This window comes from Phocoena phocoena, chromosome 11, assembly GCF_963924675.1.
Source record: "Phocoena phocoena chromosome 11, mPhoPho1.1, whole genome shotgun sequence".
NCBI classification, from domain to species: domain Eukaryota; kingdom Metazoa; phylum Chordata; class Mammalia; order Artiodactyla; family Phocoenidae; genus Phocoena; species Phocoena phocoena.
Genome location: NC_089229.1, coordinates 3,833,795 through 3,894,742, shown reverse-complemented (window position 1 = coordinate 3,894,742; position 60,948 = coordinate 3,833,795). Strand labels below are relative to the sequence as shown.

The following is a 60,948-nucleotide window of genomic DNA, read 5'->3' as shown; positions in this document are numbered from 1 at the left end:
GCTCCTCCGGGAAGCTTTGCCGACAACCCCACGCCCCCTCCCCACCCCCACCCCAGCCCCGAGGTCAGTACCCTGCCCCTCTGCGCTCCCAGCCCCTCCTCCCTCCGCTGCAGCCTCGGGGATAGATGGCGGTCGGTGGGGGGACGCACACTGAAGGCACCTGATGTTCATCCTTCTGTCCCCCATCCTGGCCTGGGGCTTTTAAGGGAGGACCTCATTTCAGGCTCATTTCTGGGACCCCACCATGTCCAGCCAAGCTCCGGGCCCCGAGGAGATGTGCGGTGATGGATGAGGGGAAAGGAATGCGGGGAGGGGTGGCTGCACCATCCCGTCCTGCTTGGCGGAAAAAGAGGGGCTCGGGGACCAGAAGTGAGGGTTTGAGCCCGAAACCAGGGGAGGGACTTGGGCAAAGCCCCCCAGCCCACTCTGGGGCTGGGGCGATGCAGGAGCCGCTGGAGCAGCAGAGCGGCCCCAGCTGCGGCCCAGCTCTGGCAGCTCAGGCAGGCAGCTTCCCGAGCTGCAGACCCCTGGAGAGGCCTCCACGGGAGTCCTGCCCAGCGTTACCAGCGAGACCCCCCACCAAGCTAGTCTGGAAGGAGTGGAGTCCCAGAGGCCACCGCTGGGCCTCAGGGTGTGTGGGCTGGCCACCCACGGGGGACGAGCGAGGCCACCTGTGTCCACCTCCTGGAGGGCGTCTCGGGCCCCGGCTGCCCTGCCGGCCACTGGCCTCTGCCTGCAGGGGGAGTAAGAGGACTCCTGATCCTGGGCCTGCACTGCCTGCATCTGGGCTGCTTCCTTGCGAGGCTGCAGGGGCAGCCGTTCTACAGCATCTCAGGTGGCTGCAGGATTCCAGCTGTGCTCAGAGAGGCATGCAGCCCACCAGAGGACAGGCCAGCCAGGGGGGGCTGGCCAGGCAGCTCTGGTCCGGGCGCTGCTCACCCCTGGCATCCCAGGAGCAGTGCCCACCCAGGGGAGGCTGCAGGTGGGCCCTGAACCCCCTTCACCAGTGCATTTGGTGGACCACCTGCCCACCTCCCAGACCTCTGCTGGGCACTGCTGTGGGTGCCAGGCCTGTGACTCCCTGGGAGCTCTGAGACCTACAGGTTCTGATTCCCAAGAGTCCTGGGACGCCCAGGTCACGCAGCTGAGTCCCCAGGTCCTACAAGACCAAGGACCTGATGAGCAGGCAGGGGCATCAGAGAAGGAAGGTGGGCTCAAGCTCCGACCAAGAGGAGAGAAGGGCAGGGACGGCAGCAGGTGAGGTCCACGGTCATGTTCAGCTGAACCTCCTGGCTCCCGGGGGCCCTGCCCCAGCGCCATGCCTCCTGGGGGACGTGCTCTGCTCAGAGGACCTCACAACTTCCTGTTTGCCTGAGTGTCAGGGCTCCAGTCCCCACTCACCTCTCGTCCCCCTCCTGGGCCCTTCAGGCCCCCTAGACCACAGCTGTGCCGCCCCAGGCCCACCCAACCCAGGTCACCTGCCCCTTTTCCCTTCACCAGGCCCACAGCCAGCCCTCCTGACCCCTCCCCACCTCCCGGCTCTAGGCGTTATGAAGTTCACTCAGGTATCTAACCCAGATCCTGCCTGCTACTTTTTAGCCCTGTCTTCCCTGTTCTGTGCTCGGTGAAGAGTGAGTTGCTGTCTTCTCCTCCCTGAGACCTGCCTCAGCCATTCTCTTCCCACTCACCTCTGTGAGGCCTTGCACAAGGCCCCGGGGCCTCAGTTTCCCCTCGTGGGAGTTGGCATATGAATTGGGTGGAAGGAAGATGCCAGAAGACACCTGAGTTCAAATCCCGGTTCTGCCTCTCACCAGCTGGATGACCTTGGACAGAATACTGTATTCTCTGTGCCGCAGTTTTCCTATCTATAAGATAGAGCTAGCACTGACCTATCTGGGAAAGGGGTGCTGTGAAGGTTATGGGTAACCGTGGGCCAGACCCAGCGGCTGGCGTGGTGGAGGGCGTTATTCAGTATTCCACAGGCCTGCTCACTTCCAAGGGCCCTCAGCCTGCTGGGGGAGGGGGGGTGGTCCCAGCAATGAGACCTCTGCCCATGAGGACAAGAGCCGAGATGGAAGGTGAGGGAGGACAGAAGCCCCAGCGAGCTTGTTGGGGAAGCGGGGGCATTATAGGGAAGAGGGGTGTGGGCAAGGGATGGTAGATGAAAAAGCATCCCTCGCACAAGGCACAGCTGGAGCAAAGGCTGGGCAGCGGCTGGGGGCAGCTCTGGGGAGGGGAAGCTTGCTGGCAGGGCCGGGGGCCTTGTGTGGGGGGTCTCGGGCTGTAGGAGATGAGACAGAGGGTCAGGAAGGATTTCAAAGGCCACAGCAAGGAGAGGGCCTCTGCCCACCATGGCCACAGGGCCCCTGTGGGCTCTGCCCACTAGGCAGCAGCTGAGTGGACAGCCTGTACGGGGGATAGCGTGAAAGACCTCAATGCAAAAGCTCGGCCTGAGAGCAAAGTGTGGGCAGGAGTGTCCTCCAGACAGAGGAGGGAACCCCAGCCTGGCTGGACAGAGCTGGCTCCTCTGTGTCCATCCTACAGAGGGGGAAACTGAGGCTCAGGGGTGTGGAAGAGCCGGTCCAAAGCGCTTTCTGTCTCCCGGGCTGCGTCAGTCCACAGCTGCACCCCCAGAATGGGCTTCCTGCTTAAGGCAGGAGTGGAACGAAGACCTGGAGCCCCTGGGGGTCAAGGCCAGGTTTGAACCACCTCCTCCCCGCCCCGGGCCGGACCAGGGCCTGGCCTCCAGCAAGCCTAAATGAGTGAACAAACAAGTGAATGAATGAATGAATGGGTGATGGAGACGATGCACTCAAAACTCCAGGCCCCCCTGCTAGTGTCCCCAAATCCTACTCAGGGAAGCCCACATGAGTGCTCCTGCCTCGGTGATTCTGTGCTTTTTCCGGCACAGAGGGAAGGCAAGCCTGGAGAAGGGGCATCCCGGGCAAATTCAGAGGCAGGATGGCACCCGGCATGCCCGGGGCCAGCAGAGAGAGATGGGCCAGGGCCACGGGGTCGCAGGTGTCACTCTGGGGGCAATGAGCCACCGTGTGCTGGGGGTGTGGGGCTGCCTGGGGAAATGCTTCTGAAATAGTAGCCTCAGAGGTGGAGCCTGGGGCTGAGGGTCAGGGGGTGCCCCAGGCTGGGCCAGGCAGTGTGGGCTCGAAGCCTCGGGCAGGGCCCCTCGGAGGATGTGCTGGGCGGCCCTGGGAGGCCGGGGCTGGGGTTGAACTGTAGCCAAGAAATAAGTACAGTCTGGGCACCGGGGCCATGGCATTCTCGGAGCTCTTTCCTCATTCCTGGCCCTGTGGGAGTAGCCGGACCCTGGCGTTCCACTGCAGCCGCCACCGCGGATTTGCTTACCGTCTGGTGGGAGCAGGGGCCTCCTGCCAAGCACCCCCCAACCCCCCGGCCCAGGCCTGGCTCAGGCCCCACAGAGCCTGTTGACCCCCGAGTCCTGGCCCCGGCCACCTCCGGCTGCCACATGGGGAAACTGAGGCCTTCTGCGGGGTGGGAGGGGGAACCACGGGCTGCCGTGCCCCGGGTTGGGAGGCGGGAGGGACAGGGTTTGGACTCCAGATCCAGGGCTCTCTCCTGTCTCCCCCTGGAGGGGCGCACCCTCCTCCAAAAGCCCACCTGGTGGCCCCTCCGCAGGGATCTGGGTCTAGGGCCAGGCTCTGTGGGCACCCAGGCAGACGGGGGCTGTTTGATCAGCGGTTCTGCCTGATGCCAGGCTGCCGGGACAGCGGGCAGTGGCCAAACCGGCCCCACCGCATGCCTTCCGGCCCTCAGCAGGAATGCCATTCATCCTCACTGCTCACACGGTTAGTTACCGCGGGCGGAGGCCGGGCCTCTGGGGAGAAGCAGCAAGGCCTGGTGGCCAGCCAGGGGCCGCTGAGCTCCCAGGGACCCTGGTCTGCCTTCCCACACCTGGAGAGGGCAAGGAGCGCCCCAGGGGGGCACTGGAGTCAAAACCCGGCAGCTACAACTGGACAGACCCACGGGGACCCTGGGGACAGACCCCTCCTGGGGTCAGAAGGGGAAGGAGGCACAGAGGGGGTCAGATGGGCCCAGGGCCTCCTGGCTGCGGGTCACCCACCCTCAGGCTCCCGCTTCTCCTGAGAGTAGCACCCAGCCCCGCAGCCCTAGTCGGCTCGGCACGGGGCCGTGGCCCTTCTGTCCCTGCGGCCTGGCCCAGGCTGTCCAGGGAGGCCTCAGGGTCTGTGTCCAGCTTCCACCAGTGGCCCTTGCCAGATGGGGACAGGCTAAAGGTTCCCGTAGGTTCAGCACGGCAAGCCCCTCCCCTCGCACAGCACCAGCCCAGCCCGCACAGAGGGGCGAGGGGGAGCGGGGCTGGGCTGGGCCTCGGTGGGCCGCTCAGGCGTCTCCCCGCCCGCCCCAGAGCTGCAGAGACTCCGCACACCCACTTCTCTGATTCCAGCTTTATTGGAGCCGAGCGCTCCCCTCTCGGGGAGGCCAGACACAGCCCATCGGAACCCCGGCAGCTCTCCTGAAGTGAGGGCACTGCGGAGACACGCAGCGCCTCGGCCACCCCCGTCCCTGCCTGGACCACGCTGACACCCCACCCCCACCCAAGGGAAGGGCTGCTGCTGACAGACTGTTAGGGGGCGGCGGGGTCTCGGCGGCGGCACCTCGTAGCCGAGGGACAGTGCGTGTGACTTGGTGGCATCAGGGGCCCCAAGGGTCCAAGGGTCTGTTTCAAGCAGGAGGAGGAGGCTGGCTCGGGGACAGCGCGGCCACCCCCGCCCCCCAGCACCCAGTGTAGGTCACAATAATTTAAAAGACACTATAGACATTTCGACGCTATATAACAATATAAGTTAACCAGGTTCCTTGGCAGAAGATGCTAGGCCTATGGACTCGGGGGTGTCCTGGGACCCGGGATCGGGGGGGAAGGGGACTGGGGGGCATTCACAGTGGCCTGGAAGCTCCCAGGACAGCCACTGTTGGTGGAGCGTCCTGGCATCATCGAGGCAGGCAGGGTGGACGCCAGGGCCAGGGCCCGGGCCCAGGGTCACTCACCCCAGGCTAATGTCCGGCCCACTTGGCTGGTCAGTAGCCTGAAGACACATTTCCACGGGTTTCTGCGAGAAAACACCCTAAATTCAGAGCAGGGACAAGTGCATGGGCAGTGGTGCACACCAGCCTTTCTGGGCCCGGACAAGTTGTGCCTCGGTCTCCCCAAGGTGGGTGGGAATAGTGTCAGAGGACCCGTCCAGTGCCAAGTCCCCGGCCCCCAATCTCTCCCTATCCCGCACACAGTTTAAAACAAAGCAGGACCCCTTTCCATTCCCGTTTCCCAGGTTTCGGGGTGATTCGGACCTCAAGGGAGGGTCTGCATGGTATGGGGACCATGGGGGAGTGTCTGCTGGCACAGCAGGTGGGAACCCAGCAGAGCAACGCCCTATCCGAGTTTTCTCAGCATCCGGGCCAGGGCGAAAGGACCAGGATTGGGCAAGAAGACCACAGGAGAAACTCTCAAAGGCACCTCGAGGCGGGGCATGGACCCCAGTGAGGCTGGCAGCGGGGGGGAAGAGCGTGGCCAGATTTTTCAAGGCATGGGGGCTGCCCCTCACCCTGGGCATCCCCAGAACATGTCCTTCAGGGTCAGGAGGCCTGGTATGGGGGAGCCTCCACTCACGGCCTTGGGGTCTCTGGCTAGTGCTTGAGCCATTCTGGGCCTCAGTTTCCCCATCTGTCAAATAAGGCGAACACCCCGAACTATCCCCCTTCCCACCAGCTTGCCCCAGCACAGCGCTGTCCTGGGGTTTCGGCTGGTTCCAGGGTGGGAGGGGGCTCTGTAAACTAGGGGGTGTCAGGCTGGCGGGGGACTGGAAGGGCACCAGCATTAGGGAGGGGATGCAGCACTCCTGGAACCTGACATGGGTGACATTTTGATTTGCTAGAGCTGGTTTTCAAAAGAAGGAAAGGAAGGGCCAGAGGTGCCTGTCCGTGACTCTCCTCAGAGGCCGTCTTGGCCATGTCAGCCACCAAGCCCCTGCCCAGCTCACATGGGGACCACGTGCACCGCCACCTCCCCAGGGACAGGGCCATACACAGGGATGCTCCCGAGGGTACCCAGGGGCCAAAAGAGGAAGCAGAGAGCAGCAAGGGGATGAACTAACACAGAGTATGGAGTTAGGACCGTCTATGCCTTAGTGCTAAAGTCCTCTTCTGATACTAAGAAAACATAAATAATTTTTGTCAACATTTGCCCAAACCACCCTGGAGCCCAGTGACTGAGGTGGCCTGGGACAGTCTTTCCGTGTCCATACCACCAGGCGGAGGAGGACACTCAGAGTCTTGTCGCTTTGCTTTCCGGGGTATGTGGGTGTCCTTGGGGTTCACTCTCCCGGAGAAAAGAAAAGAAATTCACTGGGCCCCTCGGGGACACTCATGCCATGGGCCTCGCCCTCTGGGCCAGGTGATGGGCACTGTTCTGCCACGGGAGGGGACAGGAATGGCAGGAGGGAGCCCCTGGGGGGCGAGGAGAGGGTGACCGGCCCCGGGGGAGCTCTGCCGCGCCCGCCCGCGGAGCTCCCACCTTCTCCACCCACCTCTGCCGGCGGCCCGGCCGGGAGCAGAAGTGCAAAACGCCGCGGGGCGGGGCCGCGGGGCGGGGGGCGGGGCCGCGGGGCGGGGAGGAGCCGCTCACTTGCAGGTGAAGACCTCGGTGCGCTCGCTGCACGTGTTGCACTTCACGAAGCAGCACCAGTGGAACTTGCAGTTGCACTGCCAGACCTTGGTGTACTGGTGGGTGTTGTAGCCGCGGCCGCAGCACATGGTGTCGCAGCCGTCGGCGCCGGGCGACGTGCGGTTGCACAGGCGGCCCTGGGTGCCCACGCTGCCCGTGGCCGCGTCCTCCTCGCAGTAGTTGGGCGACTTCTCGATGTACACCAGGTCCGTCTCCATGGGCTTCTGGTAGCTGCGCAGCTGTTTGATGCGCAGGAAGGTGGGCTGCCGCAGGCGGCTGGCCCGCACCACCTCCACCTGCACCGCTACGTTGTATTTCTCCTTGAGCAGGTGACCCACCTCGCGGAACTTGGGCAGCGTGGTCCAGCACGTCTTGGTGGTGCACGAGCCTGACACGCCGTGGCACTTGCACTCCAGCTTCATGCGCTCCTCCAGGACCTGCGGGCCACGGGGCAGGCTCAGTGTGGGTGGAGCGTCGGGGCCTCCCCTCTCCCTCCCACCCCAGCCTCCTCCAGACCCGGACCCGGCTCCCCACCTCCCGCTGTGTGACCACACAGGTCAGTGTTTCCTCCTCCCACAGCCTCCGTCTCCTCATCCATTAAGTGGGGCTACTGACCACAGGTGGAGAAGTTGGTGCACGCACCCATCCAGGCTGGAGGAGGCACCTCTCGTTGGTGCCAGGTCCAGCAAGAGCAGGTGCTTAATGAGTGCGGATCCCCCACCCCCATCTCCTCCACTACGCACCCTCGTGCCTGGTGTAGGCCCTGGCATGCAGTCGGCGCTTAATGAGTGGCTGTTCAGTGAAAGCCTGGCACGCACACGGAGCTCTGTACCCCTTTGCTGAAGGACAGAGTGGGGGCGGGCGGGAGGTGAGTGCATGGATCCGTGAGGCCCGGGCGTGCCGTCTGCTGGGAAGCCGCCCTCCGACCAGTGTTGTTCTTTCTCTGCCGCTCCCCGAGGGCCCGTGATGGGTGCAGCCGTGTTTTCCTTGGGCCTCCCTCCTTGGCCCTGGAAAGCCAATTCCCAGAGCCAGCCCTGACCCCAGGCACTCATTTACCCGGATCGAAAAGGCCCTGCCAGCCAGGCCTGATTAAAGATGGGGAATCATTAGCTGCTGCCCCACGACTGCACAAGGGCCATTTGTCAGCTGTCCGGGCTCCCGCTGGCCTCATTGTGACAGCCCAGCCCTACAGGGTCTTGGCCACCCTCTGCCCCCTGGTCCAGAACCCCAGCCCTGACCCTCAGTGAATGAATGAATGAATGAACAAATGAAAGAAAGACAGAAACTCCCACGGTGTCGGCTGCCGCCCCCTCGCTTTCCCTGCCCTGAACCTCAGTGAATGAATGAATGAACGAACATATGAAAGAAAGACAGAAACTCCCACGGTGTCGGCTGCCGCCCCCTCGCTTTCCCTGCCCCGAACCTCAGTGAATGAAAGAATGAAAGAAAGACAGAAATTCCCACGGTGTCGGCTGCCGCCCCTCACTTTCCCAGCCCTGACCACACGGGGCCCTGGACCGAGGCAGGAACCCCGGGGCTCACACTCCAGGTGGGAAACAGGAGGAAACCGACACACAAAGCAGCAAAGTGCAGGGGCTGTGAGAGGGGGAGGCTGCCTAGGGTGGGGGGCTTCCTGGAGTAGGCGGTGCCTGTACTAGGTGTTGATGGTGGAGTAGGAGGTCATTAGACAAAGAGGAGGGGGAGCCAGGGCGGCACAGCGCAAGCAAGGAAGGGGAGACTCGGCCCAAGTGAGCGTGACGTGAGGCTGGTGGCCTGGGGATGGAGACAGGAGAAGCTGGGGAGAAGTTTGGGGGTGAGGCTCTCTGCTCCTGTGTGGATGGTGTCCCGGGGTGGAGACAGGAGAAGCTGGGGAAAAGGGAGGAGGAAGGAGAAGGAACGGTGATGCTCCGCCATGGGCGGGCCGAGGTGGGGCGGCCCCGATATCCAGAGGAGGGGAAGGGGCCAGGTTTGGGGAACACTCAGAACTGGAATTGCAGGGCTTGGTGACTGCGCCGTGGGGTGTTTGGGTGGAAGGCACTGGCCACAAGTCGGGTCTGGGGGTCTGGGGGTCTGGGTGAAGGGTGGGACCTCCACCCCGGAAAAGCATACCTGGACCTCTTCTCTGCCTCCTGCCCCTCCCCCATCTCCCCTTCATCCCAGTCAGACCTCTCCTTTCCCTCCTTCAACCCCACCCCATGTTCATCTTTGCTTGGACCATCCCCTTCCTCCAAAAGCCCCTCCCTCCATTAATCTACCCTTCAAGGCTGGGAAGCTTCTCCTGCCCTGGCCACACTGCGTGCCATGATGCCCCCGGGCCAGGAGCTGACCAGATTCATAGCCCTCTCAGAGCCCCCAGCCCGGGAAGCAGTTCACCCCACCCCAGGCTGCTGACCCAGGAGGTGCCTCCTCAGACAGGTGGTGATGGCCAGAGACCTGGCAGGAGTGTCCAGGCTAGCATCTGTGCAGGTCAGGTGGTCCAGGCTTAACGGCCATCGGGATGCCCACTTCGGCTGCGGAACAGCTGCCCCACACCTCGCTCTGCCATCTGCCCCGAGCCCCTTCCCTCCACCCGTTCCCTCCACGTTCAGATCCTGTGTGGCAGTCAGCAGATGAAGCTGATCGGGTAGCTGTTTGCAGAGCAAGGGGCTGAAGCCTTGCTTGGCTGGGTCCCCGGGGCCTGAGCCTCTCCTGGGACGTGACCACAGGATTCAAGAATGTGCTGTTTCAGTCTCCAGTGCCCTCATGATAAGAGCGACAGTGACGGTGGCGCCAGTCCCGCTGCCCCAGGAGACCACCTGGGAGGGTGCAGTGTGACCCACCCTTGCCTAGAGGAACTGGCGGCTGAGCAGGGCCCCTCCCCTGGGCCTCACCCCCGCCCCACCACCCTAGGTAGTGGAGGGGGTGGATGGGGGAGCTCCAGAAAAGGGCTGACCGGGATTCTTTACGGAATAATGGATGGCCCACACTCTGGGGACAGTGGTTAGTTACTGTCAAGTTAGGGGGAGTCACAGGGTTGATGGACCGTAGTCCTGAGGGAGCCCGGAGTTGAGCAGGTCTCCACACTCAGCTTGTCCAGCCCTGGCCCACCAGGGAGGCGGTGGGCCATGTGCCGGTCTGGGGTGGGCTAAAAGAGTGTCCCCCCCAAATTCATGTCCACTCAGAACCTCAGAAGGTGACCTTATTTGGAGATAGGAACTTTTTGCAGATGTAAGTGAGACTCGAGATGAGATCATCCTGGTTCAGGGTGGGCCCTAAGTCCAAGGACACATGTCCTTATAAGAGACAGAAGAGGAGGGAACACAGACACAGGGGAGGGGCCACGTGAAGACAGAGGCAGAGACTGGATGATGTGGCCACAAGTTAAGGAGCACCTGGGGCCACCAGGGGCTGGAAGAGGCAGGAAGGGTCTTTCCCCGGAGCCGTGGTGGGAGCTCGGCCCTGCCGACAGCTTGACTTAGGCCCTCTGCCTCTATGAGAGAATAAATTTCTCTTGCTCTAAGCCACGCAGTTTGGGGGACTTTGCTGTGGCATCATCAGCTTCCTCTCCACGTGACTTGCTGAACTCCGTGGCCCTGAGGGGGCGGGGGGGGGGGGTGGGCCTGGCCACTCTATTATGGGGCCAGGGTGCCCCAGCACTGGGATGACCCGTGAAGGTCTGGACTCAGTTCTCTAGGAAGCCTCAAAAGCCACACCCACCCCACCTCTACTGCCATGATCAGCCCCCGGGGACACTGTGTGGCCACCACCGTCGGCCTCTTCCCAGGGCTCAGACCACAAACACGCTGCACAGCCCCACAGGGTCGAGGCTGTTGGAGAGGCAGTGGGGGAGGGGCACAAGGTGCATTACACCCACTGTGCGGATGGGAAGACTGACTCAGCAGAAGGACCGGGCCAGCCAGGGCCTCACAGACAGCTGGGGACAGCGCTGGCAGGAGAATCCCGGCTGCTGACCACGTTAGAGCCCTTTCCTGGGGCTGCCCTGTCCCTGACGGGCCCTCGCACTCCCAGCCCCTGACAATCTCCTTCTCCTCAGTTCGTGGCTTCCAGGTTCATGGCTTCACCCCAGTCCAAAATCCCCAACATGCTGACCCTCTTCCATCCTCATCCCCCTGAACAGGCCCAGGCCCCTTCACCAGCCTCCTTGTTGTCATGCCTCCTGTCTCCCCGGGGGCCCAATCCTGCTAGCCTCCATTTCCCTTATGCCTTTTCATCACCTGTCAATTGGCAGGACCCCCTCCCGCCCACCCCCTGCTGCCACCGAGTCCCCATGTGTAAAATGGGGACAGCGAGACCGTCCTCCCAGGGCTGTGGGAAAGCCCCTGCTCAAGACCTAAGCCACTGCAGAGGCTCGAAGGGGGGTGGGGGGGAGCTAGTTCAGTTGAGAGTTCAGACACACTTCCTCCTCCAGGGAGCCCTCCTGGTGCCTCCATGTAAGTGAATCTCTCTTTCCTCTGCCCTCCCAGACCCAGGTCACTGTTTGCCTGTGCCTAGGGAATGGGGCCTACGTGCTGTCTGTGAGCTCCTTGGAGACAAAGGCTGTCACTCATTTCTTCACTCATCTGTTCGTCTGACAATAATTTAATAACCACCTGCTGCATGGCAACCTGCGCATCTACAGGATGAAGTCAAACCCTGGGCCTGGCGTTCAAGGCCCATTCTGGACTGGTCCCTGCTTACTTCTCAGGCCCTGTGTCACCACCCCTCGTGCTCCCGCCAGCCGGAGCACTGCAGTACCCCTCCCCCACCCTCCCCCACCCCTCCCCCCCTCCCACACCTCGCAGGTGCCAGCTCCTTCTGCCTCTGCTCTTCTCAGCTCCGGTATGTGGACACCACTGCCTCCCGGAAGCTACTGCTACCCCTCCCTCAGGTCCCCGGGCTCTCACTGTTTCTGGGTGCAGCCCCTGCTCCCCTCATGTGGCCCCAGTTGGAGCTGTGGGAGCTCCCGCAGCCAAGGCTATGTCTCACTCCTCCCTGACCCTGCACCCAGCATAACGCCTGGCACACAGAAGGGCCGTGAGAGTGAACGAGCCCAGCTCTGGGCCCTGGGGCAGAGGGCATCTTCAACTCTTTGCCTGGAAAGGCAAGTCGTGCCTAGCCTGCAGAGCCCAACAGGCCCTGGCGCCCTGGGTGCAGCCCCCCGGGCTGGAGAGCCAGACCCAGAGGCGTTCCACTTGGCTGGCTACCCTATCTCGGGCCATCTTGCCGCCACGGCGGCCGCCCCTCCCAGCCCAGTATCTGGGGCCCTCATCTCCCAGGGGCGGGGCTGGACTCACCCTGAGTTCTTCCCCAGTGCGTCCCGGCTTGAATGTTCTCGATTATCACCCACCACTCTGCGGCCCGCACCACGCATGAAGCTGGCTGCCCAAGAGCCCCCAGCTCAGTTTCTGCCCTTCCGTTCCTGCTTCCTGGGAACACCCCTTCCTCCAGTCTCTCACAGCAATCGGAGCCAAAGGCCGCCTCCTCCGGGAAGCCTTTCCTCGTATATCGGCAAGACCCCTCTAGGAGCAGGGCAGGGACATGGACTGTGGCCCAGGGGCCTCCCCTCACCCTTGGGTCCCAGGCCAGGCCCGGCTCCCACCTTGTGTGCAAACAGGATCCCTGTCTCACCCCTACCGCCCACCAGCTGGGGGCCGCGGGCATCACTTCACTCCCGGCCTCAGTTTTCAAACCTCTGTCATGGGAACAGTAAGGCCCAGCTCTTCGGGCTGCTGGGACGGACAGAAGTGACGGCTTGCGCTCAGCACTCCCCACCCCGCACTTTCAGGGTTCAGTTCACCAACTCCCTCCGCTAGGAGAGGGGCCCAAAGCTCAGAGAGGGCCACAGCGTCCCCGTGTAACGCGGCCGTCACACCTGACCCAGGCCTGCCCGCCCCGCCCCGTGCCCGCCCCGCCCTACCTTCCTGCCCGCCTCATTGTTGTGCAGGTTCATGAGGCGCCTGGCGTTTTTCTTGATCTCGCGGGCGTCCACGAAGCGCCGGGAGAAGTCGATGCCGTAGCGCACGTCGGCGGAGCAGCCGCCCCACTTCCAGCCCTCGGCCTGGTTGTAGTAGCCCTGCTTCTCGCGGTCGCAGCCGCAGTTGCTCAGGTTGCCCTGGCTGCAGGCGGCGGTGACGGCGTGAGCCACGCCGGCGGCGGTGATGGCGTACGTGAAGGCGGCCTCCCGGCTCCCTGCGGGGAGGGGGCGGGTGCGGACGGTGAAGCCCCGCAGGTCCCGGCCCGGTGGGCTCAGGGGACCCAGTGCTGGGCCCTGGTCCTGCTGCCGGCCGGCTGTGTGACTCTGGGCTCAGCCCTTAGCCTCTCTGAGCTTCTCACTCAGCACAGTGAGGCCGATAAAACCCACCTTTCAGGTCTGTGGTGAGGACGGTATACAGTGGGCACTCGATGCATGCCACGGCCCTGCCACCGGCATGTAAGACACTTCTCTTCCTGTCCCGAAAGCCTGGGCAGGAGAGGCCCAACTTCCTCCTGGGAGACAGCAGTGGGGGGCGGGCCTGGGAGGGGATGTTTGGGGTCTGGGCCTCTGTCAGCCTCCAGCGCTGCTCTTCATGAACCAGCCACTTGTGCTGATCCCTCTGGGGGGCACCCACCCCACCAGCCAGGAGCCAGACAGAATCGCCCCAGCTCAGAGCGGCGCCAGAGCCCTTCGTTGCCGTCTGTCTCTCTCCCTCTCTCTAACCACCCACTGTCACCCCATCACCAGGCCCTGGCCTCCTGAATCTCCCTTCTCCTCCGACACCCCTGCCTGCTTCAGGGGTCTCTGAACTGCCACACTCGGGTGCCGGTCCTGCTGACCTCCCTCACCCGCCAGCCACCCTCCAGGCAGGTGCAAAGTGCAGCTCCGCACCCCCCGCACACACACACACTTTCCCTCCCTCTCCTCTGCCTGAGCTGAGGAGGGAAGGCCTGCCGTCCAAGCCTGAAGTCCATGTCCAGCTGGACCCCCAGCCCCCTCTCCCCGTCCACCATGCAGAACGACCCAAACCCGGTACTGCTCACATGTTCCTGGACGGTTCCTGGTCTTTTCGGTGTTATTTCCCTCCGCTTCATGCCCAAATTTTAACAACTTTCCGAGGCCAGTTCCAATGCCTCCTCCTCCAGGCAGCCTTCCCAGACCACCAGCCAGAAGGGAGCCCGGGCTGCCTGATCTCCCTCAGCGGCAGGTCTGACGCTCTCGTTGCTCTCGACGCTGTCCACCTGGTTAGCCCTACCACTGGGACTTGCCAGCTCCACACGGGTCAAAGCCCCCTCAGATGAGCGGGTCCAGCTCTCATTCTTTATTTTCCACAGCCCCCAGCCTGTGCATCCTGCCATCCTGGCCCCAGTCTCTTGAGCCCCTCTCACCTTACCCACGAGCACAGAGGCTCCCTGCGGGCCACGGCCAGGTCTGTGTGGTCCCCAGCACCTGCCACTATGGGTACAGAGCTCAGTGATGTCCACTGGACCAAAGCCAAGCTCTGCTGAGCGGGAATCGCACTGCCCTCAGCAATAGCGGGATGTGGCCACTGGAAACCCACGACCCCATCCTTGCACAAGCCCTGTGTTTGTGCCCCGTGAGGACCAGCGTGCCCCTCTGTGTGCTTGGTGCTGTCCCTGTTGTTGGGGGCTGGCGTCATCCCCCCAGACTGAGAGAGGGTGGAGGGTCAAGTTAGGCCCATTCCATAAACATCCATTGAGCACCAACTGCATGGCCAGCCCTGTGCTGGGCGCCGACTATGTGCTCTGGGGTCCACCTCCTCACCCACCAACCAGCTGAGGGGGGCTCACCTAGATGGGATCCCTGTTCCCCTGGGGGGCTTACCCTCAGGGAGGTGTCTGTCCCCAGGGTGGGGGGGCCCGCCCTTGGTGGGGTCCCTGTCCCCGGGGTGGGCTTCATCCTCAGTGAGTTCCTCTACCCTGGGGGTCTCACCCTCGGTGGGGTCCCTGTTCCCGGGGTTTCTCCCACTCAGGATGAGGACCAGGCTGAGACCTCTGGTCTCCGGGGCCCAGGGCAGAGGAGGCTTTGGTTGGCCTCTGCTGTCTCGGAGGGGCCACAGCTTCCTGGAAACTTCCATCCTCTGAGAAGAGTTGACGGAAGGTGGTGTCGGGCATCCCTTCCTCCCCAGAAAGATCAGGGGATCTTGCAAAGGGCACAGGGCGGCACTGCCCTCCCAGGGCCTTGCTGGACATCCAGCCCCTCCTCCCGGGTGGGCCCTTCCTGCCCACACTTCCCACCTCCCGCGTGGGGACCGCTCTGCTGCCACCGCTCTGTAAGAAGCCTCTCTCAGCACAGTGAGTGGCTCCTGGAGGATCACCGAGGAGCCCTGGTCCCTGCACCGTCCAGGCCACCAGCCGGGAGCACCAGACCGACACAGGGACAAGGAGAGGATGGTGCGAAGTGGGTTACTGAACTCCTCGCTGTTGGTTTGGTGTCACCCAAGCCCAGCAGGGCCTGCGACAAGCTTGCGCATGGGCGGGGGAGCAGCGGTGAACTCGTGAGGGGATTCCAGGAGAGGAGGGGACCACAGTGCTCTGCGAGGAGGGGCACGGGGAACCATGGAACCTCCAAGAATGCCCTGACCTGCCTCTCTAAGGGAGGGCGGGGGGTGGAGTCAGGGAAGGCTTCCTGCAGGAGGTGACATCTTAAAATAAATCTTACCAAGAAGTATGAGTTAACTCCCCATGAGTGCATGAGAGTGTGTGTACGTGATGTGTGTGACTGAGTACATGGTGTCTGAGTACATGAGCGTGTGAGTATATAGTTGTGTGGTGCGTGGGTGGTAGGTGCGTACTCCTGGTGCACACAGAGCAGGTGCAGAGGTGTGAAACGGCTTTCTGTTGCTTGTGCAAGTCTGAGATCAAGAGCAATAAGAAAAGAGACGGCCGAGGTCCCAGGGAGCCAGCTTGTGCGTGGCCAGAGATGTCCCATGAAGCAGCGGGCACTTTCTGTGCAGGTGCTGGGGCAAGAGGCTGTAGGATGTGGATCTTGGAGCTCACTCTGGCTACGCAAGGGGTGGGGTCCTGGAACTCTTTCGAAAGTGGATCAGCAGAGCTGCGCTTCTCTCCTCCTCGCGCCATCGCTCACCCGCTGTCACAGCACCAGCCTCCCTCTAACCCTTAGCACGTGTTCTCATCGCACCGTCCTGACAATTGTGCGAGGCAGATTTCATCCTTACTGCCATTGTACAGGGGAGGACGCTGAGGCACACAGAAGTTATGAGACAAGCTGTTAGGGGCTGAAGCCGGACTCGAACCCAGGCAGAGGAATCAAAGCCCAGCGAGGCAGACGGAGGGACTCAGGGCCTGGGGCCCAGGTCACCGGAGGCCATGCTGCCCCCAGCTTGGCCCCAGCGCCGCTCAGTGACCTTGGGCAGGAGGAGGCAGGAGAAGAGGTGTGCACAGCCCCCTTGCAGAGGAGATGCTGCGCTTGGACGATCTGTGGACCCCAGGCGTGCGGTGGCGGCGGGGCGCTAGCGGCAGGGGAACGCCGGCGGGGAGCTCTGGGGAGGTAGAGCTAGCCTCAGAGTGGGCGTGTCACAAGCTAGGCGCCCAGCAAGGGCTTAGAAATCTCCACCAGTTGTGTAATCACACCAAGAGGCCAGGCCAACGGCATTAAAAGTGCCACAACCAAGCCCCGCCTAGGCGAGCATGGTGCAGCGTGCCCTCGGAAGCCCTGCCCATGACCCTCTTCTTCCCCAAACGCTCTCCCTCCCCGTCAGCAGCCAGATGGGGGACTCCCACGTCCTCCAACCTAACGCCCCCAAGCAGGCCAGCAGGCGCCCAGGCCGGGCCTGTGTGTTTGGAGGTCATTTCACAGAACCCTCTCCCAGGCTTTCTGCTCCCGCCTGGTTTCTGCCCTGCTCAGCTCAGACCCGGTTACTCATCAGTTACTCACCGGGCTGCCGCTCCCACTAATTCCTTTTTTATTTGCTTTCAATGAGCCAAACCCTCTCATCTCACCATGGAGACAAAGGGGAGGCAAGCAGTGAGAGAGCTGCAGTCTAGGGAGAACCGAGGAGAATGAGGTGGGGTCCTGGATGGAGGGGTTCCCACGTGCCCACACTCTGCACATACATCTTATTTAATGCTCACGACAGCCCCGTGGCCCCATTTCACAGACGTGGATGTAGACTCAGAGGGCTTTGTTACTGGCCCCAGGTCACAGTGTGCCTGACATGGAGGGATGAGACGGCCCCCTCCTCCAATCACCACATGGGCCAGCTTGGAATCCCTGGCGTGTTGCCTGCACGTCCTCCAGGGTGAGAAGGAGCCAGTGTGTAGATCTAGAAAGAAGTCTCTTGGGCTTCCCTGGTGGCGCAGTGGTTGAGAGTCCGCCTGCCGCTGCAGGGGACACGGGTTCGTGCCCCGGTCCGGGAAGATCCCACATGCCGCGGAGCGGCTGGGCCCGTGCGCCATGGCCACTGAGCCTGCACGTCCGGAGCCTGAGGACGGGAGAGGCCACAACAGTGAGAGGCCGGCGTACCGCAAAAAAAAAAAAAAAGAAAGAAGCCCCTTGAACCCGTGCGCCTTGGCCAGCAAACATCGATGGCTCCCCAAGCCTCAGAGATGCCCTCAAGCCCAGCCGTCCCACCCACCATGCCATCAAGCCCCACCTGGCCAAGCGCAGCAGCCGGCACACGCCACTGCTCTGGAACGGGAGTAGCCTGGCTCCCTGCTGCCCGCGCTGGGGGACGCTGGCCCCCTCCTTGCTGGGAACCTTTCCTGCGCGCCCACGTGCCTGCAGCTCACCCAGGCTCTGGACGCAGCTGGGAGGCCCCCTGCTCCCGGAAGCCCCATTGGGGTGAGGGCCCTCCTCTGGGCTCCTGCCAGGTGCCCGCGGGCTGCAGGGGTGGTGGGTAGGATCCACGTGTGATTCTTCCAGGTACGCCCACCCTGCAGCGTTATTCCCTGGGTCCTCATGTGAGCAGGGCTGGGGCTGGACGCACTACATTCGTCACCTTTTTTTTTTTTTTTTGCGGTTTGCCGGCCTCTCGCTGCTGTGGCCCCTCCCACCGCGGAGCACAGGCGCGCCGGACGCGCAGGCTCAGCGGCCATGGCTCACGGGCCCAGCCGCTCCGCACCATGTGGGATCTTCCCGGACCGGGGCACGAACCCACGTCCCCTGCATCGGCAGGCGGACTCTCAACCGCTGCGCCACCAGGGAAGCCCCATCACCTCCTTTTATCTCCACGACCACCCACGGAATAGATCCTCTTGATGAGACCCATCTCGCAGGTGGGAACACCGAGCCTCAAAGGCGGGAAGTGATTTGCTCCAGGCAGTAGCAGTAATGGCTGTCTGAGCACAGCGGCTGCTCCAGATCTGTCTGGTGATGAGGGTGGGGAGTTGGGTGAAGGCAGCGAGGATGGTCTGTTTGGGGCCAGCAGCTGTCCTGGGGGTACGCTTCAGACTTGGGAGGCCCGGGGGCCCCTCTTGGGATCCAGAGCCACCCCAGCGTGGATCTGTACCCTCAGACACCAGAGCCAGCAACAGGGCTCTGCAGTCTGCGTCTGGCACCTGACAGGTCAAGGTGGGCTCCATTAGCCATGCGGGGCCCCGGCCCGAGGTTTCGGGAAAGCAGAGAGGGAGGTACGGGGAGACTGGGGGAGGAACAGGCAAGAAAGCCTTGGACTTGCATTCTCGCACCTGCTGTGCGGCCCCAGGCAAGTCACAAACCCTCTCTGAGCCTGTGTCCCTATTCGCCCTACGGCCCCAGGAGCAGCTCTGAGAGCAAACAGGACAAATGGGCATCGCCCTCAGCATCGCCAAATACTGAGCGGGCCAGGGAAGCCCAGGTACAGTGCAGGGCCCCCAGGACAGGCCCAGGCCCTCTCTGTGCTGTCCACAGCCTCCTCCCAGTCCGCCTGCCCAGCTGCCCCCTCCACGCCTATTCCGGATGAATCTACAACAGCCAAGCCCTCAGAGACCACTGCCCCGTGGGTAAACTGAGGCGCTGGCCGCTCAGGGGCCAGCCAGCTCTGCTCTCCCTTTGCTCTTGGTTATTCAAACTTAACCGCACCCCCACTGCCCCGCTCCGTGCCTGCCAGACCTGACTCCCCGGGAAAGAGGGTCTTCCTGGGTCAGTAGGGCCTAGCCCACCCAGCTGTCCCCTCACCCTGACCCCGATGAGGACGCTGGGGACCAGGCAGATCTTTGTGAGCAGTTACTGGAGGGGACAAATGTGGCTCCTGGGTCATGCGGGGGCCTGGGCAGAACAGAGGTCCCCTCACCCCCCCAGGGCAGAGCTGGGGGCTGTGCCCACCCTCCCCAGGCCCCAGGCACACACCCCCTCCTCAGTGTCCCCTCAAAGCCACCTGCCACTTCCTAGCATCCCTAGGGGCCTGGCACACTATCTTTAGAAAGCCACAAAAAGCCCTAATTGAGCTCATAATGACCCGATTAACTACAGGCCTGGGGAGGCAGGGTGAGAAAAGCACTTGCATCCCTCTGAGAAGGGGAGCTGGGGACCTGGCACCTAGAGGCTGGGAGGGCCTCAGGGACCATCCAGTGCTAGCTACTCAGTGCAACTCCTCAGACAAGGAGTCTGAGGCCCAGAGAGGGGCAGCATGCTGCCCAAGGTCACACAGTGGCTCAGGAAGTCGGGGAGCCCAGACCTGACATTCCAGAATGACTGAGGTGAGGTCAAAGCCCCAGAGAAGGGGCTCAGAGTCTGAGACCTTGAGTTCAAGTCCAGACCCTAAAATTGGCCAGTTGGGTCACCTTGGACCAATCGAGGGGCCTTTCTATGTCTCGATGTCCCCACTTTGCAAAATAAGGATAACTGCTCTGATATGGCCAAGTCACCACGTCAGGGGACCCACGTGTGGTCCCGGGTGGGCAGGCCTGGCCCCAGCACACAGAGGGTCGCTGACGCGAGCTTCATGCCCACACGTGTGGGACACACCACACATGGGCTCTCCGTGGGTGTACACAGGTTTAGGCATCCACGCATGTGTACCTCTGCATGTGTCCCCATGCCCGTGTCCCTGGGCATATGCCTGGACTTACGTTTGCACAAATGCAGTTCCTATAAGCGTGAGCAAGTGTGTGCTCCTGTGTGTGTTCCTGGGCTCGTGGCCAACGCAGCTCAGATCTGTCAAACCCTGCCTCTCTGCCAACCCGTACCTGCCCCTCTTTGAAAAAACACAGCATTTTCTACAATTCAGTAATAAAAAGACAAACAACCCAGTTTAAAATGGGCAAAGGATCCGAATAGACATTTCTCCAAAGAAGGTATCAGAATGTCCATTAGGGCTTCCCTGGTGGCGCAGTGGTTGAGAGTCCGCCTGCCGATGCAGGGGACGCGGGTTCGTGCCCCGGTCCGGGAGGATCCCACATGCCGCGGAGCGGCTGGGCCCGTGAGCCATGGCCGCTGAGCCTGCGCGTCCGGAGCCTGTGCTCCGCGATGGGAGAGGCCACAGCGGTGAGAGGCCTGTGTACCGCAAAAAAAAAAAAAAAAAAAATGTCCATTAAGCACAAAAAAAGATGCTCAACGTCATTAGCCATCAAGGAAATGCAGATCAAAGCCACGATGAGACAGCACGTCACACCCACTAGGATGGCTAAAATACAAAGAGAGACACTAACAAGGGCTGACGAGGACGTGGAGAAATCAGAACCTTCGCGCACCGCTGGTGGGAATGGAAAATGGTGCAGCCGCTATGGAAACCATTTGGAGGTTCCTCAAAATGTTAAATACAGAGTTACTATGAATACTTAACCCAGAATTCCTCTCCTAGCTATGTACCCAAGAGAAATGAACACGTGTCCACACGACAACTTGTATGTGAATACTCATAGCAGCGTGATTCACGATAGCCAAAAGGAGGAAACAACCCAAATGTCCAGCGGATAAACGGATAAAGAAATTGTGGTCTCTCCACACAATGAAACACTCTTCAGCCATATGAAGGGACGAAGTACTGACCCAGGCCACGACATGGATGAACCCTGAAAACGTGATGCTCAGTGAAAGATGCCGGACACAAAAGCCACATGGTGTACGATTCCATTGATATGAAACGTCCAGAATGGGTAAATCCACAGAGATAGGGAGCCGGTGAGCGTTGCCAAGGGCGAGGGGGATTGGAGGATGATTGCTAAGGGTTTCTTTCTGGAGCGATGAAAATGTTCTAAAATTGACTATGGTGATGGTTTCACAACCTATGACTAAAAGCCAGTGAATAGTACACTTTAAATGCTTGATTGGACTGTATATGAGTTATATCTCAATAAAGCTGTTCTAAAAACATACAGCATCTGATGGTTTTAGGGGATTGCATACAACCTGTCCTACTCGATTCAAACTCTCACAGGGGCCCCACCTCACAGTGAGGGTGCTTGGCTCAAAGGAGGTGGGTGACTGGCCCAAGGTCTCATGGCAGGCTGACCACAGAGCTGGGATCTGACCCAGGACCCCAGAGTCCATGCTCGGACCGCTCCCCCCGTACCCACCAGAACAGGGAAACCATACGGTCTGTCTCCCCCGTCGCTGACCAGGCCTGAGACCCAGGCTTGCATGTGTCACGCCCGGGCACCCTACTCCATCTCTCACCCTTCCCTCCCTCACTCCTCTGCTACCATCCCAGCACCAAGCATGGCCTGCAACCCCAGGGCCCCAGGGAGGAGGCCCTCAGACCCTACCCATCCCCAAGCCCACGGCCAAGCATACAGCAGGACAAGACTAACACATCACAGCCCAGGGGACCAGCGGGCTTGGGAGGGTTCACAGGGAGTGCAGGCAGAGGGCCTCAGTCAGAACCACGGACGGGACAGCAGGGCGGGTGGCTGTAGGGAGGGACTTGGGTGGAGGATGCCCAGTGCGGGCCCCTCTCAAGAAGGATGCCGAAGGTGAGTCCTAAATGACAAGAGGAATGACCCATGCAAAGGCGCAGGGAACAGTGTTCAGGCAGAGGGAACAGCAATGCTAAGGTCACAGGGAGGGAATGAGCCACGTGTGTATGGTTTGATGCAGAAGAGACAGCCACTCCACGGTGACTTTGGGAGCCCATGGGGACGATATTAGATTTTATTCTATGAACATGGAAAGCCCCTGGAGGGTGCTGCTGTGACCGACATTGGACATGGGACAGGGTGGGCTTCCCGAGGCCTTGGCCCGGCCAGTGGGACAGTGCCAGCTGGTGAGCTCCCCCACTCCTCTGAGACCCTCCACCACCATCCCATTCAGCCCTCAGGCTCCCAGGAGCTTAGAAGGGGTGGGAGAATACCTCCCCCTGCCCACAGTTTACAGGTGGAGAGATGGAGGCCAGGGAGGCCAGGAGACACCCTAGGCCACACCAGCAGCTCCTGGGGTCCCCCAGCGGGGCAGCGCAGTGCCCGCATCCCGGCCTTGGCTCAGTCATGGGGCCTGGGCACGGACCCCCTGCCCGAGCTGCATCCCAGCACACACGGGTGAGGTGGAGAGGCTGTGGGAGGGGGGAGGCAGGGGAGCCCAGAGATGCCTCGAGGCCCACCAGGCCCCAAATCCCCATTTGTGCACTTGAAGGGTCAGAAGCCCAGAGGCCCCGCCCCACCAGGCCCCCCGCCATCCTGACCTAGGATTCTGGCGGTGTGGGGGGCCTGGCCTGGACCACCACCGGGTGCGATCCACGCTCTGCTGAGTGCCTGCTGGAGAGGCTGCCTTGCACCCCGGTGCCTGTTTCTGTACCTGCTAAAGGCAGGTGATAACATCACCCACCTCGCGGGGTCCAGCGCCGCGTGGGTGAGGAAGTGCTCCGGGCGCGGAAGCTGCTCTTGCCACCCATCGCAGCGCGGCCTGGACCCTGGGACAGGCGAAGGCCTGCGCCGGCGCTGTGCGTGCACGTGCGTGTGCCTGTGCGTGTGCGTTGCCCTCTCTGTGTCCCTCTTGCCGTAGGTCTCTGTCTGCCCTTCCCTCTCGGTTTCTGCCTCTCTCTCTACGTCCCTCTGTCCCCCTGGCTCTCTCCGGCCCCGTCCCAGCCGCCGCCCCGGCTCGTCCCCGGCTGAGTCAGTGTCTCCACGCTAAGCTCTTCCCTGCCGTTGTCATAAACAGAGCACTGGAAACAGTCGTGCCAGGTCCGAACACGCCGGCACACCCGCGCCCGCGGCCTTTGTTCTGACCCGGCGGGGCCCTCACAGCCGCAGCGGCCCTCCAGGGGGGTCGCGCTCCGGTTGGGCCCAGAGGGCCTGGCCCAGGGCCACGCGGCGAGGGGCAGCCAGGGCCGGGGGGTCTGCGTCCCCAGCTGGGCTGGCCTTCCAGGAGCTTCCGCCCCTGCCCCGTGGCTCTGGGGAGGCTGGCAAGGCCTCTTCTGCGGCCTCTCTCCTTAGGGAGGTCAGCCCCGGGCAGCCTGCCTCAGACCACGCCCTCCTTCGTCGGGCCTGCGGCAAAATCAGCCACTGCCTGTGAGGGGGGACACGATGGAACCAGAGCCCCTTCCCCGCCCCCCCGCAGCTGCCCCCTGTCTCCACCAGCCGGTACCCGGACCCCGCCGGGGCACAGGGCTGAACCGTGGGTTCAGATCTCTAGTTCTCACCGGCGTGTGACCTTGGCCAAGACAGGCTTCCGTGGGCCTCAGTCTCCCCATCTATGCTGTGCGGACAGGGGAACCAGGAGCGAGTGATGTTTGTGCAAGGGCCGGCCGCAGCGGCCTCGGGGGAATGGTGCTCCCACAGTGGCGGCAGGAGGGGTCCCAGGTGGAGACGGACTGAGGTCTGGGCCAGGCCTTGCCCTTGGAGGCCGGAGGTGGAGGCCCGTCCACCTGGGATCTGTGTCCTGCTTGGTGGACCAGACCCCGGCATCCTGGACCCCTCGTCCGTGGAGCCCTGGGCAGATGTGCGTGCCAAGGAAGCAGAGGGTCTTCCTGCCCCTATTCTGAGGAGAGATGCCCCCCCAAGTCCTGGTGGCGTCAGGGTCCCAGCCTCAGCCCTGGTGTGGGTGGGTAGACGGGGGCCCGGAGAATGGGAGGCCGTGCCCAGGGTCACATGGTGGGACCGCGGCAGTGCCTTCTCCCCTCCCAGACCCCATCCGCCCCCCCACAGCCTGTCCTGTCTGTCCGGGCCCTGCCAGTGAAGGTGGAAAATTCCCATCCTGGATGAGCTCCAGGCGGACCTAGAGGAGTCACGTGGAGGGCTCAACCACCGCCCAGCCTAAGCCCCCATCTGCTCACCACTGGCGGGTCCAGAGCCTGGTCGTCTCAGGAACCGCTGCTCCCGGCAGCAAGTTGGCCTTCCGGTGCAGGGGCCCAGAGCCAGGGCCACCCGAGCGACCAAGGCTCGTCACACCCTGAACCAGGAGTGGGCTTGGGGAGCCCTGCCTCCAGGAAAGTCTTTCTGATTCTGACATTTGAGGCCCCAATTCTCCCTAGTGTCCTGGTTGCCTGGACCCCGAGCCTCGAGCCTGGACAATGTCTGTTCTGCTGCCTCAGGCTGGGCCCCTGGGATGGGGGTGGGGGTAGGGAGTGACCAGGACAGACAGGACGAAGCTGTGTGTCCCTCAGAGCTGGGGCCTGTGGACCGAGAGGGCGTGCCCGCTGTAAGGCCGGGGCCCAGGCAGGCCTCCCAGTCCAGCCCCATCGGCTCACCCAGGACATCCCGGGTGCAAGGCTCCGAGAGCAGGGCTGGGTGGCCTTCGCTCCACTGCCAGCGCCCTGCCCCTGGCCTGACAGGCAGCGGGCACTCAGTGCTTGCAGGCTGAGCAGTTACAGGGGCTGCCAAAGGGAGCCACCCTCACGCCCTGCGCTGCCCCAGAAAGCAGATGGTCAGTGACCCTCTGCCCTCAGCTGAGCTGGAGGACGGCGTCCTGGGAGAAGGCAGTCAGACCTGGGTTCGAATGTCCGCTCTGCCCCTGACCAGGGTGACTCCGGGCAACTCCTGACCCCTCTGAGAGCAGTGCCACCAACAGAAGTCTCACACAAGCCACGCAGGTCATTTTAACTTTTCTAGTTGCCACGTAAAGGAAGTGAAGATAACTAGGTGAGCTTAAACCTGGTAACACATTTTATTTAGCCAATATATCCAAATATTACCATTTCTACATCTTAATGTGAAAAGATCATGAAAGAGCTATTTTTCTTGCTTTTTTTCTCTCCAAGTCTTTGAAACCTGTCATGTATCTTACACTCAACGGCACATCGCAGCTCGCACGCACCATATTTCAAGCACTCTCCTGCCCGCGGTGGCCTGTGCCCCCAGAGTGGACAGTGCAGGCTTCGTCCCTCCTGGGGACTCGTGTCGGACCTCCCTGAGCCTGGTGTGCAAGCCCCGGGCAGGGGGCCGGGCATGCAGTAGGTGCACGGGGCCTGGGAGCTGCCCTTTCTCCTCCAAGGCCCCGGCCAGTGGCCGACTTGAAGCCCCCAGACCCTCGCCTTTCAGACACTCAGAGGTAGGCCACTCTGCTCCCTCAGAGTGTCCAGAAACGGATGGGCTTTGCTGAGGCCCTACTGCAGGCAGCCAGGAGGCTCAGGGCTTGCTCCCAACGCAAATGTCACCCACAAAACAAACGGGCACTGCGTGAGGCAGGATTAGGGGTGGCCCCTATGCCTGGTCATGTCCGAGTGGCACGTGACGGGCGGGACTCAGTGTTCCATGGCAGCTCGGGGTGGGAGGGGGCCCGAGTGCACGCAGCTGCAGCCCCCACGCCCGTGCCAGTGGGTCCCAAGGGGCTGGGCTCAGGCAGAGATGGGGCGGTGGGCGGCAGAAGGCCCTCTGTGCTCAGACCCACCTGTGCCTTCCTGGCCTTCACAGCGCTCACGCCTCAGCCCACAGCCCTCCAGCCGTGACCCCTCCTGCCGCCTCCGGTCTCCCCACCGTCCCATTTGCTCCAGACGCTCCCACAGTTCCTGGAAAATACCATCCACTTTCTTCTGGCCTCTGGACTTCGGCACATGCTGTTACCTCCACCTGGAGCCCCCTTCCCTGCTCTCACCTTCAGGCTGGTCTGGGTCACTCTGATCCTCCCTCGGGTCTCAACGGACGCATCACCCCATCAAGGAAGCCCTCGACAGCAGTCCTCATTCCGTTGTGGCGCCTGTTAGAAATGCCCTGCCTGGGGACCCTGAGTTTCTAACGGGTGTCCCTGGAATACGAGGTTCACCCCTGACTCTCATGCTTTCCCCTTCCTCCTCCCGCACCCCATGGAAGAAGACAGTTGAGTTGGGGACACACTCACGTACCCCACCCCAACAACCTCATTTCCAGGTAACGGGAGAGACGGGTAGGAGGGGCCAGGGTGGCCCAGCCTCGCTCTGTAGGGGAGAAAATAGGCTTGGGTGGGCTCCGGTGGCCAGAGGGTGGAGGCCGCCCGGCGTGAGGGGAGACCTCGTTCGTGGAGGGAGGATTAGGGTGGGCCTCAACTCCCCAGAGGAAGCACAGCAACGGGCCCCCAGAGGCCCCAGGGCAAAGCCGGCACAGGCTCATCATGAGAAAGATCTTATGTGGAGTAGTGAGCTCCCCATCCCTGGAAGCATCCAAGCAACAGCACCAGGTGCTGGAAAAGGAGTTGGAACTTTGCACAGGCATCGATTTGTGCCTTTAAGGGGTTTGCCTTCAGCTCTCAAGATTTAGGCGTGGCCCAAGGTCACAGGCAGGGCCTGAAGGGGGCCTGTCCCACCCACCCAGGCCATCCCCCCTCTCAGGGCCAATCATTAATTGGCACCGCTCGAGTGGCTGCCTGCCAGCCCATGGCCCGGCTCCCATCCCATGCCCGGGGCACCTGCATGCCTCTTACATGGGCTGACCTCGCTGCTCAGCCTGACTTCCTGCTTGTGAGTCCCAGGAGCTGAGCCCTGGGCGGAGCAAGGGGCCTGCTCAGACCACCATGACAGCACGCAGAGGGACTCCTGCTGCCTGCAGGGCTCAGCCCAGCTCAGCCTGCAGCCAGGGCCCTCCTGGCTGAGAGCTGGGCCTTCCTCGGAGGGCAGCGAGGAGCCGGCGGGGCGGGGCGGGAGGGCTTCAGGCTGGTCAGGAGACAGCCTGGGTGTTAGGAAGCCCACCCCCCGGGGGGCAGAGAGCAGAGGGAACCTCAGGCAGGTGCTGAGCTGGCCCGGGGCTGACAGACAGGAGGAGGAAGCGCCAGGGCGTGGCTTCAGCCCCCCTGCGGATGACGGAAAGCCAGGAGGGGTGAAAAAAGGCGTTGCCGGCCAGCGGGGAAATCAGACGTGAATAAGCAGGCGGAGGGGAAGGGCCTCCCAGTGTGAGAAGCTGCAGGAGGGAAGCGGCCCGGCAGGCTCAGCGATGGCTAAAGCTCTAGTTTCCAGAAGGGATGGAGGGAGGCAGGGGCTACTCAGACTCCAAGCTAGGAAGCTAACTTTATCCTGGGCAATAGGGAGCTACTGAAGGTTTTGGAGGAAGGGAGTGACACGGCATGGACGGGGCGGGGAAGGAGGCAGAGGGAGGAACTGACAGCTGCCAGAGGAGGGCCAGGGAGGCAGGCCCGCAGCGGCCATGGGGCAGAGTGGGGGGATGGACAGAGGGGACAACCCCAGGTTTCTGCTGGACGACTGGGTGGTCAGGCCAGCAGGGGAGGCTGAGGATGGAGATTTCAGCAGCAAGATGCTGAACGTGTTGACCAGAGGCTCCCATGGGTCAGCCGCGCCGAGTGGTCCATAGGGGGCAGCCGTGCCGGTCGTGACGGGGGGCGGGGGGGGGGGGGGCTGATTGGGGCGGGGCTGGGAAGGAGCAACCAGAGGCTAGAGGAAGCCCAGGTGAGCTGGGGCCCAGCCAAGGAAGAGGGTCAGTCGGCCACACCAAGGTCACTAATGGCCGGGACAGGGGTGACTGGAGTGAGGAAATGAGGGACGGGGACAGTGGGTGTGGACATCTCCGCCAAAAACTCTGCCTCTGAAATGCTCATGAAAGTGAGAGGGGGTGTCCTAGGGGGGCTCCCTAGAAGCAGAGCCTGAGATGCTTGATCCCAAGGGGAGCTCGGGGCGTGAAGAATGTCACAGAGTAGCCCCACCTGCACAAGGGGACTTTATATGCTCTGCATCAGCCCATCCTTGGCTGTAGGCACCCCTCTCTGTGGGCAGAGGGCTAGACTCCAAGAAGGAGCAGCTGTGAGCTGTAAGCTGAGATCCTTACAGCACCAGGGGCTGCCCTCAGGGAAAGTGATGTGGGTCCCCTCTGCGGGGACCGGTCGCTGGCAGGGGGGCCTACGCCAATCCTCTGGGCTTTGGAGGGTGCATAGGAGCCCGGCATTTACTATTGGTACTATTGGTGAACTCCCCGCCTGGGGCCTGACCCTGAGGAGAGGATCAGAGTGGCCAGGTCTCCCTCACCGCCTATGCCTTGAGATCCTAAATGAAGGGCAAGTTCCCACCTGTCCTCAGGCCACAGGACCATGTCCACTGCCCATCCCCCTTTGCACAGGGAGGCAGGGAGGGCTACCAGAAAGGGGATCTGAACCCAGCTCCCCCATGTGGCCACTGGCCACCGCACAAGTCCCCTGGCCTCAGTATCCTCAGCTGTGCCGTGGGGATGGTCACAGCTGCATCGGAGCCCAGGGTCCTGGGGGGCGGGGTGGGTGGGAAGGGGACGGGCAGTGCCAGGCAGGCAGGTGGGCACCTGGCATGAAGCGGGCACTGGCACCCGTGCCCTCCCAACTGCAGGGGACGGGGCAGGCAGTCCCACCCTGTCCGCTGGCACCTGGAGGGAGGAAGCTGCACTTGGGTGGTGCGGCCCTCGGGAGGGGGCGGTGCCACCCTCCGTGCCAGGTGCCACCCACAGGCCGCTCACCGCAAAGGAGCCCCTGGGGGCTTTCCCCTGTGCCTCCCCCAGCCCCACACAGGCGTTCCAAGCCCTGCAGAGCTCAGCTCTGGCCTCCGTCCCGCCAGCTGTGACTCCGCTCCAAAGGCCCAGGCTCCTTGGCCCTCTGGGAACGGAAGGACCTGTTGTAATCACACGTTTGGAGGCTCACCTGTGCCCGCAGGTTGGGGTCTGGAATAACAGGGCAGCCCTGCATGCCCGGCACTGTGTCCCCTTATCACTCTCTGTCCTCTGACCCTCACAATGGCCTGGGGGGGCGGCAGGTGTCTCACCATCCCCACCCTCTCTCGTTCAACAGCTGTTTATTAAGTACCTACTGCACACAGGCAGTGGGAGAGGCGCTGGGGACCCAGATAAGGGCCTGCTGGCTCAGAGCTCAGGTTACAAACGAGGAAACTGAGGCCCCGAAGCCCCAAGGGCCAGACCCAAGGTCACACAGCGGCTCCAAATCAGGTCAAGCTCCGCAAGTCCCACTTCTCCCTTTCACTCCTCAGTCTCCTTCCCTGTAAAATGGGCACACGGGAGCCTCCCCCGGGGCCGTGTGGCCCAGGGACTGTGCAAAGCGCAGCGGGGCTCAGCCCACAGAAATCTGGATGTGCCACTGCCCACGGAATCGGAGGCCACCCCTCTCCCCCGTCCCAACACCCCCTGCACAACCCCCCAACCCTGCCCTCCCTCCAGCTGGACTCCTCCCTGCCCCCACCTGTCACACTGCTGCACCCTGCTGTTCCCTCTGGCCAGAGTCCCTTCCACTCTCGGAATCCCAGCTACAATCATACAGCGCTTCCTGTGGGCCGGGCACCTTTCGCATCAAGCCCCCCAACCGCCCCCTGCAGGAACCACTACTGTTACCCGTTTCCAGACACAGACACAGAGACATGGAGAGACAAAGCCTCGCGCCTAGGGCCACCCGGCTTCCGTGCATCAGCACGGCGTGCCTCTAACCACTGCGCCCCCAACCTGCCCGCTCACGTCCACACGGGACGGTGTCCCCCAGCCTGACAGCCCAGAGCAAGGGCCCTCGTCCATTCACACGGGCTGGCCCCTGTCGACACCTCCCTCGTTCCAGACACGGCAGTGTCCCAAAGGGCCAGGCCAGGTCCGGGTCCGGGTCTCCCTGGGGTCCTGGGCCTCCAGCAGGCCAGACCCAGAGAAGTGCTGTTACAGCAAAGAAATCAGCCAGCAGGTGTAGAAAAGCGAGCGTGGGCCACCTGGCCTGGCTTTCAGTGGGTGGCCTGGCCCCCAGGCACCCAAAGCCCCGAAGGTGGGGTCCCCGCAAGCCCAGAGGCGCCCTTACCTACTCGGAGCTCTTGCCCGAAGACAGTCTTCTCGCCGAGGGCGGAGCAGTTCCAGCGTCCGAAGCGGAACTGGTACTGGCACTCGTTGATGCCCATCTGCGCCCCCTCCCCAATCACGATGATGGCATCGGGCCGGCTCTGGCAGATGGCACGCTGCCGCGGGGCCAAGCCAGGGATCTTGTTGCAGATGATGTTGGCTCCCAGGGCCACGACGGAGGACAGCGCTCTGCAGGGGGGAGAGGATGCCGAGGAGGTGAGACACCTTGGCAGGCTCCCGCCACCCCGCGCCTGCCACTCTCCCCACTCAGTCCCTCGGCCAGCAGACGTGTTCCAGGAGCCCACCTCGTGCCAAGCTCTGCCCGCCAGGGAACAAAGCACAGAGCCCTGCCCTCAAGCACCATGTTCCACTGACCTGCACACAGGATTCCAGCTTGAAAAGGCACACACACCCGTGCCCCCTCAGCCTCGAATTTGCAGGAACGGGATCGCAAGAACCACGGGATCACAGGTTCCATGAATCAACAGTCCCGTGGAATACAAGAACCACGCCTCTCTGTGCCTCCGAATCAGACACACAGACCCTTCGTGGATTTGACAGCCACCAGCTTGCAACTGTCCACAGCTGCCCCCAAGCAGCAGACCCCAACTCCCAGACAACTGAGGCTTTTCCATCACTTGTAGACCCCCGGCTCCCTCCACCCCAGGGTGCCTGGACCAGGCAGGCTGCGAAGTAGGCTGGGCAGGCCGGGAGCCAAGCCCACCGGGTCCTGACTGCGGCCACAGTCCGTGTGTGACCTTGGGGAGACATTCTGCCTCTCTCGGACTCAGTTTTCACGCCCATGACATGGGGTATAAAACACCTTTCTCCCCCTCTCCAAGGGGAGAAAGGCTGCACACACAGGTGGGGATGACAGTTGTTATTGTTTCTGGAAGACTGGGTGCACTCAGAGGAGGAAACAGGAGCTGATGTGAATTGAGCACCTACTGTGTGCTGGGCTCGGCCGGGTGCTTTATTGCAACATTGTATCCTCAGAGTGGTCCCCTGAGGGTGCCTTGTAATTAATCTCCCAGCACCCTGCAGGAACTGGGGGCACTTGTTCCATTGTTTCTCTCTTCCCCTGGGTGTCATCAGTGTGATTGTTTATTCGTTTAAGGAGGTGAAATTCACATCGCAGAAAGTTAACCATTTTAAAGTCCTGTGGCATTGAGTACATTGCCAGTGTTGGTCAACCACCACCTCTATCAAGTTCCAAGGCACTCACCACCCCAGAAGGCAACCCCTACCCCTTAGCAGTCACTCCCCTAGCCCCTGGCAGCCACTAGACATTTCATACGGATGGAATCATACAACATGTGACCTTTTGTGCCTGGCTTCTTTCACTTAGTATAACCTCCTCAAAGTTCGTCCTCATTGTATCATGAACTTCCTTCCTTTTTATGATGGCCAAATAATATTCCACTGTAATGCGAGATCGCATTCTGTTTATCCCTTCATCACTGATGGACATTTGGGTTGTTTCCACCTTTTGGCTGTTGTGAATAGCGCTGCTCTGAACACGTGCACACAAGTTTTCTTTGAGTCCCTATTTTCCGTTCTTCGGGGCATGTACCTAGGAGTGGAATTGCTGGGTCACGAGGTCGTTGGTTTTGCTTTCTGAGGAACTGGCAGGCTGTTTCCCCACAGAAGCTGCATCAATTGTTTGGTTTTAAGCACCCAGGGAAGGGACAGCAAGCTGAAAGGAGGCGGGCTGGGTTCCGCAGACCCACAGCAACAGCTGGGTTTCAAGACAGAGTCTGGGGGCAAAAGGTGGGAGTGGGGAGGCCACGAGGGGCTCCCCAAAGCCGCCGCGCAGGCCCTGGCCTCCTAGCACAGTGAGTTCCCTCCTTCTGCCCACAGCCTGCCAGCCCCTTTCTTGAGAGAAACGAGTCAGTGTTTTTCCAGGGCAGCCGAGCACCCACAGCCAGCTGGGAAAGTCCCCGTGTGGCCTGAGCCCACAGCACGTGCTGCGACCAGGACGCCCCGGCGACACTCAATCCCCGTGGCCCGCCAGCCCCACCCACTAATCTGGCCGAGACCCCCCTGGGTCTCCCACGGGCACAAGGCGCAGCAACGCCTGAGGCTGGTGTGAAGGAAGAGCATCTGGGCAGGCGGGGCTGGGAGCGGGCTGGAATCTGGGGAATTCAGCCCAAAGTAATTGTAGATGCTCAGAAAACCAACCCAGGGAAATGAGATGGATGGGAACCCTGCCGGGCACCAGCCTCCAGCCCTCTGGTCGGTCGGAGCCTGGATGCGAAAAGCACATTCCCCATCCCCAGATCCTTCCAGCAGGCTCTGGGCTGCCAAGGCCCTGCTGCCCAGGGTAAGAACCCTTGCTCCTGGGGGCAGAAGTTCAGACAAATGGGGTCTAACTGGATGCACCTGGGGGCAGAAACAGATTATTGCAGCCCTGGTCTCCCCCCTCCAGGCAGGCCACCCCTAGCACCCACCTCCCCCCACCCCACCCTGATGGTGTCCCTGAGAGCCCACCTACAGCTCCCTGGGTTCCTTTGATCAGAATCGGACACCTCCTATGATCTGGCCTCTGACAACCCTGCCACCCCTGCTTGCGCTCGTCCCTCTGCTGGCATGCTGGTCTCCCTCCCTTTCTTCTGTCTCGAAAACTCTCCTGCCCTTCCAGGCCCAAGGGCAAGCCCCACTGGGCTCAAACCCCTCTTCCCCAGGCACCAAGGACACGCATTGTGGACGCTTGTCCCTCGAGTACCAACCTCACCCCTGGTCTCATGGTCGTTGTTTCCTCCCCTGGCTCCCCCACCAGCCCGCAAACACGTCGAGGGCAGTGCCAGGTCTGAGCTGGCCCTAGGGCCTCGGGGACTGCCCCGTGTAGCCGACCAGGAGTGTGGAATGGATGAATGAATGAACAAGTGAATAAATACCCAGGGATTATGTCAAACAGAGCTCCTGCAAGTCAATAGCAAGAAGACCCCATTTAAAGAATGGGTGAAGGACTTAAACCTTTCTCCAAGGAGAGACAAATGGCCAACGAGCATGGGAAAAGATTCTAAACGTCAATCATCATTAGGGTAATGCAAATCAGAACCACAGAGAGGAAATACCTCGCACCCACCAAGATGGCTATGATCAAAACAACAGAAAATAGCACACACTGGTGAGGATGTGGGGAAACTGGGACCCTTAGGCATTGCTGGTGAGAATGTAAAATGGTGCAGCCGCTGTAGACAGCAGCTGGGAAGTTCCTCACAAAGGAATGACCATAGCACCCAGCAATTCCACTCCTAGGTGTGTGTTCAAAAGAATGAAGGCAGGCATTCCAACAAAAACCTGTCCACAAATGTTCACAGCAGCACTAGTCACAATAGCCAAAAGGAGGAAATAACCCAAATGTCCGTCAACGGATGAATGGATAAACAGAATGTGGTCCACCTGGACCGTGGAATATTATTTGGCCATGAAAAGGAATGAAGCACAGACACATGCTACATGGATGAACCTCAAAAACGTTATACTCAGGCTTCCCTGGTGGCTCAGTGGTTGGGAGTCCGCCTGCCGATGCAGGGGACACGGGTTCGTGCCCCGGCCCGGGAAGATCCCACACGTCACGGAGCGGCTGGGCCCGTGAGCCATGGCCGCTGAGCCTGCGTGTCCGGAGCCTGTGCTCTGCAACGGGAGAGGCCACAGCAGTGAGAGGCCCGTGTACCGCGAAAAACAAAAACAAAAACAAAAACATTATACTCAGTGAAAGAAGCCAGACACAAAAGCCCACATATTGTATGATTCCTTTTCTATGAAATGTCCAGCAAAGGTAAATCCACAGAGACAGAAGCAGGGTAGGCCAGGGGCTGGGGGAGGGGCAATGAGAAGTCACTGCTTCCTGGGTGCGGAATTTCCACCTGGGGTGATGGGTAAGTTACGGAACTAGATAGAGGTGATGGTTACACAACATTGAAGATGTATGAAATGTCACGGAATTGTATACTTTAACACGGTGAAAGTGAAGTGGCAAATTTTATGTTAAATGAACTTTGAACACGATTTTTAAAAATGCTCTCTGGGCTTCCCTGGTGGCTCAGTGGTTAAGAATCCTCCTGCCAATGTAGGAGACACGGGTTCGATCCCTGGTCCGGGAAGATCCCACATGCCATGGAGCAACAAAGCCCATGCGCCACAACTATTGAGCCTGCACTCTAGAGCCCGCAAGCCACAACTACTGAGCCCACGTGCCACAACTACTGAAGCCCACGCGCCTAGAGCCTGTGCTCCGCAACAAGAGAAGCCACCGCAAAGAGAAGCCCGTGCACCGCAACGAAGAGTAGCCCCCGCTCGCCGCAACTAGAGAAAGCCTGCACGCAGCAACAAAGACCCAACGCAGCCAAAAATAAAATTAATTAATTTTTAAAAAATGCTCTCTGTACACAGGACTTCCACACTCCTGGCCATAGGTGGGATCTGTGGAAGGGGACCAGAGGGGCCTTGCCCGGGTGGTACCCTGTATGCTTCTCCCAGGCAACTGGTGCTGATTCAGTAGGGGGATGGGAGCCCCCAGCCGTCCTCCAGATGTCAGCGTGTAGAGTAGAGGTAAAACAAAAGCTTCAGAGAAGAGAGTCGCACCGTATACCAGGAGCAAAAATAATCAGATATGGTTGATAATTCAGAAATGATTTCAACATTGTCTCCCTTAGAATGTGGAGATTTTTTTCACCTAAAGATATTAAATATTCCCATTCTGAGCACCCGCCTTGGACAACACAGCCCTCCGCTGTGTCTCAATCCTCTCTTTGCAAGATGAGCCTTGCCATCCCCGTGTTACAGGAGTGCGGACTGGAGCTCAGAGAGGCTAAGGGACCTGCCCAAGGCCACACAGCCAGGTCTCTGCTTCCAGAACTCAGGTGGAGACAGCACTGTGGCTCAGAGCACAGCACACAGTAGGAGCATAATATAGAAGACGGCCTGGAGTGGGAAACTACACCCACTCTTCATTCTCAAAACACAGCTTACGGGCTTCCCTGGTGGCGCAGTGGTTGAGAGTCCGCCTGCCGATGCAGGGGACACGGGTTCGTGCCCCGGTCCGGGAAGATCCCACATGCCGCAGAGCGGCTGGGCCCGTGAGCCATGGCCACTGAGCCTGCGTGTCCGGAGCCTGTGCTCTGCAACGGGAGAGGCCACAGCAGTGAGAGGCCCACGCACAGCAAAAAAAAAAAAAAAAAAAAAAGAAAAAAACACAGCTTACATCCTGCCCGCATTTAAAATCCTCCAGGTCACTCGTTAATTCGTGCAGGTTTCTGGACAGCTGCTGGTGCCAGTGGTTGAGCTCTGGCAACCAGTCCGGTGCCCCGTCCATCCCCTCTCCCACAGTCTGACCACTGGCCTCCCTGAACAGGCCTGGCCCGCCTCGCCCCAGGACCTGGCCTCACTACACCTGAAGACCTGCCCGCACTGTTCCTTCCACCCGGAGGGGAGGGGGCTGCAGATGTGAGCGGCGCGTTAGGAAACCGTCAGAGTGGGAAAGGGGTAAAAATACACGGTGGCTACAGAACTGATGCCCTGCTGGAGACAGGAAGGGGACTCAGGCAGCATTCTGGGGTAACTGCAGTTTGGGGTGAGGACATGCTATGGGCACTCAGCAAGGTGTCCCACCGGGTGGGTCCAGCTCTCACCCTCTGGGAGGCTGCCCGCCCAGGTGCCCCAGGAGAGGCTGGCAGGGCGGCTCTGCGTGGCCCTGAGCACAGAGGAGCCGGGCGGGGCGCTCGTGTTTCAGTTGCTGACTTTTTCCATGGAAAATTCTGCTCTGGGCTCATCTCCCTGCACTATTCAGGGAGGGGCCTCGGGACACAGGCAAGATGCCAGGGGGAGTGGGCAAAGCTGAAAGTCTGGAACTTTCCTCACTCCTGGCCTGGGCCAGTCCCATGAAGGGAGCTCGGAGGAGGAGGGTTTCAGGCCCTGCAGACAAGAAGCCCCCACCTCGTCCCCGTCCCCGGGGGCTGTGGGCAGGGCTCTCTGATCTCAGACCAGAGGGCGCTGGGCTGGAGCCCGGCATTGTGCAAGGAGGGGGCTGCCACTGAACAATCGGAAGGTCTTTCTCCTGCCAGAGCGGTCCAAGTGGATGGGGCTGCCCCAAGGACGAGGGGGTTCCAGCGGGGCTGAGGGGCAGGTGACCACTGCCAGGTGACAGATGGGCAGAGAAGTGGCCAAGGGCGGGGGGCGGGGGTCTTTGCTGTATCATTAGCTGGGTACCAGGCTGCCCACCTGGCAGCTCTGCGGGGAGGGGTTAGGAACATGAGCCCTGGTGCGGGCCAGCTTGTTTGGAACCCTGGCTCTGCCTTTTCCTAGCTCTGAGACCTCAGGCAAGTTTCTTAACCTCTCTGTGCCTCAGTTTCTACATCTGTAAAGTGGGAGTAATAATAGCCATGATACATCACAGAGCTGCCGGGAGGGGTACTTGAGTCGAAGTACATGGCACTTCATAGCTGGCCTGTGGTGAGAGGTCGTGGACGTTGGCCATTATTAACTAACCCTCACAGCCTGAGACTGGAGCCCCATTACTGACCCTCATTCATTGAGCCCCCAGGATCCAGCCCCCTTGTGGGGGGGGCTGTTTCTATCAGGGGGACCGATGCTTAAACCGGCAACTCTGAAGCCAGTGGGTGCTCATATCAGCCACTGCATCCACCACCAAGGGGTTCATTCCTGGACCAGCTCTTCCCTCTGACCCAGCAATTTCACACTAGGGTCTATACACCCAAGAAAAGTAAGCACTTACATCTGCCGAAGGTCATGAACGCGGGTCTCCAGCTCAAACTGGGAACAGCAACCCAGGTGTCCATCACCAGGAGAATGAGAGATTCTGCAGTACATTCACCCAGCCAGATGCAAACCGCTTTCACGGATGACTCCCCCAGACACCATGTGGAGTGAAAGACGGGAGAACGCCGATGCTACCACGTATAAGAAGCTCCAGGCAGGGGCTTCCCTGGTGGCGCAGTGGTTGAGAATCTGCCTGCTAATGCAGGGGACACGGGTTCGAGCCCTGGTCTGGGAGGATCCCACATGCCACAGAGCAACTAGGCCCGTGAGCCACAACTACTGAGCCTGCGCGTCTGGAGCCTCTGCTCCGCAACAGGAGAGGCCGCGATAGTGAGAGGCCCGTGCACCGCGATGAAGAGTGGCCCCCGCTTGCCACAACTAGAGAAAGCCCTCGCGCAGAAACAAAGACCCAACACGGCAAAAATAAATTAATTAATAAATAAACTCCTACCCCCAACATCTTCTTAAAAAAAAAAAAAAGAAGCTCCAGGCCAAGCAGAACTCAGAAGTCACCCTGAGGTGGGAGGCACTGATGGGGAGGGGCCAGGGGGGAGCCTGCTCTGCCGGGGGCCCGAATGTTCTCTATCTCAAGCTGGGCAGGGGTTACACAGGTGCCCATGTAGGTGAAAAGGCATCAAAATGCCCATTAGAGATTTCTGCACTTTATGTAAGTTATACGTCGACAAAAAAGTAAACTGTTGCAATACAAGAGTTTACAGGACTGGCAGAGCAAGGCAAGAATACAAACTCCAAGTTTTCTTACAAAAATTAAAATAAAGAAAGCACAATTAAGAAATAAAATGCGTGGGGCTTCCCCAGTGGCGCAGTGGTTGAGAGTCCGCCTGCTGATGCGGGGGACACGGGTTCGTGCCCCGGTCCGGGAAGATCCCACATGCCACGGAGCGGCTGGGCCCGTGAGCCATGGCCGCTGAGCCTGCGCGTCCGGAGCCTGTGCTCCGCAACGGGAGAGGCCACAGCAGTGAGAGGCCGGCGTACCGCAAAAAAAAAAAAAAAAAAAAAGAAATAAAATGTGAACATTAAAAATCATTCCTGGATGCTTTGTGTGCCCGGCCTTGAGGGGTGCTAACCCCTCCTGCAGCACATGCTCCTGGGGGCTGCTGTGGGCTGGGCCCCCGTCCCCTGCAGGCAGAGCTGGGTTAGGCCAGAGTACAGCCCAAACCCAGGCTCAGAGGCCCGGGGATCCAAGGGCATCCACAGCCTGGCTCTGCTGAGGGCTGCCCCCTGCCTGCCTGCCGCCCTCTGCCTCTGCCTGGACTCCGTCCAGATGCTGCCAGCCTGTCCCCACTGGGCCCTGAGCCTCTGGGAACCCTGAATAGAGAGGCAGGCTGACCCAGCAGCTCCCGGGGCAATAAGAAGCGTGGGCGCGGGAGACCCTGAGGAGCGTGACATTGGAGGGAGCCCTTCATCAGTGGGACCCCCCCAGGCAGGGCCCTTCTGCTCTCAGCCTGCCCCCGGGCAGCGCTCGGGGCCAGGGGGCAGAGCTGCCCACCTGCTAGCTGTCCTCTGCCCCGAGGAGCTGGGCCCACCAGTGGGGCCAGACCCTGACGGGCAGCCTCTTCCCAGTGCCACCCAGCCAAGGCCCCTGTCTAGGCCAAGCGCCCAGCCTTAGGGCTCTTCCTTGGGAAACAAAAGCGGGGACCCTGAGGACCCAAGAGGGGTCAAATGGGGGAGCCAGTGTCTCACCAATGCTCAGGATTAGAGCCACCCTGCCCCTCCCCGTCTCTGTGTAGGACACCCCTGCTTCGTTCAGGAGCTAATGCCCTCCAAACCTGCCTCAGCAGCTAGGAGTCTACCCTAAACCTCTCATGCTGTTGGACTCAAGGTGGCGTGAGCACCTACTGTGTGCGGGACTCTGGGCTCAGGGGTCCCCTCAGTAGCGGGACGGGGGGCAAATGTTGTGAAAATAATTATAATTATTATTGTTATCCCTCAGAATAAGGACTGAAAGGCCCAGAAGGTCCAGCCACCTGCCGAGTAGCTCAGGGAGGGAGGGAGGAGGGAGGAGGAGGGAGGAAGCCGGGACCAGGACCCATACATCCTGGCTCCAGACCGGTCAGTGTCTCATCACCCTGTCCCTGACCCTCAAAGACAGTTGGAGAGGTCACCTGTCCACCTGGAGAACCATCCTCCCCCATCGGTCCCTGGGGGCACGAGGCTACACTGGGGGGAACCTCCCAGGAGGGCTGCTGAAGGAGGCCCCCAAACCTGAGCCAGGCCCTCCCCACGCAGGCCGCGCGCTGCTCCAGGGTGGTGGCCCATCTCATTGCCCACTGTGCAGTCTGCCTGGCCTGCGCCAGGCCCAGCTGAGCCTCCGTGGTCACCGTGGAGCTGCCGAATGAGTGACGGACGGACGCATCAGCCAGTGGGACGCGTGAGGGCAGCTCGCACTCAGCTGCCGGGGCCTCCCAGGACAATGACCCCGCTCGCGTGGACAGCAGGACGCTGCAGCTGGCACGCTCTCAGCGGGGCGGGGGACCCAGGCGCACCCCGTTTTCTCTTCGACTGTTACAGGTCGATAAAGAGCAGATTTTATTCCCACTTTACATATTGTTGAGAAACAATGTTTCTCCGGATGAGGGCCTGGCACTTCGACCCCAGGATGTGGGCAGGGTGCCGGGATGATGGGAGTGAAGCCACCCCAAAGTGCCCTTGATAGGGCACTGATCCACTGGCATCTGCCTGTCTTCCTACTTAAAGAGCCAGAGAGAAGTGGCATCATTGCCAGCCCGGGTCCACGTGACAGAACAGCCTCTCAGGCCCAGAGGAAGCCTCGAGCCATCTGATCTGTCCTCGGGGCCTTAAAACTATGGCCACGGATGTGGCCGCAGGAGCCAGGCACCTCCACCTCAGCATCTCGTTTCTCCTACAAATTCCCAAACAAGGACTCCACAAACCACAGCACAGGATAGAGATACCCCCGCAGAGGGCAAACGGCCTACCACGGCATGGAGCCCCGGCTCCCTCTCACTGGACAGAACACCAGCTCTAATGCAGCCCACCTATCCCCAGGGCTCTGGGTTGGAGCAGCCCCTGCCCCTAGCCAACCACAGAATCCTGGGCATGTCCCCGAGGCTAGGACTGGAGCAGCACTCCATGGGGGAGACTAGGGTCTAAGTACTTTCCGGAACCCAGACCTCATGACTAAGCCCACTGGGCCTCAACACCCCAGACCCCTCCCAGAGCCCCGAGAGCCAGGAGGGGGGTCGCTGGGGGACATCCTGCTTTCCTCCTGGGGAGGAGGCTTGTATCACCTTTGGGAAGGTGAGCAGTGATGAAAGAGGGCTTCCCGCCGGCAGCCCAGGGCTCCCTCTGCCCTCCGGGGCGGCCCACCCCACCCCCAGTCTGCCCCTCCGCCCTGCCCCCGTACCAGCAGGACATGGCTTCAGGGCCCGAGCCAGGCCTCCCGGCCCGGCCCTGGGCTGCTCCTCATTGGCCCTGGGTGCTGTCAGTCATGAGGCCGGCCCTGGGCACACCCCTACCACTCACTCTTACCCTCCAACACTCGGCTTTCCGCCTCTGCACCTTCACCCTCCAGTTCCTCTTCCCAGACCTGCTGATCTCACCACCGCAGAGACCCTCCTCCGAGAGGCCTTCCCACCCACCGGACCCCCAGGGAGCCAGGACTCTGTGCTTGACCCCCTCAGGCTTCTCCTGATGCCATTTGGGGCAGGGTCTGGCCACCACCACCAGCTGAGGGATCGCCAACATTGCCCAGCACCCAGCCGGGCTCTGAGCTGCCCTTGGACGTAAGCACCTCCACCCCCATGGAGGTGGGGACAGGCGGGCCGAGATGGCCAGATCCCCAGCCTGCCTCCAGGCCCCCATCCCTGGCCTGGCCCCGGCCGCCCAGCTGCCCAGGACTCCTCCAGCCCACGCTCCTGGCCCGGGCGCTTTGTAATTCTTCCTCCTCAGGCATCCTCCGGCAAAATATTTGAAGAATGTTCTAATTATCTGCGATCAGCCAGGGAGGCGAGCCGGGGTCCACTTGTCCAGGAAGTAACTCCGCAAATACCTGGGAGGGCGGCACCTGGCCCCCACGCCCACCCAAGGCTGCGTCCCTGCCAGCCTCTCCCTCAGGTGGGCAGAAGTTGGCCCAGGACGTTACAGCCACAGATGGCCTGGAAGAGGCTCTCCACCGGCTCTGGAGCCCAGCAGGGCCCCGTGGGCAGAGTAGGGGGCAGGGGTGCATGCTGGCCTCAGTGTTCCTGTTTGTCAAATGGGGACAAGAATGTCTTCCAAGTCTGGGGTCACACTGCAGACCCCCTGGGCCACCATCACAGTCCCAGAGCCGGCACCACAGGGTCCCCTCAGCCTTCCCCTGTCAGATGGATCAGGATAGAGCGGAACGGGAGGCTGGGGGCTGATGCAGCCAGTGCAAGGGCCTGGTGGCACGCAGGCCACCTGCCCCTGCTCTGATCTGCCTTGAATCTGCACATCTCCTTCCCCAGCCGGGGTTCTAGGCCAGCTTGGGGGAAGCATGGGGCTTGGGGACATCCCCAGACCTCAGGAAGGCCACTCCAAGGCTGTTCTGAGACTCAGTTTTCTCATCTGAAAATCGGACACAATCAATCCTCTGTTGGCAAATGCCTTCTCCCTCTACTGGATCAGGAAGTAGCTGAACCCCTGGGACGTGGCTGGAGGCGATGCAGGGGAGTGGAGCCTGTGCAGAGGGCAGGACTGATCGCAGCCTGCCTGACCCTCTGACCTGTCGCCTAACCTGCCCAGTCACAGGGCCTGCACTTATGGGGGCGACAAGACAAAACAACACCCTTGTGAAAAAAAAAATCCAACAAAACAAAAAGACCACCCTTCCTGAGCAGTGTCCCCCACCCTGTCCTACTGCATCCCCATGGGGTCTCTTCAGGGTGGGCCTTGCCAGCCCCCTTTACAGATGAGGAAACTAAGCCTTCAAGAGGACACCCAGCAGGGAGCTCCGTGGTGCTGGGCAGGGAGGAGGGTGTCCCGAGCAGCCTGGAGAGAGGCCTGGAGGCAGGAAGGGGCCCAGCTGGCCCCCCCGCCCGCCCTGGCCTCAGTTTCCCATCTGCGGAGTGAGGGGCTGAAGCGACAATCTAGGTACCTGCAGCTGTATCCTAAAGAAGGTTCTCTGGGTTGGGGTCCTGTGTTCGAATGCCGCTCAGCCACTGACTCTCACTGGCCTCTGGGAGCCTCAGTTTACCCATCCGTCCAATGCTCGTGGGCAGGGCCTCCTGCGGGCTGGCTCTCTGCACCTGAGTCTGGCCGCTGCAATCTTTCCAGGCCACTGCTCCGCTCAGCTCGCTGCCCGCAGCGTTCCCGGGGAAGAGAGCAAAGCGTCCGCCTGCTCCCTCGTGCCCCCGGCGGGCGGCTGCCAGCCCGCCCTCCCCACATAGCTGGCATTCCTGGCCTGGCATCCTGGGACCCCACCCTGGTGAGAAACCAGGCAGCCTGAGGGAAAGCAGGTGGCAGGCAGGGGGTCTCGGGCAGGGCTGCGGCCACCACCATCCACCCCCACATCTGCCGAATCTGTGAAGTCGGAACCTCACCTAGTCATTGTGACCCTACAACTTCAGGACGTTGACCTCTGACCTCAGAAACTTCCAGACCTCTGCTGGGCATTTAGGCCCATCATGACACTCCTGAATTCCGACCACACTGGACCAGCAATTCCCCCTCCAGGGCCACCCTGACCCCCTCCAGCAGCCAGGCAAAATTCAAGGCCCAGCTTGGTACCCCCTCCTCCAAGAAGCCCACTCAGGTCTCTCCTCTGTTCTCCCTTCCTCCTGCCCAGCATGGTTACATCTAGCCAGGCTCCTGAGGAGGCCTTTAGGGGCTGAGATTCAGCAATACCCGCCTGGCCAGGCCACACTTCTGCATCCTCTGCTGTGCCCTAGACCTCCCCTAGGCCTAACCCCTGACCTTCCCTAGGCCTAACCCCTGACCTTCCCTAGGCCTTACCCCTGACCTTCCCTAGGCCTAACCCCTGACCTTCCCTAGGCCTAACCCCTGACCTTCCCTAGGCCTTACCCCTGACCTTCCCTAGGCCTAACCCCTGACCTTCCCTAGGCCTTACCCCTGACCTTCCCTAGGCCTAACCCCTGACCTTCCCTAGGCCTTACCCCTGACCTTCCCTAGGCCTAACCCCTGACCTTCCCTAGGCCTAACCCCTGACCTTCCCTAAGCCTTACCCCTGACCTTCCCTAGGCCTAACCCCTGACCTTCCCTAGGCCTAACCCCTGACCTTCCCTAGGCCTTACCCCTGACCTTCCCTAGGCCTAACCCCTGATCTTCCCTAGGCCTTACCCCTGACCTTCCCTAGGCCTAACCCCTGACCTTCCCTAGGCCTAACCCCTGACCTTCCCTAGGCCTTACCCCTGACCTTTTGCCTCGCTTCAGGTACAGGTGGGGATACTAATACCCAGAGGTGCCACAGCACCTGAGGTCCCACAGTGAACTGAGGCTCGAGCAAGGATGAGACCCCTGGCCTGGGCCTTGGCCTTGGCCCCGATGCCCCAGATCTGTCGGACGCGGGGGCGCCTGCGGGCCTGGATGACCAGGATGCCAGTCTGAAACCTCAGGACAGACGGATGGACGGACAGGCGGGCGGAACAGGTGGGAGGAGGCTGGCAGGCCCCACTGGCCCATGGCCAGGCTGGGAGTCTCGGCGCCTAGTGGCTTGGCCAGCACTTCGGCCTTCCCGACCACCGCGGACCTGGTGTGAGCCACGGGTCTGGGGGACAAGCCCCTGTGGACAGTGGGAAGCGAGCCATCCCCTCTGTGCAGACTGCAGGGCTGAGTCCCTGCCCTGGCACTAAGCCTCGGGCAGGCATCCTGGAGGGTCCCTCTCCCAGGAACAGATGAGGGTGAGACCCTGCCTGGGCCCCTCAGCACCTCAGAGTGGAGTGTGAGTGTGAGTGAGCCCAGCCCCTCCAGGCTCTCCCCCGTCCCACAGCCCTGCCCTCTGCTCCCACCGAAGCTGGGGCCCCCTCCAAGAATTCCTGGGCCCCCGGGGCCTGCCCAGCCAAGTGCCTCAGCTTGGATGCCTTTTGGGATGGCTGTCCACCCTCCCCAGGAGGAGCCCCCTCCTCACGCCCCCCCCCCCAACCCTTCAGCCTGGCTGTGATGACCTGAACGATCGGTGAGCGCTTCCTGGGGCTAGAACACCTCCCCGAGCTCAGGGGGCCCCAGGGCTTGGCCCAGGTGGCCCGGGGTCCTGAGCACCACCCTTGCCTTCCACTGCCAGCCCCCGGTCAAAGGAGAGGGGCAGTACCTTGTCCCCAGCCACCTGGCAGCTATTTGGTATCAGAGCCCAGAGCAGGACGGGGCTCTGCAGCCTTTCTTCCCGCCTCCGGCTCTGCCCCAGGCCCTGTCTGTCTCCTCAGCATCCGCCCACGGCCCTGCCATCCGCCTGCCTCCCCTTTTCCCCCCTCCCTCAACCCCCACAGGAGTCCCAACCGCAGAAGGAAGGTCAGGAGTGGGCTCTGGGTTACGCTCAGACTTGACTGCAAACCCTTGCTCTCCGCTCCTCTCTGGGACAGGATGGGAGGCGAGCATATGACCCAGAGGGTCAGCCAGAGGCTCCCCTCCGACGCCCACTCCCCAGGCGGAAGCTAGACATCGAGGACTTCCCTAGGCCATGGAGTCATCAGCGCTCGGACCCCGCCTCACTCCTGGAGCTACACAGAAGGAAATAAAGAAGGGCCCGGGGTAGGGGGGGCGTGCAGGGGGAAGGTTCCACGCCTTACACAGCTCCAGGAGCTGCGGCCTGGAGTGAAGCCCTGCCTGGCCACACAGCCCCAATGTGGCGTTTCCAGGCCAGTGTCTCCGGGGCCCCCCGCGCCCTGGGTGATGAACCCAGAATCCCTGTGTGCTCCGAACTACTGGGGACAGGGTGAGTGACCAGAGCCCAAGGCTGCGATTCCCTGTCCAGTGCGCCACGGCACCAGGCTCACGGCCAGCCCTGGGCTCCTGCCCCGTCACCCCCTGCACGCTCCTTGAGAACCCCGACGGCCCGGCGCCTGGCATCCCAGCCTATCTCATGGACCTGAGACTCAGGAGGGCTGCCCTGGGAACCTGGGCATGCTGGACACCATGCTCCACCGCCGGGGCAGTGCCACCATGAGGGGTGACGCTGCCAGGGCACTGCCAGGGGCTCGGTCCATTGGGGCCACCAGGCCGGCACTTTAGCCTGATGCAGGGCCCAACCCAGGCAGACGGGGCACAGGACACAGGACAGGCAGGCCCGGGAAGATGGGGACAGCAAGGTGATGGATCCGGCTGCTGCCGGAGGGGGCATGTCAGCTGTACCTGGAAATTCCCAGCACTCGCAGCCACTCACCCGGGAAAGGTGGGAGTCGGGATCCTGGCAGTCATCCTGGCACCCAGACCACCCCGTGTCCACCTGCGCCAACACACCTGGGACCTGGAGGCCTCTGCCACCACTGGGCAGTGGGCCCTGACCAGGTCAGCGGGCCTCGCTGAGCCCCAGACACACAAGCAGCCATCTGACCAGCCAACATGTGTTTACTGGGAACCAACTGAGAGCCGAGTGCTGTGCTGGGCGCTGGGGGAGGGGGCAGCGGTCAATCCCACAACCGCAGGCCTGGCCTCTCCGAGCCTGGGTGCTGACAGGGCTCCCCTCCCACACTCGGCCTCCCATCAGCCCTGCAGATCCCGCCGGGGAAATCCGCCCCCTCCCCTCAGCACCCCCTGCGTCTGAGGCCGGCGGGACCAGCCTCCTCCCCTCTCCCCTGTCGTCCACCCTGAGCCCGGGGGCTTTCCTTAGCTCTGGATGAAGCTGCCAATCCCAGCCCTGCAGCTCCCCAGGCCCGGGGCAGCTGCCCTGCCAACACTCCGACCTCACCTCCCACTGCGCACCCCACTCTAACCAGCCGCCACCACTCCCCGTCCCCCCAGCCCCAACCCCACCATCCCCGCCATCCCACTGCCACCGCTGCAGCCAGCAACGCCACCCTCCTTCTCTCCGGCACATTCTTTAGGACCCAGTTCAGAGGTCACCTTCTGTGAGAGGTTTTCCCTGGTCTACCCTCACTGCACATGGACTACTGTTCCCGCTGCGGGTACCACAGGGCTTTGCATAATCGTGGGGAAGGTAGCGGGCTTCCCAACTCCACCTGCACACATGGCCAGTCTCATTCCCCTGGCACAGGGGCTGCAGTGGATGCTGCTGGTGTGGAGAGCAAGCTGGGACTGCTGGGGAGGACGGGCGGGAGGTCAGGAGGGGAGAGGAAGGCCCCTGAGCACCGAGGCTTATCACCCGGATGGAGAAACTGAGGTCCAAGAAAGGGGAGGGTTGCCCACAAGGTTTCCTCAAGTCTATGGCACAAGGCACCATACACATGCTGACCCGGCAGAGGTCACCAGCTGGCCAGCTGGGGCCACCTCCTCTCTGCTCAAGCCGGTCTCAGAGGAAAAAGGTCAGGGCCCATGGCAGGGAGGGACCCAGGGCAGGAATCTGAGGGCTCCTCGGCTCCCCCGCATCTACCAGGAAAGCTGTCCCTCTGGCCCCAAATCCAAACGTGGAGGCAGCCCCTGAGCTTGAGAGTCGGAGGCTCATGACTCCTGGTCGACGGACAATTCTAACCAGCTGGGTTAGCTGGTTTCTCCGCCCATGTGAGGTTACAGGCAGCGAATTAGAAGCAGTGGAGTTTGCTCAAGGCAGGAAACCTGCATCAGCAGAGCGCCATGAGCCGCAGCACAGGCCTAAGGGTCAGGCAGATCCGGGTTCGAATCTGGGCTCAGCCCTGTTGAGCACGACCTAGAGGGTTATTCGGTGCTCTGACCTTCACGCTCCTCCCAAGTGGGAGGCCCTTGCTTAGCTCCCCTTTTCTGGCAGCCTGGGAGGGAGCAGATTCAAAGCAGACCCCAGATGTCTGCACACATCCACTCCATGAGAGAAAGCCTTTCCAGGGGGGCCTGGTCCCGCAGAAGTGGAATGCAAAGCCCTGTGTCCCCAGTCAGGGGCCCAGGGGGCAGGTAGTATGTTCTGGAGGAATTCCTATTCGAAAGGGTTTTGCAGTTTGGGACGGTGAAGGCCTAAGTCTCAGCTCTGGATCCCTCGACACCCTGGCCCTTGGCACCCTGGCAGCACTGCCACATGCTACAGGGAGGGTGAACCCAGCCACCACCAACCCTTCCAAAGGCTCCTGCCAGGGGCCTGCTCCTTCATAGCTCCAGCTGGACATGGCAGCAGGGCTTTCTAGCACAAGGAATACCTCTGGCCTGGGAGGCACGTGGAGAAAGGTCGGGAGCAGGGATGGCCATGGGGGGTGGTTCCAGAAAGGGATGGAGGCCCACAGGTGTCACTGGGGTGGGACTGCCAGGGGCTGCTGACTTGGGCTCTTCCAGACCACAGCTGATGCCAGGGAGCTGCTTGCTGGGCAGGGTGGAGTACCCCCTCGGTCCCGCTCCAGGCAGCCGGCAGGCTTTAGGGTCTGCGGCAACAGTGTCTACCTGGGGGCTGCAGAATTTTAGTGTCTTCTACTCACAGCCTCAGATCGAGCCCTTCTGGCATCCCCAGTGCCTCAGAGGCCACCTGCTCCGGCCCGAAACTGGGAGAGGCATCAGTGGGCAGGGGTCCAAGCCCTGCTCTGTGTTCCGCTGCTGAGGCTGTGGGATGACCTGCCCAGGGCCTCAGCATCTCCATCCACGGAGCAGGCCATCCACACCACATGGCTGCCTTACACAGGGGACCAGGAGTTCTGGCTTCCTTCCAGGCAAGGCCTTTCCCCATCATCCCGAGCCCTCACTCCTACATCTGCTTGTATGCCTCCAGGGCTGGAGAGCTCACTGCCTCCCTGCCAATAAAGGGGCTGGTCCAGAGGATGAGGATGCCCTGGGTGGGAAGCAGGACCGGGAGGGGGCCTGGGCAGGCGGAGCAGCTCTGTGATGGAGACCGGGAAGATGGAGAAAGGGAAGAGGAGCGCACCTGTGCCCACCCCCACCCCACCGGCTGGCCCAAGGGGAGGCCCCTGCCCTGAGCCAGGGAAGGAGGACAAATGGTGGTTTTGTCCTTGGCCAGCCGGCGGCCCGCACCACACAATGACCCTTTCATCAGGCTGAGGGAGCCCTGGGCCGGGGTTTCATCTGACAAGGGAGGGCGCCGGCCTCCTGTCCCCTTGCTGGGGGAGTTGGGGCGGGGGGGAGGTGAGCTGTGTCTGAGCTGGACCCAGGACCATGCAACATGGAGGCCTCAGGGAGCCAGCTGAAGCCCCTCCATCTGCCCCAGGAGGAGCGAGGCCCCAGGAGGTTAGGGGGCTGGCCACAGGCCACATGGAGGGGCCTGTTCTGGGTACCCCAAATCCTGAGCTGACAGAGGGTCTGCATCCCCACACCCAGGGCCTCCACCCCACCTCACCCCCTCGTCTGCCACCACCCGCAGGGTCCTTCCAGGGCAGTCGGACCATGGCATTGGTCCAGGTCCCCAGCCCAGTTCTGGGCTCCCCGCAGGCTGAGCAGCCCTGGCCCCCTGCTCCCCAAGGCTGGCATGAGGCTCGGGGGGACATAAGTGTGTGGGGAGGGCAGAGGCAAGGAGTGCAACTTGCCAGACCTGTGTCCGTGGTGTGCCCAGAGAAGCCCAATGAAACAGTGTGCAGTCAGGGCGTCAAAAATCAAAAATCACCCCCCTTCGTGGTGACCTCCCCTCTCCAGGGCACCTCCAACAGCTGCCTGTACCACCCCGGAGGCCCCAGAGATCCCGGGACTCCTCTCGCTATTGGACCAGAGCCGGGAGGGCTGTTACCCAGAGGTGACCTCAGGAAAGGGCCTCTCTCCTGGACCCTGACATTCTTGTCTGCCCACCTCAATAAGATGCCAAAAGGCTCCCTGGAGAGGAACCCTGGGTGGATGTGCTTGCCAGTGAGTACCGTTCCTTCTTCTAAGAGTCTCTGTTGTGCTCCTGTTTAGTCTGGGCAACTCCTATCCATCCTTCAAAACCCTAAGTGTCACCTCCTCTGGGAAGCCCTCCAAGATCCCCTAGAGAGTTCATTACTCTCTACTGAACAAGCACAGACACAGGGCCTCCCTCTGTCACGGGTGGCCAGCCTCCCTGCTCCTAATAGCTGAGAACGACCCCATCTTCTGAGCACTTACTGTATACCAGGCAACCAGCAGAGCTCATCTCAGCATTTGCCTGTTGAAGTCTCACACCCCCTCTAGGTTACTGTTCCCATGGCCCCCACTGTACGGAGGACACAGCTGAGGTTACGGGATGTACCCAGGCAGTAAGAGGAGGAATGATGATCAGTGAACCTGGTGTCTGTGTCACCATCAGGCCCCTTGGCTTCACAAGGACCAAAGGGAAACGTGGTTAGAAAATGGCCCCTTCTCCTGCGGGCCGCAATACATAGCTGCAGGACCTAACGCAGCCCTGGGAGGAAGCATGGGGGGACCCACCTTCCCCTCCTGACCCTCCCGCCCCACACACAGAAAGTCGAAGGAGTCATGTCCCAAATGCACCACCTCCCCCTTTAACTAGTGGCTGACGAGACTCACTCACACGTCAACGATGTCTCGAAGTTCTCTGTGATCAGAGCAGTTCTATTCGTATATCTTGAGCTGGGGGTCCCTTGGGGGTTGAGATTTTGTCAGGTTCCCCAGCTCGGCTCACCCGTGTGCACACCCCTCCACAGAGCCACACGTGCTTCTGAATCCCAGTGGCGTATGGGCCTGACCTGAGCCTGTGCTGGAAGGATCTTCATTTCCAAGTGACCGAGGGCAAGCATACTGAGGCCCAGAGAGGCCCGTGGACCTGCTCGAGGCCACACAGCAGAATTCCTCCCGTACCGGGACACGCACAGTCTCCTAGGCCAGGAGCTGCTCCTCCCCAGGGCAACCTGTCCCCTCCTGAGCCGGTGGCCCCATTCTGACCCCACGTAGGCTGCGATACCATGGGAGTGGGCCTGATTCAGCAGCCCCCTTCCAGGGTCACGTCCACAGGGCTTCTGGAACTGCGGTTGGCACCACCAGTAAAGCCACAGCGGCAGAGCCGGGAAGAGGCCCAGCCTTGGCAGGGCAGTGGTGAGCGCCCTCACCCCCACGGCCAGGTGGTCGGTGAGTAACTGCCCCGTCACCATGACTCACTCTGGTCCCCAGAGTGGCGGTCACCATGAGAAACTCGTACCGGAAGATCTGGGGGGATCACTGCAGCCAGCCCCACGTCTGGGAGAGGGCGGCCGAAACCGGAAGGGACCTGCCCAGGACAGTAGGTCAGCCTGGTCCTGGCACGAGGCCTGAGCCTGGCCCCCAGACCCACCGAGCCGGCACCGCAGGCCTTCCCCTCGGCCTGCAGCCCCCCACCTGCCCTCCCTCAGGCCCTTGCTGATCCTCACTGGCCCTGAGAGCGCCAGCTCTGACAACAGTGGAGAGCCGCGCTGGCCGGAGCTGCCTCGGATGGCCAGCCAGGCCAAGCTCAGAGTCCGGCAGGGGCTCGGGGCTCTTCCAGGCCAGCACACCCGTCCGACTAGATCAGTGGCAGCGGCCCAGGCATGCATCTGGGATTCGCTGTGCACGGACCACAGCCCGGGATGCGGAGCCGGGAGAGCAGCCCAGATGAAAGGGGCAGGATCAATTGTCCGCCAGTGTTTGTGATCCCAGCAATGGATGCCTTCTGGAAAGTTCTCTGGGGCAGAAAGAAGCCTCTGCCCAGGGCCCCCTCCTGCCTCTGGCATCCTCAGATCCCCAGGGCCAAGCTTTGGGAGCATTCCGAGAAGGCTACTGAGATGGGCTTTACCACTGACCCCCAACTGTGACTGAAGCACTTTGCACGGCTGCCTCACCTGCATTCAGGCCTCAGCTCATAGGCGGCCCACAGGGTCTTCTCTCCACACTCACATTCATTTGCACCACTGAGGACCTGCTTCCACCCATGGCATCTTACACACCTAAGCCTAACCCTAGTCAGCCCTATGCCCACCAACAGTGGGGGGAAGCCCAGCGATGCCGGAGCCTCCCTCGCTCCCTCTCGGGAACGCTGGTGTTAGTTTCTGCTCAGGAAAGGCTGGCCTCAGCACTTTCTTCCCACTGGGGCTGAAGGTCAGGCTGGACTGACGCTGGGGCAGGGGTTGCTGATGGCGGGGCAGGGGGCAGAGTCTGCCTTCCTGCCCTCCCCGCACACACACACACCCACTCCAGACCCCAGCACCGGCCCAGGAACGTTCGGGGAAGCTGTTGCCTTAGGAGAATTTCTGCCAACAAAGCTGGCAGTGCACACTCGAGGAGCGAGCCTCTGTGGGCACAGATGGTAGTCACGGCAGGCCTGGATTTGGGGTGCCAACCCCCAAAGGAAAACTTAGGGTCTGTGGAGGTGTACTGGCCATCACCTGCCCCAGAGCCCCTCAGCTGCTGCCCCGGCATCCCACTCTCACCAGCTCCTGAGCCCCGAGCCCACCTCCTCGTCCCAGATTCTTACTCCAAACCACCCGGGGAGGACTCCTGGTTTCCCACCCCTGGACACCTCCCCGTTAACGCCAGACCTCAGCCAGCTGGCTCCGAAAGCGATTTCTTAAGCAGAGTAGCTACCGATTCCCTAGCAAGGCTTAAGATTGACATGCTGGGGATTCTGGGAGGGGGAGACTTCTGGATCTCCACCCCCGACCTCTGAGAACCAGAGGCTTGAGATTTCAAGACCTCCTGAGTCGATCCAGATCCCAGGAGGAACGCCACAGCAGGACTTTCTGGCCTGGCACTTCGCAAGTCTGAGTCCCCAATGATCAGGCGTTCCCCACCCGGCTCGGAGCCCTGCCCTGGGCGGCCTGCCTCCCCCCCCCCCCCAAATCCAGGCGATGCCTCCGCAGCCGGGGCTGCCCGCCGGGCCTGGAGCGCTCTCTGCGCCCGGACCTTGTAATTATGTCCCACAGCCCGGGAAACCGCGGGCCTTGCAGCATCTGGCTGCGGTTGCGAACTTTTGTTTCAAGATGCGCGACTATTTATAGAAGGAAAACTGGTAGGATAGTAATTTCCTAGGAGCTGGAGGAGAAACTGGCTGCGCCTCTATTAAAAGGGGGCGGGGGCGCGGCGATTTATTAGGACTGCGGCCGCGCGGGGGGGAGGGGGTGGCGCGGGGAGCGGGAAGGCAGCGGCTGCCCCCTCTGGCCGCGTTAGGCGACCCCGGACGTGGCCCGCGTGTAAAGGAGGGGGAGGGGGAGGGGAGGAGAGAAGAGGGGGAGAACTGGCTCTGAGGTTTAATCAGTAGCATCCAGCTTAAATTCCCCCAAACGGCGGTTCCATAAATCAAACGTCTTCTTAAATCGGAGGCCAGAGCATATGCGTCCCATTAGGAATCCGGCGAAGCCACCGCTGCGCCGACGCGCCCCTCGGCTCCCTGGGCCCGGACGGGCCCTGCCGGGAGCTTCCCGGAGCCCGGTGGGCGCTGCCCGGCCCGACGCACCCGCGCCCCACGCTCCTCGCACTGCCTTGGCCGGCCGCACGCGCTCACTGCGCGCCCCCCTCGCCCCGGACGAGGAGTCGGCCGCGGCGAGGGTCGGGCCGCTCCGCGCGGCGAGAAGCCGCGCGAAACCACGGCAACCTCGGAGGACAGCTTGGGTGCTGTCTGGTGGGACGCGGCGTGCACGTGTGTGCCAGTGTGTACGCGGGGGAGCGGATGTGTGCGTTCGGCTCTCTCGAGTGTGGCACGGCCGTGCGGCCGCGTGTATTTATATAGGGAGGGGGATCCCGTTGGTCCAGGATTCGGCTGGGCGGCGCAGGGTATCTCCGCGCTACCCGCGCGCCCTCCGGCCCTCGCGCACGCCGTGCGCGCAGCCAGGTCTACCGGCGCCGTCAGGCCTCCAGCGGGCCACCCTTTCCCTGACCTCAAGGCCAGAGCTTCTCACTGCCTCAGCCGCCCCCCAACTGCTCAACTTCGGCGGCCTGGGCCGGCTGGAAGACCCACAGTACCCCCGCTCCCGCGCGCGCCGGGCACCCGGCGCCACTGCCGCGTTCCCTGCTCGCCCAGTTCCAGTGCTGGAGCCCAGGGAGGGGTGCCCCTCACCCGCCCACCCCGCGTGTGACCCGCGGCACTCACAGGTAGCTGCCGCTGGACAGGATGAGAAAGATCTGCGGGCAATAGACGGAGAGGAGCGCGCTGCGCGGCGACAGCAGGAGCATGATGGTCCGGCGCTCCTGGCGGGGCTGCGCAGGCCCCGCGGGCAGAGCGCGTGGGCCAGCTGAGGCCGGGGTCTCCGCGGCCCTCCCAAGGTAGGGCGGCGGAACGCGGCGCTAGGGACCCGAGCGCGCGGGCCCCGGCGCAGCGGTCGCCCGTGCCCCGCCTCCAGGGCCGCGCATCTCGCTGGGGCTGGGGCTGCGGCGGGCGCTGGGGCTGGAGTGCCGGGAGGCGAGCGGGCAGTGGGCAGCGAGTGCGCCTCGGCCGCCGTCTGGCCCTCCGTCCGTCGATCGGTCGGAACCAGCTCTGTCGCTCGCTCTGGCTCACGTCTTCAAGTCTCCTGAGGCGCGCGGCTGCCATTGGACGGGCCACCCCTACATCCGCCTCCTCCGCGGGCGGGTTTTTTAAAGGGGAGGCTGACCGGAGCGTGCGGCGGGAGCCGCCTCCAGGGCTTGCCCAAACCGCCTTGGCTCGGACAATCCCCCCAACCACCAACTTCAACCAGCCACACCGCTCTGGCCCGCTCTGCAGGGTGCACCTGGGGGGAGGCACCGCGGGAGAACCACGCGGGGGCGTGCGCTCCTCCTGGGTGTTGTGCTCCGCAATGTGTGCTTCTGTGTGCGTGCACGTGCCTGCATGTGTCTGCGCGTGACTGCGGGAGCGTGGGCGCGTCTGTGAGCCCGCAGGTGTGTGCGCCCAAATGCACTGTGTTCGCTGCGCCTCTGCCTGCGTGCGCCCCTGGGTTTGGTGACACTGGCTGTGGGTCGCATGCACTCACTGCCATGGCCAACCAGGCCCGGCGTGGTAGGGCTCAGCAGTGCACCAGCACGCCGGCGTCTCTGCAGGGTCCTGCCTCTGAGTCTCTTTGGACAGGCTGCGCACTTGTTGGAGACCCCCCAACAAGTGCATAGAGGCCCCCAACTCTGGCTTCCCCCACCTCACTTCTTCTACTCTCCTCTGAGGGGTTGGCTGGGATAGGTGTGGGGCAGAGCACACCCACAAGAACACACTTCTCTGAACAATCCTCCTTCCAGTGATCTTTTTAAAGCCCAAAGCACAAGGCTTTGAGTCCCACCTCCTATTGTCCGCCAAGCCAGGCTACATATGAATGTCTCTCTAGATGCAGTGTAGATCCCTTAAGCAGGAGTGAAGGCACAAAGAGGGAAGGTGACAAGACGGGAGAGGTCTGTGCAATATGGCCAGGGGCCCCTGAGGGAGTGGACTTCCTGGCTCCTAGTCCCCAGCATCCAGGAGGAGCGGGGGCCGCCTCCCCTACCTTCACCCCTCTGGGCCCTTCTGCCTCTCCTGAACCCCAAGAGCAGGAGGCGGTCATGGAGCAAGGCTCATCCGGAGGCTTCCTGACCCCAGCTCCAGTGCGCAGAGGGTACCCAGACTCCAGATGGTTCCTCGCGGCCCCGGCTCGGCCTCCTCCAGGGCTGCAGCTTGGAGGCTGCTCAGTTCCAAAGTGAGGAACTGTGCCTCCTCAAAGCCGTGCGTTTTGAAACCGCCCCAATCCAAGGTGCATCTGCTCTTGAAGCCCCGATACGCAAAAAGGTTTCAAGGGCTGAGTTCTCCGTTCCTGCCGGCCCAGGGGCTCCCCCAGAGGCGGCACATCTGCACCGGCACCCGGGCTGAGGGGCATGTGTGTATGGGGGCTGCACGTGTAGACATGGGGGTGAGGGAAGCTGCTCCTGAACGTTCATAATCATGGGGGTACGGGCGGGGGGAGGGGGCTGTGAGCACGGAAGAGTCCCCCAATACATACAATCTCAAGATATTTCCTTGGAACTTTCATGATCCTAAAATCCCATCTCCTGGGATTCGTCAGGGCCCTGGAACACACTGTCTGGAGGAGTCCCCAGGTGCCTGCCGCGGCTGTGATATCATTACCAATAAGAAAAGGTCGACTTTACTGGGACGCCCCCAGATCAAAGGCCCTCAGGGTTAACCTTCCCAGCAGCCAGTGGAGAAGGTGCTACTGCTACCCCATTTTTCAGATGAGGGAAGGTGGGCTGGGAAGTTGAAGAGCTCGCCCAAAGCCACCCAGTGAGGAGTGAGGGGGAGGTTGGATCCCTGAGCCTTGTCCTTAGGCACTGGGCTTCCAAGTCATTTAACCCCTTAGGTCACATCTGGCCCAGCTGCCCCTTCTCCCCACCTTGTGTAGCCAAGACGGCTTGCAAAGAAAGCAGGCCCCTTCACTCCAGTACAGGCACCACCAATGTGGTGGTGACAGGGGCTGAGTCCCCTGAGTCCCCTCCCCTCCCCTCCCCTCCCCTTCCCTCTCTTTGGCAGGTCCCAGGCTGACTCTCTGGCTTTCCTGGATGTAATTCCACAGGGGTGTTTGGAGGTCACATCTTCTCTCCCCCAGGACTGGGAGAATATATGTTTTAGGGGGCACGCCGGGGGAGGAGTCCCCCCTCCAGGGCTCCTTGGTGGGGCAGAGGACAGAAAGGCTCAGCGAGCTCTGGTTCGCTGTCTCATGCGCTCCCAGAGAGGCTGGCACAGGTGCCTGGGCACACAGGCTGGGTCTCACTCACTGGGTTCTCTCTACTCGGACACTGGCCACCACCCTGTTGAGAATGCCCAGAGCTGCGGTCCCATTTACAGAGCGGAACGAGGAGGTTCTGGAAGGATAGGCGAGGGGGAACCTGCCCGAGCTGACGTCCGCCTCGAGCCCTGGCCCCAGTACTGGGAGCCCAGGCCGGGCACCGCCTTCAGCTCCTTCCACAGTCCCAGGCTGGGGAGGTGGGGGTGGATCCCTAGAGTTCTTCCTGCAGCCGAGGGAAGGGGTGCTTGCAGAGGACTCCTGCTGAGGGGCTGGTGTTAGGCAGAGCAGTCAGAAGCGGACGGCCCAGCTTACCCTCGTGCACAGTGACTTGGCCTCCCTTGTCGCATCGCTTCCTAGTCCTTAAAACGGGAAGAGTGAAGGCACTCACCTCCACAGCTGCCAGAAGGCGGCGAGGCCTCAGTGCTGAGAACCGGGCAACACGAGGCAAGCCTCATTAGGGGGTGCCTATTACATTAGGGGGCCCAGGGGGAGTACCCGCAGGGGCTCCTGGAGGGTCCGGAAAACAGGGCCTCCCTCCCCACCCCCACCCCCCAGCAGACTCAACACTGACTGCACCCTTACCTCCGGTAAACACACACCCAGGGACGCAGCCTACAACAGACCCACAATAGACAGTGCCACCAGCAGCCGCAGACACGCCCGCCCAGGCCTGCAGAGCTGAGGCTGGGACAGGGAGCTTCCAGCCCTGCCTGTGCGGCCGCTGGCCTCAGTCCCTGCCGGCCCTGGGCCTCAGTTTCTCCACCTGTAAAATGGCGGAGGAGGCGCTGGATGGAGAGGCAACGGATGAAATTACTCTCCGGTCTGCTTCTACCTCTCCGCCTGGGAGGCCGCGGCTCGGCCGGCGGCACCGGCGCCGGTCCTCCCTCGGGGCTGTTCACCGGCTTTGCCCGCGGCCGGGACCGGGCCTGCCTTCCCCGCCCGCCCCCCCCCCCCCCCCGCCGCCCACCCTTGGCGGCGCACAGTAGGCGCGCAGAGCGCGTCGGGGCGCGGAGCCGTGGGCCCCCCGGGCTTGGCGGACCGCGCCCCCCCCCTCACGGTCACACTGCCCGCCCACCCCCGCTTCGAGCGAGGCCGAGACAGATTCTGTCTAAAGGAGATCGCAGCTCAACAGGTAAGGACTCGGCTGGGTTCAGGAATGTGGAAATACGACTCGGGGCAGCTACTGCCTCAAGCAGCGAGCGCGGCCCGCCGGGAGCCCGCCCGCCCGCCGGGCCGCGCGAGGGGGAGCGCGGCGAGAGGGGGCCCGGCCGAGGGCCCCGGGCGGGCGGGGGCGCGGGGCCCGGACCGAGCCCGAAGCGGCCGGGCCGCCCGCGCGGCCCCTCCCGAGCCAGCCGGACGAGTTGTCAAGGTAATTTCAACACGTCCGGGTGATGGATAGAGACGAAGGGCCGTGGCGGGTGCCCAGGCCGGCGCGCCCGCTGCCGGGGTGCGCGCCCCCCGCCCACCCGGGGCCCTCGGCCGCCCGAAGCCCCCCGCCCCCCGCCCCGGCGCGCCCTCCAGGCGGCGAGCGCTCGGCCCGGGCTCGGCGCCCAGCGCAGCCCGGGGGAGGGAAGGCGCGTCCCACCCCCGGGGCCTGGAGCCCAAACAGGTGAAAGTACGCGCCGGGCACGCTCGCCGCTACCAGCAAGCCTGGCCGCCCGCGCGTCCTCCTCTCCCTCCTCCAACCCTGGGCTGGGCGCCCCTCGGGCATACCCGCAGCTCAAAGGGCTCGGCTGCGTCTCTGCAGGGCCGGGGCGAGCGTCCAACGCGCAGGCCAGCCCCGGATCCCCGAGAGCTGCCCGTGCCCCCTTCCGGTCCCCACGTCCCCTGGGGGACACCCTGGAAGCGGCTCCCCTTGGCTGCTCCGATCCCGGGCACCGGACCCGACCACGGGGCTACTCACCCGAGCTTCACGTAGAGAACGCCAAAGCAGAGAAACACGTAGAAAATCCACTTGCGAAAGTTTCTGTGCATGATCCAGGGAGGGGGGCTGCGCCATAGACAGCGGCGGGCGGAGGGGACGCGCGGGCCGGGCGAGGAACGGGCAGGAGTTGGGGGCTTCGGTGGACAGCTCTCAGCCGGCGCTGCGGCTCCGGCGGCCGGCGACGCGCGGGCACTCGGAGCGCGCTGCCACCATGGTGAGCCCGGGCCGCCGCCGCCGCGTGCGCCTGGGGGAGTGACCTGGGCCGGGGGCCGCAACTTCGGAGCCGGACTGTGTGACCGCGGGGCCCCACGAGGGCCGGCGGGGCCGAGGCCCGAGCGCGGCGGGCGGGCGCTGCCTCCACTGGGCGCAGGCGCCTGGGGCCGTGCGCGCCTCGCCGAGGGCTGCGGCGGCCAATGTGTCCGCACTTGTCGGCCTCCGCAGGTGACTCGCGGCCCCGGCGAGCGAGCTGCGAGCGTGCGAGCGCGCCCCAGGTAGGAGGATCCGCCTCCCGCCCGCCCTCCTCGCTCGCCGCGCGCTCTCTCGCCCTCGCTCGCGGGCTCTCCCCTCCCTTTTCTCCTCCCTCCCCCGTGACACACAAACGCATCTATCCCCCGGAACCCCCTCCCCAGGCCGGCTCTCTTCCGATCGCCCGGCCAGGACTGGGAGGGAGGAAAGGGGTTGGGTGCGCGGGGAGGGGGGCCGCGCGGGGGAGGGTGCGGCACCGAAGGGACACCTGCGGAGGGGCCGGTCGCTCCACTGCGCCCGCCAGGGTGGGGGGCCGGGGGGAATGGCCGATTCAAGCTGTGGTAGCCACTGGGCTTCCAGTTTCTAGTGGGGGAGGGAGAGACCACCCACCCGCCCCCGTTGCCGTTCTGGGCACGCTTACCCTACCCCCAGCAATTATCCACACGGGGTCCACCAGGGCCACACCCTTAGCCCAGGCACCTCTGCCAAGGCCGCAGGGCTCGATCAGACCCTCCTCCAGCGCCCAGGGTCCCCCGACACCTGTCACTACCGCTGCCCGTGGCGCTTACTCAAAGCAGGGACAGGGAAGGGACAGACAGATGCGGGGCGGTGGCTCAGACGACCTCCTACAGAAGCTGTCTGGCTCAGCACCGTGATGGCGAGGGATAGGAGGAGGTTACGGGGGCTTCCCTGGCTGTGTGGCAGGCTCCCACCCCAAGGACTCCCTGACGGCTCTCCCCACCGCCCCCGGTCCCCTCAGTCTGCACCACCCCCTCTGCAGTGCCAGGCTCAGTATTCACGTTCGGTGCCCAGAGCGCGAGGTCAGAGCCACCGCGGTGCCTCGCATACGGGAGTGGTCTGACTTGGCTCGGTCCTGGGCAGTGGGCACCCGGGCGGGCAGACCCTGCTGCTGGCCAAAGCCCTGTCTGTCCCGAGAGGGCAGGACGGTGACCCTCTGCCTAAGCGCTGTCCTGGCCAGGCTCCTGTCCCGCTCCGAGTGTCTACGGACCTGGACTCCTCTTGGGCGAGTGGATGGAACTGGGAAGCACTTAGTCCCTGAGGACCAGCCGAGACCCGAGACTTGCTGGGGAAAGAGTGCCAGAGGTGGGGGAGGGGTGTTGCTTCCAGCCACCCTTGGTCCCACCTAGCCAAGCCCCAGCGGGGGCTTTACCTCAGAGTCTGCCTCCCTCCCGCGCCCCACCGTCCCTCTCGACCCCCTGCTCCGGATCCCCTCTTAATTCCTTCCAAATCCCCCGAACCTTTGTCACGACCCGGGCGCGGGACATTCCCCGGCCGCTGGATCCGAGGTGTGGCGGGGGCAGCTGTGCAGAGCGGGGCAGATAGGGAGCGTTCACAGATGAAAGGCACGTTGGAGATAAGCACAGGCAGGGAAATGGAGGCACAGAAAGGAGTGAGACGACAAGAGCAGCCTCACCCCCAAGTGTTCCCTGCGTCCCAGCGCCCCAGACGTCACCCCATTTCATGGAACGGGAAGCTGAGCCCGGGAAACGGGAGGCTGCTGGCTGGAGCCGGGCGGGCTGGGGAGCACGAGCCGATGCTGCCACCCGGCGGCAACGTGGAGGACGCTCGGACGCGAGGCTGCGGGCCCGCCAAGACCCGGGCGGGAGGGCGGTGTCTCGGGCCGCTGGGACCACGCCGGGTCCCGGGACTGCGAGGCGGAGGGGGTGCCCCACCTGGCACAGGTTCCGGGGGCCACTTCCCCCCCCACCCAGCGCCACCAGCCTCAGTCTCCGCCTCCGATAATGGGGCGAATCCTCGGGAGCTGAGGAGTGTGGCGGGACTTAAGTAATGACCCCGCAGCGGCTGCTTCCTCCCGTCCCGGGGCCTCGGCGACCGCCCCAGACCTCACGCCTCGCGGACAACCACCCCCAACCCGCTCCCGGGTTCGAGGTCGGGCAGGCTCCCGAACCAGCCGGCCCGGCGTAGTGGGTCCAGGAGAGGAGAGGGTTACGGCTAGGGTGTGGGACGCATAGGTTAGTCCACTCGCTCAGCGTGCTGCTCCGTGCCTCAGTTTCCCCGGGAGAACTGCATGTAGAGCCGCACCTCTCCGGACGCTGGGAACAGCGGCGCAGCGTCGTGCTGCCCCCTGCCGGCCACGGGAGGAATGTCGGCGGAGCAGGTACCGCTGGGCCAGGTTTGAGGACGCCGCCCGCGTGACCTCCGGCGAGTCGCTCCCCGCCGGGGTCCGTCTCCAAGGGGGTCCCTGAATGGCTCCAAGGTTAGGGGAAATCTGGGGTGGAAGAGCTCCATGAATCCCCTCCCCGTGTGTGTGCGCACGCGCATGTGCAGGGACACACACACACACACACACACACACACACACACACACAGAGGCAGGCAGCAGGCCTGAGGTTCCTACCCAGCCTGGGTCCCTGGGGCTGATTGCAGGGCTCTGAGGTCCACTGACGCAGTTACCCCTACACCCAGCCCCGTCCCTCCTCCCAAATGGAATTGCAGCTCCCCGTCATCCTGAACAGGGTGGTGGCCCGTGGCTGGCTCCAAGGGTCCCGCATCTGTTTGGGTGGGGGAACCACTGGGTGGAAGTAGAGGGCGTAGCTCTGCTGGGAATGGGGTTCTGGTACTCAGTGAATACGGTGACCTGCCAATGCCCAGGGGCAGAAGTCTCCAGAGTCAGGATGCCCTGGGGACCCTGGATGAGTCTTAGGCCACCGTTAGGCTCAGTGGGGTTCAGTGGCCTCAGCCACTCTTCCCTGGGTGACCTCAGGCCAAGCTCTCAAGCTCTGCAACCTGGGTTTCCTCATCGCTACATGGGGACAACAGTAGCACGTACACCCTGTGGGGTTCTGACGCTTGAATGAGTTAACCCACGTGGCGGTGCTTGGACGGTGCCCGGCACATGGCAGGCACTCAGTCAGTGCAGGCTCAGCCCCCACCTGCCCCTCAACCTCATCACACATGTGAACACCCTTATCCTCCTCTCCCTTGTCTTTCCTTCTGTTACTTAACACATCAAGCTAGTTCTGCCCCAGGGACTTTGCACATGCTGCCCCTTCTGGCACAGTGCTCTTCCTCTGGTTCTGTGTGGCCTCAGCAGAAATGTCCTACATCAGGGGGCACTCACATTCCTCCCCCCCACCCCAATCATACTCACTAGTGTTCTCTATCATAACACTGCTGTTCCCTTTGTGACGCTGGGGACAAAATGTCATTATTTGTTTCTTGGGCACCACCAGCCCATAAACTCCATGGGGACCATCTCTACATCTGCTTTGGTTCCTGCTCTATTCCCAAGATAAGAGAGAGAACCTGGCATATCATAAGGGCTCAATAGGCAATTATGGCATGAAAGATTTTCCAGGAGGCAGCTA

The 60,948-nt window shown here is 62.4% G+C and overlaps 1 protein-coding gene across 2 annotated transcripts; it reads right to left on the bottom strand.

The window, feature by feature from the left end:
* Window positions 1-6,672: 6,672 nt before the first annotated feature.
* On the bottom strand, window positions 6,673-57,183 carry WNT7B (Wnt family member 7B). Of its 2 annotated transcripts, none has more exons than XM_065887770.1 (4): window positions 57,113-57,183; window positions 29,727-29,953; window positions 12,612-12,883; window positions 6,673-7,152 (listed from the first exon to the last, which is right to left on the bottom strand). In XM_065887770.1, exons 1-4 carry the CDS (start codon window positions 57,181-57,183, stop codon window positions 6,673-6,675), a joined length of 1,050 nt encoding a protein of 349 aa, XP_065743842.1. The 2 variants fall into 2 exon arrangements, with proteins under 2 accessions (XP_065743842.1, XP_065743841.1); XM_065887769.1 differs by lacking the exon at window positions 57,113-57,183 and adding an exon at window positions 52,584-52,666.
* Window positions 57,184-60,948: the final 3,765 nt, after the last annotated feature.

What these genes read in the sequence shown, in the direction of transcription:
- WNT7B (XM_065887769.1), bottom strand. Translation starts at nt 52,666, where the DNA reads ATGCTCCTGCTGTCGCCGCGCAGCGCGCTCCTCTCCGTCTATTGCCCG. An exon ending in CGGGCAAGAGCTCCGAGTAG is followed by an intron (nt 12,884 to 29,726) that starts GTAAGGGCGCCT and finishes CCCTCCCCGCAG; the next exon opens with GGAGCCGGGAGGCCGCCTTC. An exon ending in ACAATGAGGCGGGCAGGAAG is followed by an intron (nt 7,153 to 12,611) that starts GTAGGGCGGGGC and finishes CGTGGCCCGCAG; the next exon opens with GTCCTGGAGGAGCGCATGAA.